This window comes from Achroia grisella, unplaced genomic scaffold (genome assembly GCF_030625045.1).
Source record: "Achroia grisella isolate CSIRO2021 unplaced genomic scaffold, CSIRO_AGI_Agris_v1 utg1245, whole genome shotgun sequence".
In the NCBI taxonomy this organism is placed as follows: Eukaryota; Metazoa; Arthropoda; class Insecta; order Lepidoptera; family Pyralidae; genus Achroia; species Achroia grisella.
The window spans coordinates 433,479-505,567 of NW_026712606.1; the positions used below are offsets into that span (position 1 = coordinate 433,479).

The 72,089-nt window shown below is 32.8% G+C and overlaps 4 protein-coding genes across 7 annotated transcripts; 1 reads left to right on the forward strand and 3 right to left on the reverse strand.

The window, feature by feature from the left end:
• Positions 1-13,612: 13,612 nt before the first annotated feature.
• On the reverse strand, positions 13,613-38,769 carry LOC131854778 (uncharacterized). Of its 4 annotated transcripts, none has more exons than XM_059205929.1 (9): positions 38,593-38,769; positions 28,842-29,025; positions 26,913-27,047; positions 21,947-22,126; positions 20,323-20,582; positions 16,089-18,879; positions 15,803-16,009; positions 15,222-15,346; positions 13,613-14,798 (listed from the first exon to the last, which is right to left on the reverse strand). In XM_059205929.1, exons 2-9 carry the CDS (start codon positions 28,945-28,947, stop codon positions 14,031-14,033), a joined length of 4,572 nt encoding a protein of 1,523 aa, XP_059061912.1. In that variant the 5' UTR covers positions 28,948-29,025; positions 38,593-38,769; the 3' UTR covers positions 13,613-14,030. The 4 variants fall into 4 exon arrangements, with proteins under 4 accessions (XP_059061912.1, XP_059061910.1, XP_059061911.1 ...); XM_059205927.1 differs by lacking the exon at positions 38,593-38,769 and adding an exon at positions 29,418-29,641; XM_059205928.1 differs by lacking the exons at positions 21,947-22,126; positions 38,593-38,769 and adding an exon at positions 29,418-29,641.
• Positions 38,770-40,192: 1,423 nt separating this feature from the next.
• Positions 40,193-45,944, reverse strand: LOC131854834 (uncharacterized). Its single transcript, XM_059206004.1, has 10 exons — positions 45,900-45,944; positions 45,215-45,406; positions 44,833-44,937; positions 44,266-44,521; positions 42,767-42,894; positions 42,074-42,268; positions 41,599-41,957; positions 41,261-41,330; positions 40,856-41,023; positions 40,193-40,366 (listed from the first exon to the last, which is right to left on the reverse strand). Exons 1-10 carry the CDS (start codon positions 45,930-45,932, stop codon positions 40,199-40,201), a joined length of 1,674 nt encoding a protein of 557 aa, XP_059061987.1. The 5' UTR covers positions 45,933-45,944; the 3' UTR covers positions 40,193-40,198.
• A 1,008-nt stretch (positions 45,945-46,952) lies between these two features.
• On the forward strand, positions 46,953-49,252 carry LOC131854771 (proteasome maturation protein). Its single transcript, XM_059205919.1, has 4 exons — positions 46,953-47,124; positions 47,511-47,669; positions 48,183-48,284; positions 49,001-49,252. Exons 1-4 carry the CDS (start codon positions 47,122-47,124, stop codon positions 49,160-49,162), a joined length of 426 nt encoding a protein of 141 aa, XP_059061902.1. The 5' UTR covers positions 46,953-47,121; the 3' UTR covers positions 49,163-49,252.
• A 136-nt stretch (positions 49,253-49,388) lies between these two features.
• On the reverse strand, positions 49,389-53,276 carry LOC131854772 (2-oxo-4-hydroxy-4-carboxy-5-ureidoimidazoline decarboxylase-like). Its single transcript, XM_059205920.1, has 3 exons — positions 53,042-53,276; positions 52,334-52,487; positions 49,389-49,636 (listed from the first exon to the last, which is right to left on the reverse strand). The coding sequence occupies exons 1-3, from the start codon at positions 53,220-53,222 to the stop codon at positions 49,459-49,461; spliced, it is 513 nt and encodes a 170-aa protein (XP_059061903.1). The 5' UTR covers positions 53,223-53,276; the 3' UTR covers positions 49,389-49,458.
• Between the last annotated feature and the right edge of the window lie 18,813 nt (positions 53,277-72,089).

Sequence of the window (72,089 nt, forward strand, 5' to 3'; positions counted from 1 at the left end):
CCTTCAACACCAATAGAATAAAAATATGAGTACCTAGGCATAGTCTAAAGGTATGGTTTATTTTGTTGTAATTAATGTAGTCAATAAACTCATATTTAAATTATTCTTCGTAATTGTATAATCAAAACCAACGTAGAAAGTCTGCAAAATGTTTTGTCGCCAAGCAGATTTGTAAGCTGCATTTGTTTTGTTGTTGATATTTTGAGATAAGCTAATGAAATTAAAACATATCAGTCATTATTATTATTATTGTTATTACATCTTAGTCCTTAGAAATGCCAACGCTTGTACCTATATTATCACGGGCGTCAGAGAACCACGTGATATCTATGGTCCATTCATTTATATAGGCGAACATAACCAATTACCAACCATCAGATGGGCCGTCGTCGGCTCGTTTGCTATTACAATTGAGTAGGGGAGCGGGGGGCACGTTGTTGCAGGGGTACGAAGTTGTGCGTTTTTACCGGGATTTTAAACTCTTTGATGGGTATAATTGGACTCATTTGTGTTCTTATAACGTCGTACACTAGATAAAAACTATCAATGACCCGCCAAGCGCCAAGGAGCTAGGTTGTGTGCATGTGTCTCGATTTCAACCAACTAAGTAAAAAAATCTTTTACGAAATTTTTGATTCCTGATGTCTATATGTTTTATTTACTCAAATTTTTTAATCTTGAACGTTCATTACATATCTACCTTGAATTTGCAATATTATTTTATTCTGATATTTACATATTGATATACATTAATGATGACTTCAATTTATATTAAAAAACGTGTCATGGGACAAGTAGTTACAATTGTTTGAGGGTACAAGTTGTTACATGTAACAACTTACCCCAAAAATATTATATCTGGTATTGTAGGTTCGTCTTCACATTTCAAAAATTCTACATATTCTTTGTTTTTTTCCAGAATGAGAAACTATAAAAGAAAAACAGAAAGAGGTACATCTAGTGAAAAAGTTTATGAATCTGCTGCAGCAGACGTACTGCAGAATAAAACGAGCATACGTAAAGCAAGCGAAATGTTTAATTTGTGTCCGCTGTCCTTATCCAGGTGTCTCAGATAAACAAAAAACAACAAAAGTTGTTCATTGGGTTACGTTAAACCTAAATTTGTATTCTCACAAGAAACGGAACATAAATTAGCTTCTAATCTACTTAAAAGTTCAGAAATATATTTTGGTTTACTACCAACAGAAGTACACAAACTAGATTATCAATGTGCTATAAAACTCGATTTAAAAAATATTCCCCCCAGCTGGTATAAAAATACTGGGCTGGACTGGTTTCCTGGTTTTAAATGTTAAAAGACTGTTTAAAATGACGTCTATTGTTTATAATGTTTTAAAATAATAATAAAAAAATATGTATAATTTATGACTGTGTTTATTTATCTACCGTAACATCGTGCCCCGATGATGTAACAACTAGCCCCAATTGGAGGGTAAGATGTTACAATCGACTTGAAAAAATGACATACATTTTAATAATTTTTCAGTCACATTTTAATTGCTAAATAGACATACTAGTTTTGCAAGTAATCCAATATATAATTTGTTTCATTGCTTTTGTCATATTAACATCTATCTAAAAATTGTAATAATGTGCCCCCCGCTCCCCTACATACAAATATATATATATAATGATCCGAACAAACAAAACATTCCAATGAAGATTATTTCTGAATGCACCAATATAAATTAAAGTCTTGCATATATCATTCTTAGGAGATTGCTTAATTAATAAATTGCTTAATATACTTAATTTTAATACAGTATAATTTAGTTTTACCTTTTCGTGAAAATGGAGGAGGAACTGCTTGAAAAATAAAGACTAGGATAAATAAGAGCAACTATTAAAGACTATTATTAGTGGATATATCAAACATTAGTAATGAAAGATTCCATGAACAATACCTATGGTTTTCCCTCTAGGTATGTAGGTAGTACTGATATTATATATGGATCGCCATTCCCCATGGGAAAGAGGAATGGCGTTAAAGTAACTGCTACCAACATTCCAATTAACTTGTAATATTATGTAAATCTAGTCAAAGTTAATGAAAATGAAGTATTCGAAAAAATTGGTATAAATTTAATAATACAGTTCATTTAGTTGATATCTAAAATATAATGGAAATAATTGCGCCTTAATTATAGCTACCGATAGTATTTTGAAAGAGAGAGTTAGTTTTTATGTCAATATTGTATAAACCACTCACAAAATCGTCTGCGTACTGCCTCTGCCTACCTATTTCATCCGCCAAGATATGTATCTTAGGTAGGTAAATAGGTAGGCAGAGGTATAGAGAGGCCTTTAGGTATAAGCTGTGTTGTTATCGGTTAAAAAATGAGATAAGGCAGTGAAATTACTAGGTAAGAGACATAACATCTTAGTCCTCCAGAATTGCAACGCATGAGTCATCACGTTAGTCACACGATAACGTATTGTTCATGTATATAGGCAATGGTCACCACTTACTATCAGGTATACCTGATAGTAAGTTTGGAATTTGAAATAAATTGAAATGGTAAACAAGCTTACAGTATACTATATCACATAAAAAAGGTAATTGTTAACAATCCTGTAACATGTTTAAGAGATGTTGATGAAGTGAATGACAAAAATAGCAACTAACTTCATGTCAGATCACTTAGCCAGTGGCGAATACACCGGGAATTGACCACGATTGTCTCAACGGGGGACTGCGTGGAGGTCGACATGATAGAGCACATTGCTAGCAATGGGGTCGACAATCTCATTACAATCCCCTCCCCCTCCCTCAGGACCCAGTTCATTGGTAGATACCTACATATCAAGTGTATATCCAATTACGCAGATAGCTGGTACTGAAGTGGCAACGCATGAGCGGTACGACGCACAGCAAATGCAAATCTATTTAGTTCAATAATATCTATAGACTATAGTAACCACAAGCCATTGCTTCGCAATGGCTTGTGGTTACTAACTGGCTCTAAAAATAATCTACGAGATAAGTATTGTTGCAATTCAATCTAAATGTAGCTAAAATAAAATTATGAGATATATTAAACCAATAATATTTGAAATAATAGAATTTTTAAAATATTATCCTTTTTGTTATTAGTTAGCATCACAATGGTGGTCGCTACCATTAACCATAGAAGTAGAAGACAGAAGCAGCACTGCAATAGTATTGCATAAATATTGCAGTGCTGCTTCTGAGAACACACTGTTACATAATATACGAGTTTTTCTATACAACTTGTCACCATTATTTTCGTATCTTATGTATCGGCCAGCTCCAATAACTATACATATCCTTAGAGTAACCCGTAATGTACAGATTTTTATCGCAATAATACCTACATATTATTGATCTATAAGTAAGTTTTACTGTTAGCCCGATATTGGTAAATAAATACTTATTAATTATCATATATCATATAAAAGAACAACTAATAATTGTACCTATAGAAATAATTTTCAAAATTGCTTCGACTGTCGGTTTCTATATTTTTTTAATAGCAAATAATGTATGTTTTTAAATGAGAACAAGTTTTGAAATCAATAAGTTTGTATAGAACCTTAGAAACAAAAACTAAAATATATCCTCTTTTATAATATTATAGTTTCAAATCTGTATTACTCGTAGTACAACATTTTATATTTCTTGAAGTTTAAAACATCTTAACGCTGTTATATTATTTTTAAGCTATAGTTATTTGTATAATGTTTGTTGGCTTTATCCCTACAAGCCGAACAACTGGGTCGTATTGTAAATAAAACTCCATTAGTTACATAGTCATCATAATCTATAAATGGAACACACGACAAAAAGATAATGTGCACGTTCTATGTACGCGCTCGAGTTACTAAGTACTTGCACTATGGTAACGTAGATATCTAAATGTGATTGCAAATATGAGTATGTATGAATGGACCGATTGTTACTTGATCCGGGATAATAAAGTCGAGTACCTATTAAGTCGGTACATGAAATAATGATAATACCTCGCCCAATTTTGTTTATTAGCCTGTACAATCACAAACGACCAACTTTATATCTTTATTTGCTGTCTGGCCGTACATGCTACATGCATTTATCATGTGCATGTAGATACGAAATTATGTAAATAATATAAACGAAAATTAAGGTTAGTAACATTAAAAGTACTTATAAACAATCAGTATTAAAATATGTTGCATTAAAAGATATCACTTATGATATTATAACACAAATTAGTATTACTAAGTATTTTATATGTATCTTTAGGGCTTTCAAATCTGAAGATATAAAATATTGTTAATCCAAGAAAGGAATTATGTAGCTCATAGATTATCATGCGCTGACGATATACGCTGGCGAGACACTACGCGTGGAGTATGAAGGGATGATCATGAAGTCAGGTCAATTAGACCAGCCTAATAATTTCATCAGAATTAACTAAGATAGTTTCTAATATGACCACGATGCAGTACATTACTAATAATTATGCCACTAGTACTTTTTACTAACAATCCTTCCCTTTGGCTCCAGAAAGATATTTAAAAAGATAAGATTTTATTTTAGGGAGATTACATATTACCGATATATGACATATAAACATTGTATTGTTTGCTACCTCATAAAAGTACTTCGAGATAATATAGATACATTTTTGATTGCAAAAAAAATCCTTTTACAAATTTAATATAACCATCAAATACAGGTATGTTTGAAATTAAACTGTTTCACTCCTTTAAGATTTAATTTTTTCCCATTTTTATGTATATAATTATATATAAAGTATTTTAGATTATGCCTAGGCCTATTTTTTTTTTATGGCGAATTACGAAAATTTATATTATATATAATATGACTACGGAACCCTAATAAGAGAATAAACATATTCGACGCAAATAAACAAACAACTACATAATAAGTACAATATAACAATGTGATATCATTATTAGGTAATAACATGTTATTTTCCAGAACAGAAAAGTATCCATAAATAAATTTACTTTTGTGTTCATCGGATTACACAATCCGATTATGAATCTAGAACTCCAAAATAAGAATTTAGTTGTTCCCGATATTATTATTGCAAAAAATCTTTTGTTTCTGTTCTCTTGGATCACTAGTTGTTCACAGTTAGAATCCACATATTATGAAGAACAGTATTCTCCATTATGATAAGGCCATACACATATATTTAGTAACTATTTAACTACTTGGAAAAATGTGGTAAGAGATATATGACTTTAAAAGTTTAGAGCATGCTAATTAATTTTTTTAAATTGAAACCGTAAATAAAATATAATTAATTATTGGCTTTTATTATTTAGGTACTATAATTACCTTGCCGTTATCGCTAAAATGTTCAGCTGTACTTCCAAATCAGAAATAATAGGTAGATGTATGTTATAATTGCCGTATATCAACTCATTCTTTTCCTGAATATATATAAAAGGTCCTGTATTCCTATTTTGAATATCTGTGTACAAACATTATTCAAACCCCGTTATAATAAATACACAATTAATATCAGAACGGTTCGTGTTTCTAAAATTTTGAGTGTAAATTAAAAATACAGTACATTAACTTATTATACTTAGAATATTGTTGTTATATATAAAAACGAACTAAATACCGGTAATTGTACACAAACTTAGATATCTATATATATAAATTGCTCACCTAATTAAATAACTGTTTCCTGGTGGAATTACTTTTAACAGTTTCAGGCACCATGGTGCGTGAATTATAGCCATAGTGCAAGCGAAGTAACATATAATGAATTCATTACTCACACAATTAAAATATATGTGCCTACATAATTTACTAGTCGGTATTGTAAACATTATCAAATGATTAAGGTCTTTTGATATACATATAATACATACAAACATGAGGATAAGCTGATAACGTGTAAACATTTTTTTAAATTTGTGGTTTTTGATGTACGTATTAATTGTATATTTGTATTAGTTGTCCAGTATTCTTAGCACAATCTAGATATCTTAACTTCGTACTATGTGGCGCTGTGTGAATTGTCCTGGTATATTATTATTAACAATAACACACTGTCCATTTTTTATTAACATTTTAAAGATCTGTATTTAATTGAAATATTTAAATTGGCAGTTAGGAACAATTTGAATGGAAAAATGAAGAATATAATTTTTTCTTCTTTCCGAGAAATATTTTCAATTCTTAAGCTTCTATGAAGTTTACCAAATGTTTGAAAATTAAATAATCATAATATTCCAGTCATTCTCAAGTTCTGGGTTTATTACATTATGTGATTCATTTTTATTTATATATTCGAATATATATAGACACTTATCCTGCATTCGATAAATATATTTCATGTAACTGTGGGTGGCAATAATATATCATGTCGTAATAATATATCTTACAAAATACTAGTATCCCTCAACGGCTTTGCCCAAATCAAAACTTTGTTAATTTTGTGCAGAATATATTACTCTAGAATTATAAACCTATAGGGTAAGAATTTCCTACTGTCCGGATTTTCTTTCCTAATTACCAAATTCAAAACAGAACCCATTCTACCTCTTTTTTTTTAAATTAATATTGATTGCTCACTACAGTGATATTACGAATAGTAGGTATTTGAAGTGTTTCCACACAGCAGTTGAAGTTTACAATGTAGTTTTTTTTATTGCATTTACGTAAATTGGTTATATATAATAGTTTAATAATGTACCTACAAGTGTTTTAATCTATATCTATTATTATTATTATTTATTATTTATACTATTTATATATTTATTACTTTGGTAACGTTATAACTTGAAAATAATACATTTTCAAAAAACTTGACGATTATTTTAACATAATATTGTAAGAATCAATTAGTTTAAAAACTTTTTCTAATTGCAGACCTTATAAAAATACTAATCCCAGCTTTATCGTATGAGTTACATTTCTTTAAATATTTAATGTTACTTATTTGCCGCCACTGCGGCCGAGCAAATCTTTTATCTTCTGTCCCGTGAGAATTTGTGGAAATACCTTTTATTTGATGCCTACGTATACATACAAATATAATTATATAAACATTATCACGCTTTTAACTTCCTTCTGATGCGCTATACGTAAATAGGCGACCCAGCAAATCAGAACAAATAATCAAAAAATATTAATTGATTCTAAAAATTCTTAAGCAAACATAATTGTTCAGTGCCTATTATATTCAAATATAATTATAATTTATTTATTAATTTATCCAAAAGGAATAAAATATACTTAGTTGACAAGTTGATGTGAGATTTCACAAAATGGTGTTATCTACAAATTTCTGTTTACACGACGATAATGATAACGATAACGATGATAAGTAGACGCGATTTGTAATTATTTTAGTGTAACTTATTATATGCTCTAACACTTACTACAATCTGATGGAGATACTGCCGTAGTAGTAACTGAAATCAGTTAAACATTTTGAAGTAGATGTATATATATTTTAACGATCATACCAAAAAATTAAGTCATAAAAAAACAAACAGCTTAATAGATATAGTAGGTAGGTTTATATTTTTTTATAAATACAGTATATGATATATAGAGCTTTATTCTATCTATATATACCTATATATAAAAATCCATTACCTGCATGTATGTAAAGAGGTCAATACAGAACGGTTGCACAGCACTCATTTGATGGAAATGTTTAAAAAATTTACGCAATGGTGAAATTGCTATCATGTAGACATGAATATGTTATTGACAAATCGATGTTAGTCATAAGCACAGCACACGTGCAAACCCGGAACGAGCAACTAGTTTAAAATAAAACAAACATTAAATTTTAATGGAAACATAAATTGTTATTTAGTGTCACTGTTTATTTACATAAAAATTCATGGACAGTCTGGAAGTGTAAAAATATCAAGTTCTACTTAGAAAATAATCCTCATAGGAATTTTTGGATGTAACAGTTGAGTAAGTATTACCGTTCGAGTTATATTTATAGCACGGATACCACTTTTCAAGATTAGACTTTTTTTATTTTTGTGGCAGGACTTTTTCAACTATAATATTCCAAGTTTAGCACGAATGCAAATATGTATTAATATTATCTAGGTGTCACGTGTACCCATGGTTTTTATATATACACATTTTTACTGTTTAATCATCTGCTGGTTTTTGCGCTCTATTCTTTATGATTGTTATTATTTATAACCGGCGTAACATCGTGAAGATAATGCGTATGCGGAATATGACATATAATATCCTTTATTTTGTTATCTGAATTACATATTATAAACAAGTTTGCCTTTGCCTGTTTTTATTTACATTTCCTTATAAGTATTATCAATTCTTAAACATTTGATGTTATAATAATAATGTCATACTAATTTTTATTTCCTGAGTTATAATTTTATAACAATCTACGTAAGTATAAATAGGTAGTAAAACAAAAAAAAAAAGGTAAATCAGGAATGTACATGTAAATTTTTTGTTACTGTTATTAATGTTATTAAATCATATATACGTACGAATGGGAAATAGGACATTAATTCCACAAATTAGTCTAATGACAATTGGTGTGCACAAGGGCGCTGGGAGCCATGGGGACCTTGACCCGTCGCGTGTTATACAAATGTCGCTACTAATTTTACCGCTGAATTTTACTGAAGTATTACTTAACGTGATACACAAGTTGCCGGGACAAAGAAATATTAAATGGCGATAAGTTTCACGAATTATGTGTAATATAACATTATAAATTCACTAATGAAATGATAATGCATAAAATTTTCACTACTCGCATGATAGGTCAGGTCAACCAGCGTAGGTTTAAGCTTTGTATAGGCGACATGTTTTGACTAACGATCGATAAACAGATTGGTAAATTGATCGCTCATTATGAAAGCAGGTAACGAACTTGCCAATTAATATGTCAACTAGCCTATAGCTTTCACAGATCATGCCGCTGATGCTTCATGAATAAGTAAAATATCACGCGATTATGGTCTTTTATTTATTCACGTCACTGAAGTGAATAAGTCTTAATGAAGCTTTGAGCTTATGTGAGTTAAGTATCTAATCTTCACATTCAATAAAACTACATCACATACAATCTCGATCGCGAAATTAGAATTAATAATGACTAGACATTTAACTTACTAAGCTGTAAGCATAACTACCGACATGATAATTTTACACTCTGATTATAGCAAAACGGTTGCTATGAGTATATATTTATAAAGTAGGTAATCAATAAATTAATGATGTTTATTCAGAACATTTAGTTTCAAATAGACAGCATTAACATTTGTTATTGCAGAGTAATATTTATAACTCAAGATTAGTATAGTAGATTATTGACGTACAACAATGCAGCAAGTAGTTCAACTGCATGCTGTCCTATGGTGGTTACATACTATTCATAATTAACTGCTTCTATTTAATATGCAGCAGCAAAACACCTTGACAATGATTTTTCTTCAGTAGACAATATTCTCTATGCAGTATTTTAGACATACAAGAAGATACTAAAATCTTTGGCACAAATCTTAAATATGTCACTACTGTCATATATCTACAATCAATATTCATTTATAGGATATATGACTGTTGACTGCAGATTACTAGCAGATGATGTCACGTCTGCAATTGCATACAAGTATATTCAGTCTGTGACATCTAAAACTTCCATAAGTAAACTTTCATTTTGTACCCTATGTATAATTTTACTGTTTTAAAATATATTAAATATTATATACGGAGACAAAAGCTTCAAGCTCTAAATATCAAACCGAACTTAGTTGTATGATGTTTTCCAATTATTTACGGGTGAATAAATTTGATTAAGCTCTTCGACACAAGTGAAGTAATCTAAAAATTTTATACAACAGCTTTATTGAACTTTAACAAAGTTACACAAAGTTGCAACGGTAACAATTTATTAGATATGCAAGGAAAGATTAAGAGTTACAGCAAAATTTAAATTTTTAAAAAATGAAGATTTCATTTCGTTATTATTAGGTTTATATTACTCGTATATGTTTATATTAACGGATTGCAAAATTTAAAATAGTCTGTTAAAATAAATATCAGAAGAATTTTCAAAGAAAATAAGTCTTGTCCTATAAGTTTGAAATGATCGTGCATTGGTTACACAAGTACACATAAGCTACATACAGGTACTAGGTGTATTTTATAAGCTTGGTAGTGTGCACGTCAACAACACGTCCCTGATAAGGGGACAAACATTAATTTGGTTTATTGAGGGGTGGTAGAGCGGACTAACGCGGTTGCGGGGTCGCGGGGTTACGCTATTACGTCAATCAACCAACGCAACGTCGCGTTGTGCGTGGTGGCTCCATTAAAACTCCACTTTATAACAAAATTAGGCTTCCAATATTATGTAACGTAAAAAGTGAACTGGCGAAAAACGACCCTGATGGATTCTTTAAGGGAAATTTTATGATCTCATAGAGCAATAGCAAAGTAGATAATCATTTTTAAATACAACATTAGTGTAATCATATCAAATCGCGATCATTGAATAAATTTAAGCTTTTGTTTATATTGAGGTCTACCAGTGTGGTTCTGCCTTATCGTACTTTATGAAAAATCGGGAAAACTTGTTCAAATATATACTACGCTGATGTTGCAGCGTAATTTTGACAAAGGGTTATATACCACGCTGAATACTTAGAAAATATTCTATTTTATAAGTATTGCAGAATAAAAGCCTGAAAATATATTTCGAGAATAAAAATTCACACTATATATTGATGTGATAGATATCACGTAACTGCACAGTTTGTACAAAGGTTCTGCAAATTACTATTATTTTCACTTACATTCTTGGAGACTCTTTGGTTTCATGCATGTTATCTGACGACCTCGGTGGTCTAGCGGTCTAGCACACCGCTTTACGTCCGATGGTCGCGGGTTCGATTTCTCGCACGGCACAAACATTTGTATTCATGAGTATGATTGTTTGTATCGGTCTGGGTGTTTTCTATGTATATTATGTATGTATTTACGAAAAAAAAATATCTATGTACTTGTATCAGTTATCTAGTACCCGTAACACAAGCTTTAGATAGCTTAACTCGGGTCTAGATGGCGCTGTGTGAATTGTCCTGATATTATTATTATTATTATATTATCACTAGCATTCAAATTGTTACCTGAATAAGACTAACTCTGTGTACTGATAATCGTCATCATAATAGCCATTTTTAAGAATAGTATTTTTATCCTACTTAAAAGCATTGGGATTAGAGAAAAAAAAATGGAAGTCAAGTCCATATATAAATAAAATTTAATTTATCATTTCTGTTATTTCCAATTTTAAATATAAAATATTTACCATCATATGGGCCGTATGCTTGATTGCCACCATCGTAGTATAAAAAAAACCACCGAGGCCGTCAAATAAAAGTTAAAGGAAGTCGGTACAAACATTGCAATTGTAGTGCGATGGTAACCACTGTTATGTATGATGTGATGAGGTGTCGCTACTTAATTTATTTGTTTCCTATAGTATCTACATAAGTAGTGAGTATACAGGTGTATTAATTGTGCTACACTAATAAGTTCATTTGATACTATGCTACATGGCTTATTAGTAACGCGAACATTCGACATGGAGTCGTAGCGTGGATTGACTTCACAGAACGTAAGTTATGTGGAGACGTACGAGTAAACTAATGGAAGGGTGCCCAGTGTTGACAGAAATATTATAAATGTAGGCACACAATATAGTTCTTCTTTATTTATGAAGACTAGTTCAGCAGTAGACAAACAGTGAGTGATGATACTGTATTAAGCAATTATAACTACTTACTTCTCACAGTTACGTACATATGTTTAAACTAGAGCTTAAATCAGAATAATAATATTAAATCAAATATAACCTATAAAAAATAAAAAATATTATCTTGAGTTTAACTATCATTAGTTGGTATGTCGCCTTTTATCAAATTCCTTAATAACATAGTCCACTGTCAATGTTTACTACATTAGTCTATCAGCAAAATGCTATTACCATATATGACTAATATCAGTACAGTAGGAGTACATTTCGTTTCTTGTGAAACTCATTACTTTATGGTATGTATGTTAAGTAGGGGGAGCAATTATGACGCGCAAATGATTAAGCGTTCTTAAACTCTGGGGACAATTTGATATTTAAATATTTCATACTTCTGGGGCACCAGACGTATCAAATATTTAAACACAATCTCCCCCAAAACTTTAAACACTGACATATGTGTAAATATCTGTAACGTATATTCCAGTTACACTAATATGGGCACAGATAACATAATACTATATGAGGGAAGGGGATTGTAAATAATGTGGACGAATAACCCCATTAATACCAATTATACATTGCTAAGGTTGACCTCCACATGGTTCGCCCTGGAAACCATCGTCATAAATTCGTTGTGAATTTATCACAATGGGCTATGACCTGACCTCATATTCATCCTATCATCCTCCACTCCAAATAATATCTAAAACTATACTCCAAACCATGTGCGCTGTAGCATGGTGTGAGTGACAGTTTCAGTAACGTTACGTTTCACTCTTGAAAGTTGCCGCGATTTACAAATTATGACTTAATATTTCAGCTGTACCTACATTCGTCATATCGTAATTCGTTAATAAGTGTAGTAACTTAAATTTAGCAACTGTTAAATGTAGCACCTGTCATCCGCACCATGCTACAGCGCACATAGTTTAGCTACACAATATTTTTATAGTTCTCTGACTTTTGCTTCGTACCCAGGTCTATGCGCACGAGTCGTCGCAACACCATATCGATATGGCGGTCACAGCTTTGTGCGTGGGCGAACAATGTAGTTCACTGCCCACTTATCCAGAATTCCAGAGTCCATGCCTTTAAAACTTCCGTTACAAGCATAAATTATCGCATCCGCTCACTGATTACAGGAATGTTTACGTTCCAGTGATAAACAGATATGAATATAGTAAATACTAAAATAACAATTCCAGTTAAACTCAAATCGCTAACTTATCGCACGAAAATATGCAGTTTTTTTATTTTCGCTATTCCTAGGTCATGACTAATTCCAAGCTCGTAAAAATTAATGTAAATCATCAACGTAAAATAAACATAATCAAAAATTTTATTGACTAGGGTAGTGGAAGTAGTCTTAATATCTTTCGTTACAAGGCAAAATTTGCTAAGAGACGATAATGCATTCTTATGATAGTACTGATAATATTTTTAAAATAATAGTGGTTTAATCTACAAAATTAGTACAAAATGTTTAAAGGACAGATTTCTGAATTTATATTCTATATAGCTATAGTGCCAAGATCAAAAATTGTAAAACACCACACTTCTCGCCAGATCCCATAGAAAATATTAATCTTTTTGACTTTCTACTATAATTCTTACATACATACAAAAGCCCCCAAGTTTCAGTCTCTTCACGTGTTTCTCAGACAGACCTCTAATACCCTACTATATGTTTATCAGACTGAGGGGTAATATGTTTCTATATTATATTCTAAACTGACTGAACTTACTTTTATAAGAACACCATTTAAACGAAATCAATTTGTTCGATTTATTGCTTAAAACTATATTAATAGGAAGTTTAATTTAAAGAGATGTATTAATAAAAAAATTTATTGCAAAAATTATGTAGGTAATAACAATTATTAACATTAGTGGGTTACAATGATATAATTAATTAGTAGTAAACATATATATATACTAATTATTTCTTAAAATTAGGACGTGAGTATAATGAAATAAATAACATGCAGTATCAACATTTAGAGATCGCGCCTGTCTATAAATAGAGAGACGAATCGAGGGCATAATAAGAATAAATTAAATATTGAAGAGTCGTAAACGAGCTCTCAGACAAAGGATTAAACTTAATCGTTCAAACATGATGTTTGTTGTTAAATTGTTCAGAAGCAAGCAGTAAGTTCACATTGGTAAAATAGGCTTTTATTGATCAGACAAATCAAGCATTCTGTCAAAATATGTTTTTATATGTTATATATTCCAGTTCAGACAAAATTATTTAACGCCGATGTCACGGGAAGTAACTGCAGTTGCAGTACGAGTCACAGTGGTCGTTGCATTTGCAGTCTTGGCAGCTGTTCCTACTTTACGAATAGTAGTTGTGGTAGTGGTTTTTGCAATACCACCATTTGGAAGATGCTGTACTTTCGTGCCCGTACGCACTTCCTCAGTCGCCGCTTGACTCTTTTCATGGGCAGATGTATTTTCAACATTCTTTTTTACGTTTCGCTCATATCCTTCCCCTCTAATAATTTCAGTACTAGATTCCTTTATCGTTGATGCTCCACGTTCTCCTTTAGCAGCTGTTCTAATTACCCCATTTTCCAAAGGAACTACCTCATTACTCTGATATCTTTCGATAAATCCATCACTCTTATCAATAGTATATGAACCACGTCGAGGTATCTGCTCGGGCACCCAAACGATTTCCTGAGTCAGCACTTCCTGGACTGGTTCTGGAGTAACAGTAGTACTTCTTAATTCACTCTCTGCTCGTACGTGAGTTACATGGGGATGTTCATTATAAATATTATTTGATTCATGTACAATCATATGTGTACTAACATCGGTTTGGATATTATTATTTGTTTGTCTAATAATTTCGTTGTTTGTTTTCTCGTTGATAATTTTTGTTTGTGTTGTGTTTGACACATTAGAGGTGAGCTTTTCAATTGGACGAAGGGGTTCAATAGGTTTCAGTTGTCCCAAAAGAGGAGAATGTTTAATGCCAAAAGTTATATGCGGTGTTTTGCTTATCTGCACCTATAAAATAAGATAATATATATATATATATATATTCAGTTAATAATAAAATAGAGTACGAGTATAATATTATAGGGAATACCTTTGCACTTATGTTTTATCTATAAATAGTTAAATGTGAAGCCAGAATGATATTATATACAATACTTGTATACATTTCAAGATCATCAAGTTAATGTAAAATTATATTACAAATATTCTGTATTATATCGCAATAAAGCAAAACTGAATATGAGAGAAGAATGAAATTAAATTTTGATTATTATTTTAGGAAGCTCTGCTACGGAATGGCAATATAGTTAGTTTATCGATATTATGATTAAATAAATTAAATATATAATATATACTGAATAAATTATGTTTGAGCAATTTATACAATATTTTTATTTTTACGGTAATAACGTTAAAAATTATTAAAGTTACCTTTTCCGGTGAATAGGTGCCTGGCGCAGGAACTCGTACCCGGTCATCGACCGGCTCTTTGTGACGACCTGATATAGTGTATACCGGAGTGTCCAGCACTGATGTAATTCGGTATGTATTTGGTGCTGAAATAATAATATACTTATGAATAATGCATTGCAATTTATTTTCCTTTTTGTCATATTCTGTCTATAAAAACGTAACTCAAGCTTTCCTTACATTAAGAGGACAAAAAATACTTAGAAACTTAGGCCAGGATTACTATTATTTTTTTAATAATTTCCTTAATTAATTAAATAGTAAATCGTTATTTCTGAATATAATCTATAATAGTAAGACTATTTCTACATTATAGTATGTATTACATATAAAGTAATAGCTTTTTGATAGACCTTTTTAAAGTATAGTGAATAATTTTTGATCTAATATATTTATTAATGCAAATTGATGTTGGAAATTGACTGACTTGTTCCTTGTAGGAAAAAGTCAATGTAAAAATTAAGAAATATAAAACGACCTTTAGTAACGTAACATTAACAATTATACAAATTATACAAAAAGTGTATACATAATTTAATTACCAGGCGTTTCAGCATATTTCTCCGTGTGAATCTTGACTCCAAAAGTGTACTGCGGGGAATACGTCAACACAAATTTATAGCCCTTCTCAGGATTGTATGTACCGGGGGCTGGAACTTTTAGTCGCTCATCGATAGGTTCCTTATGTCTTCCAGATATGGTATATAGTGGTGTTTTTATAGGTGTAGGAATTGTGTATGTATTTGGTGCTGTAAAATGAGAATAATATTTATATTGTAAATTATTAAACAAGTTATTTAGTATATCAATATAAGTAATCATAGTTACCAGGAGTATCGACAACCTTCAGTGTGTCGGTCTTGATCCTAAATGTGTATTGCGGAGAATTATGCATCAGTACTTTATCGGCCTTGTCAGGATTGTAACTATTGGGTGCAGGAATATTATCTGGTTTATGTGGATTACTTTTAATTCTAAAAGAATACCGTGGTGCATTATCTAATAGAATTTTGTCTGCTTTCTCTGGATTATAAACATTAGGAGCCGGGTTCTCATTAACTTTTTCCTGTTTTCCTTTTGGTGTAATAGTATATGCAGGAGATTTTTCTGATATAACTTTATCTGCCTTATCAGGATTATACGTATTAGGACCCGGAGTATCTATTACTTTTCCTTCTCCAATTTTCGGTCGGAATGTATAGGCTGGTGATGTCTCATGTAGTACTTTATCACTCTTTTCGGGATTATAGTAATTAGGAGCAGGCGTATCTATAACTTTTCCATTATCAATTTTAGGTCGGAATGTATAAGAAGGGGCACTGTCATGCAAAATCTTGTCAGCCTTTTCAGGAGAATATGCATTAGGAGCAGGAATATTTTGTGGCTTACTCTCAGGACCTTTTATACCAAAACTATACTTGGGTATACCATCCAACATATAATGATACTTATTAGGATCGTATGTGTTAGGTGCCGGAACATCAGAATGTTTTGAATCAGCGCCTTTACCCGATATTGTATACTTTGGTGAATTATGAGGAATATGAGGATCATAAACATTTGGCCCTGGAGTTTCTGAAGGTTTTCCAACAGGTCCCTTTCCAGACATAGTATATCTCGGAGAACCATTGGGTAAAAGAGGACTGTAGCTATTGGGACCAGGAATATCTGAAGGTTTGTCATCTTGGGCTCTACCAGTTAAAGAAAATTTAGGTGTGTTATCGGAAAGATGAGGGTCATATGCATTTGGCGCTGGTACATTAGATATTTTTTCTGGTTGGCCTTTACCTGCGATTGTAAATTTTGGAGTAAAGTTTGGTAAGTGTGGATCATAAGCGCATGGACCCGGTGTATCAAATGGTTTAGCCTCTGGACCTTTACCATACATACTGAATTTTGGCGTGCCGTCTGGTAAATGAGGATTGTAAGCACATGGGCCCGGCGTATCAGATAGTTTAGCCTCTGGTCCTTTACCATACATACTGAATTTTGGCGTTCCGTCAGGTAAATGAGGATCGTAAGCGCATGGGCCTGGCGTATCGGATGGTTTAGCATCTGGACCTTTACCATACATACTGAATTTTGGCGTACCGTCTGGTAAATGAGGATTGTAAGCACATGGGCCTGGCGTATCAGATGGTTTAGCCTCAGGACCTTTACCATACATACTGAATTTTGGAGTTCCGTCAGGTAAATGAGGATCGTAAGCACATGGGCCTGGCGTATCAGATGGTTTAGCCTCTGGACCTTTACCATACATACTGAATTTTGGCGTACCGTCTGGTAAATGAGGATTGTAAGCACATGGGCCTGGCGTATCAGATGGTTTAGCCTCTTGTCCTTTACCATACATACTGAATTTTGGAGTTCCGTCAGGTAAATGAGGATCATAAGCACATGGGCCTGGCGTATCAGATGGTTTAGCCTCTGGACCTTTACCATACATACTGAATTTTGGCGTACCGTCTGGTAAATGAGGATTGTAAGCACATGGGCCTGGCGTATCAGATGGTTTAGCCTCTTGACCTTTACCATACATACTGAATTTTGGAGTTCCGTCAGGTAAATGCGGATCATAAGCACATGGGCCTGGCGTATCAGATGGTTTAGCATCTAGACCTTTACCATACATACTAAATTTTGGCGTGCCGTCTAATAAATGCGGATCATATGTATTTGGTGCGGGAGTATCACTTGGTTTTTCTAAAGTATTTTTGGGTCTGAATGTATATGCAGGGGATGATTCATGTAGAAGTTTATCAGCTTTATCCAAATTGTATACATTAGGTGCTGGTGTATCACTAAATTTATTAACTTGCTCTTTAACTCGGAACGTATAAGCTGGAGATGATTCGTGTAATATTTTATCAGCTTTATCTGGTGAATAAGCATTTGGACCTGGCGTATTAGGTATTTTATTTGAAATCCCTTTTCCACTAATGCTAAATTTCGGGGCGCTATCCAACATATGCAGTGATTTTTCCGGAGCATATACATTAGGGCCGGGAGATTCGCTTCTTAGAGTTGTTTGCTCCTTAATTCGAAAGCTATAAGCTGGCGAAGCTTCATGTAACACTTTGTCTGCTTTCTGAGGATCGTAGCTATTAGGAGCTGGTGTTTGGGAAACTTTAACATTTCCGCCTTTTCCATAGATTGAAAATTTCGGTCCGCCATTCAGCATATGTATAGATTTTTCCGGAGCATACACATTAGGTGCGGGGGTCTGTTCAAATTTTTCAACGACTTCTTTTGATCGTATAGAATAAGCAGGGGAATTTCCATGCAAAATTTTATCTGCCTTTTGTGGATTATAAGAGTTAGGTGCAGGAGTTACTTCATGTTTTTCTGCTATGCCCTTCCCAGCCAATGTATATTTTGGACCATTTTTTAATGAATGCATGGCTTTTTCGGGTGAATAAACATTTGGAGCAGGTCCATTATGTACTTTTACTATATCGGATTTAGTTCTAAATGAATATGCTGGTGATTTCTCCCTTAAGATTTTATCAGCCTTTTCCGGGCAATAGGCGTTTGGTGCTGGAACTTGTTCTATTTTTACAATTTTCATTTTGCTTGAAAATGTATGTTTAGGCGAGCTTGACCGTTGTATAATGTCTGTCTGTAATTTTAAAAATAACTAATTAATAACATAAACCCAAAAATTATATTATATTTTACACTGAAATAAACTTAAAAAGTCGTTTGCATTGATACTTGAGCTTCCATTTCAGCAGCAAAGCAGTTAATTATGTAAGCTGTGTTTCGGTAAACGGGTGAGATAAGTCAGTGAAATAACAACATGAACAGAATGGCAAAGCATGATACCCTTCGTGTTCTTCATGTCTATAAGAGTCACAGTTACCACCTAACATCAGGTGTGCCGTTATTTTGTGTGCTATTCCAATTACATTAAAAAGTATCTATATGGCTACCTAAATAACAACTTTCTTATTAAAAAAGAGTAAATTATTTATGGTACCTGTATCTGAAGAATAAATCTCAAGCAGCATGCAAAATATTATTTGTTGACATTACTGGTACAGATTATATTTAATTAAATAAAATTTATCTATTATTTATTTGTTACATCAACATTCGCATACACATTACTTTCTCACTTATCTACTGTTTGAAAAAATGAGACAATAATAGACAAACGAATAAATTATTTATTTATATAATATATTATATATATTAATATATGATATAACTTTATAAAATTATCAAGAATTTATAATGATTAAAATATAATTACAAAATGTAAATATAAAAGATTAGTTACTAAATACGGACTCTTGTTACAAAGCCAAGAAGAGCGAAAATCTCAATTTATATGAGCGCTTAGGCCATTTGTATTGTCTATAATGCAATTAGATAGCAGTGATTCCTTCAGGAGCAGGGTAGTGTACTGCTTGTCCGGCGAACTGCGAATGTCGAATTCCAAAGGTGTGTGCAGGCGCCCACGGCAGCGTCAAGCAAACCTGTCGTGTGCACCCACCCAAAGTTAGTTTATTAGTAATATAAATGCATTTATTTATATAATATTAAAAAAGAAATTAGTCAAGAACAATATAATCAATAATGCTATACATCTTTAGCCATATCTATATATATAAGTTAAAAATGACCGGACTAATAACAGCCCTCAGAGTCGGTTCTTATTTGAAATACTAGTGAGTATTCTTTAGTTTTTAACCGCTAGACGGTGTTAAAAATTATTTTTAAAAAGCAGAGATCAAACGTCAAAATATAAATAAAGTTAGCTCAACGCACAATTTTATGTCTCAAAAATTAATAAATTTTTGTAATGTACCGAAGTAATTACGGTTTGCTTTATTTTTCAAAAACAGAAAAGCAATATTGTTTTGCAATTAAGGTTTAAGTTACGATAAAATAATTTTAATAATAGGTAAAGTCAGATCATGTCATGTTTGATTTTGTTTTAATTCGTTGTCTATGTAAGTAGATAGTATAGTATAGCAGTATTGACCAAAGGTTAAAATGCGTTAGTTCAATTCTTTAAGCTATCCTTAAAAGCTATCTATAGATTTAGAAAAAGTACCTTTTCAGGGCAATAGACACCAGGGCCAGGTACCGCAGCTGAGGGAGGCTTTACTTCTCTCCTCGGAGCCATGGTGTAAGCAGGTGGTCGCTTTGTCAAAGCAGTGGCAGCGTTATCAGTAGTATACGTCCCAGGTCCTGGCATGGATACCTTCGACTCCACGGTTTTTCCTCGGCCAGTTATGCTGAAAGCGGGCGCGGCCCGTTTACTACCTTCCTTGGCTTCCCCCAGAACAGGTGGCATAGAATATACGTTCGGCGCTGTAACATATGAAATACAATATTGATTATTGGATTAATAATTCTTCTTTTTTCATTCAAATATTAAGTTATAAATACATTTGTAAAGATTAATATTAATACATGGATACAATATTTTAAAATATATTAATTACGTTCAGACATTTTTATGTAAAACTGTGCAAGTTTTTATATAGGTATTAAAAACGCTCGTGTCTCATAGTAACAATACATTGATATAACTTATGGATTAAATTTTTTGGCATACGTAAAAACTATTCATGGTAGGAGTTCCAAGATATCTTTGATAAATTATCAATTGTATAAGTTTTCATTTTGGTATTCATATTTTCAGTAAAGGGTGGTTTGTTCGTCAGTATCAGTAATTCCATTTTAGAGTTACGAGATAATTTACAAAGATATCTTGTAACTCCTACCATGAATAGTCTTTACATATGCTAAAAAATTAATCTATAAGTAATAAATGAATTTACAATTGAGCACCGCACATACATTGCTATTTTTGAAGATTGTATTACTGAATATGACGTTATGCTTCCATACCCAGTAACTGCCTTGATACTTTCATACTGAAATTGTCATGCAAGGAGTCAGGCAAAAGCAATCAGACCACTTCATAAGTCTCCTTTGTTAATTGTGACGAATTGTGAATGTTTTAATTTTGACGAAAATGAAACAGAATTCACTTTTAATTATAAGATATAGATTACAATCACGTATACAAATTGTGACTACGTTTAGAAGAGCCGCTTTTTGTTGGATTGGTTATTTTTTTATAATTAATGCAACCATCAACCATTTTGTTTGTAATCATAATGTCTTTTTCTTGACTCTTGCAAAAGGGCGAAAGAGATCAAGTGAGATTTAGTGAAGATTTCGTAGATTAAATTGAGTAGATACGGATAAGTACTCGTATGTATGAATACATGTTTGTAAAGGCAAAAGTTATAGAACAGTCTTAAATTTCAGACGAGTGGAATACCAAGTGGTTTATAGTATATATAAAGATAGTGAACCTGTTTTTTGTTTATAATACGTGGCTATACCTAACTTACAAAACAAACACAAATGAATATCATACGTAATGTATAATGTACTTTTGTACAGTGCAAATAATACAATGGTAACGTAGGTGGCAAAATGAATAAGTAAGTGGGTACCTACTAACTAATGTATGTGAATAATGATCCACTTGTAACAACAAACAACGCAGAAAAAAAAAAGCACGCTAACTAAATAGGCAACCAAGACACTACAAATCATATAAACGACCACATAAATAATGGAGTTGCTTAAGTGAAGAAAATGTAAGTGGGTATAATCATTGTAATGAAAGTACAGAAGCTATTGGAATCATTTTCCACCTGGCGTTTTACCGCCGGGCAGTGGCGGGCAGATTCGTAGTCCTATAGAGAAGGCTGGAGCGTGGTCTAGCACTGCCCGCGCCGCCTTGCTGGGTTCGTAATCGCAGGGCGCAGGGGTTGGAGCGACACGCGGCGGCGGCCAGCGGCCATGCAGAGATGCCGCCGGACCCACCGCTCGCCCTGTACCCCGTTTTATCAAAATATTAATACGTGGAGCCAAAACTTTGTACCCCTCTTTACGAAAATTACGCGGATGGTATGAAATTTCGTACACTATACCTTACATAAATATTTTGTGCAGATTATTATTATTTTTTTTTAATATTACATTAAGCAAAAAAAATTAAACATTATACACAATATCATGTATTTGACACACACACGCATAAATACTCTGTGGTTTATTGTAAGTTAAAGTATACGTGCTCAAATTAAAAATAGATTAATACTGTTTGTCTTTAATATTAATTGTCTATAGTTTTAATGAGTGTTAATTTACTATAAGCCTAATTTCGCCTACTAGTATCAACAATTGGTAATGTATTACTAACAGCTGCACTGTGGATATAAACAATAAACATTGTAATGTACGAGTACTTACCTATAATTATTCAGATTTTACGTAATCCTACATTCACCATAGTATATATTATATCGTACTTCACGAGAGTAAGATGTATGATATGCTAGTAAATAACAAATTATAAAATTGTAATAATACGTACACTTTCTTATTGTAGCGTTTCTAAAGCATTTTAATACAATTAGTACTGCTCAAATGTTGTTTTCTACTTCTTAAAACCATTTTAACGCAATAATGCGATAACATGATAACACAGTTTCTTATACATATTCCATGAATAGAATCCCATACTGCCACGACAATATTTTACAACTTTGTTATTACTGTTTGAATGAATCAAACAATGATAAGTCTCTCAAATCTATATAACCCGCATGATTAAAATTAGCCGATACAAAATCTCCGCAACACGAAATACTTATCTTATCTACCTGTATATTTACAGCCGTTGATAATATTAATCCTTTCATATTTACCTTTAATTTTAAAAAGCTTAAGAGAATAGCCAGAACACTGATATTGTTCGATAATCCGTCACACACTGAATAATCGTCACTTGTACTGAAACAAGTTAGGTACTAGTGTAGCGGTAATGAAGCGAGGTGGATGCGACTGAGGCTGATGCCAATCGAGAACTCAGGGTCTGTCCGGGCACCTACACGACTCGTGACTCACTGCCGATCACCTTCGACTATACGGACTTATTTGGCGACAACGAATGCAGTCGGAGAGGCTATATGATCAACCAATGCCAAAAGTTAATAACAGGCCCAATATTAACTGATTCACTCAACTGTTTAATGTATACGTTTGTGGAATATAACACACATATATGTCGTGTCTACATTATTGTGTAGTTTGTTTATATTATCGTCAAATACACAGTACATTTTCACACACAAAAAAATATCAACAGACTTCTATTTTACTGTTTTTACAATACGTAGCTACTTTCATTCATTGGATGTATGTAATCTATGACCGAAAGTATTCTATATATTATCTACTAGTATATATGTGCTATTATAATAAAATCCGACCAGTAAAACATTAACAAACAAACATAATAATATTTACCTAATGAGTTTTCGCATTTATAAAATAAATATTATTATAAGTTTGATATTCTTTTCGTTGCATACTAATTAACATAAGATAAGTACAAGTACATTTTGTACAAAATGTACTTGTATTTATCAACAACTGAACCGTTCCCTATAAGATAATCAACCAACTTTCTTTAGAACCAAGGGACTATGAAAACAACAAAATGACGCCATTACATGCGATTATCATAATCTAAAAAAGTATACGAAGACCGTAATACTATAAAGATTAGCTTACCTATAAGGAAGTGAAAGCTATAACAACCCAACACAAACATGCAGTAATTAAAAATACTGACGTAATTGTAGCTATAGCTAAAGAAGGCAGTTTCAGTAGGTCAAAAATGATTGTAATTCTTGAAAACACATTATTTTTATTAATTTTCCAAGACCTTATGAAGAAGTATGGCATCATAATTTAACTTTATTGATAAGAAGCAAACAGTTTTACCGAACACCGCACATCTACACCTTACAGTACATACTGACTGTATGTATGTATGACTGTATGACTATACTATTAATTTTAGAGATAATTTTCTATGTATAGATATAATTATATAGATCTAGTGAGACTGCATAAAAATAAGTACAGCGCCTAAACCTTAAACAACTAGAGTTTGTACTGTGTGTGAGCAGTAACTGTAACAAAACACTAACGAAATACTTAAATATTTATTATTTTGTTCAGTCCTATATAATTGGGCCTACAAATGTTTGGAATGAGGCGCTACCCCACTACGGTTGTCGGTATATTCACATCTACATTATACAAAAATTAATGGCTGCAGACGACACTATTTATGCAAATTATATGACTGCAGTCATGACCCACATAAGTTATGTGTCGCAGAATGAATCACATGCCTAACTATATATTTTTTTCTTAATATGAAACTATTTGCATTTTTATTTGATATGCTGTTTTCAATATAAGTAGTTCAAGTAGTCTATTCTATACTTTATAAAACATGCAGTACCTTGTACTAAAAAAACTATAGATATTCTTCTGAGGGAATATTTAAAAATATTTACCATGTCAATATTGGTTAGTAACTTCACTATGACAAATTGTTTACTTATAAGAGTACGTCATCATACCTACATTGATATTGACATGAGACCGTACCTTATTTGAGAATTGTAAAAGTGCTACCTAATGTCAAAACCAGGATATTTTACTACTTAGGAGTAATCATTTTCAATAACTGCCTTATAGCTTACTTATTGTAATTTAAATTTTAATATTACATCGACTTCACTAGACGATACACTTTTAAATAAGTGTGTATATAGTACAACGCAGGTAAAATAAAATATACTTAACATAAGTTTCCTAATATAAACGCTTGTTTCTATTTTATATTCTTTAGAAAGACGTTGTATACGTATAAATTATTAACCAAATCAAATCACTCAATCATCAAATACACTCCTATCATATAGGGCTACATACAGAGTGAAAGTTATTTAATCAGTGCTCTTTCATGTAAACTTTACTACTACTTACTACACATCTATATCAGTGTGTGTGACAAAACGTTCCAGCGTTAGGGGTTTTTAAAAATAACGGAAATAATCCACTGCGACACCAAGAGTCTCTATTTAAATATTTGTACTATTATGAAAGTTAAGTAAAAATAATCCTATGAAACCAATTTTATATATTTTTTTAAATAATACAATAGATAAAGATCAGTTACAGTGACGACATACATATCAATTTCACTCTGGATACTCGTGCCTATCTTAATTTAAATCGAGCAATTATCTTGTGAACGAAAATTGCGAACCGACTACCTACGCTATTTATACAAGTACAGTAAATTCAAACAGAAGTAAAATATCTATTATCTAAAATAGGTAACGTCTCGTGGGATGTGGACCAACTAGGATGCGCTTCGCTGCGTTGAGGGCCTGTCCCCTTTGGGTGTGACGCTATGATCAGTCATCGGATGCAGATGCTTGTTTATTTATTTAATGCTACTAACAAATATCCTTTCATAGATATCAAAATAGACAGTTTGTGAATGTATTATTTGACAGTTTCAATTGCGAACTATGCAACGGAGCCTGTAACTAAAACATGTCAAAAAGTTTTATTATTCGAAATTAATTTAAAGAGTTGCAATTTGAAAATACACCTATGCAAATGACAACAAATGTAATAAACACAGTGAGAAGCGTAGATATATAATGAAAATAATTAAACATTTATAAGATGTATCTACTATGCTAGTAATATAATAGATAGAAAATAAAAATATGTACTTGATACATTCAAATGTATCAAGTCATAAATATACACCCAATGTGGCTATAATCCCCTTCAACGTTGAATTGGCTAATTCCCTGACTGACTGAGGAAATTGTCCTTCTCGATGTGTTGCCCATGTTATGAGACTAATAAGTACGTAACGTGTAGGCAGGGCATTTGGCTAGTAGTTTCGATAGAGGGAATTTCAAATGAGCACGCAACCCACTTAAGGCCGTTTATAGTTCCGTAAGCTCTTCGGTCATTGACCAAATTGTTATTTCATATCAAACAAAAATATAAACTTTTAAATATAGATTATTTCATAGCTATATAAACTATGCAAGCAGCAGTGCATCACGCACTGCGGCAAATACAATCACCCTGAGGAAGATTTCCGGATGAAGACTAAATAATTGTCGTCTTAAAGATAAAATAGTAAATACATTACATTCTAGTATTAAAAATGAACAATAAAAAATTACATTGTAATATATCTATCTATATGGTAGTGTATTGTTTGAATAAAGATTATTTTAACATAAACATAGCCTGGCGCCGTGGCCTGAATTACCACCTTGGGCAGCAGGTGTAAACTCGCGACCTCTTGGTTGTAAGTTCAAACCTGGTCGGCACAAATTCAAATTCAAATTCAAAAATCATTTATTCATGTAGGACATTTTAGCCGCTTATGAACGTCAAATTTTTACATTATAATTTTATTTTTTTCCCTACCGTCCAACTCAAATCAAATCAATCAAACAAATCAAAATATTGTATATATCAATTTATATTTTTGACTCTCCGGTACGGAACACCGATATATAAACTATAAATTGATCTGAGTGCTGACGGTAGGCTGGCCCTCTGCCACGTTGGTTTCAAAATATATCAAGCGAAATGAGGGCATGTCAAGTGAACGCATCATTACAACATTGACACTGTCAACAATGCCTCTAACTACCCCATCCGTGATAGTAGTAGTTGGTGTCATTATTTCACATATTGTACAATTAGGCTCACCTTTAGCTGTCATTCCTTCTGTGTTATAAGTAGCAGGTCCTGGACCGGCTTTCGTTGTGACACCTGGTGGTTCAAGTTTCTGGCCAAAAGTAAAAGCAGGAGCTCGCGGTCTACGGGATTCCTGGGGCGGTTTACCTGTTAAAATATATTCTTTTATTTACTATTATATACTTATGACAATTTTTTTTGTTTTGTTTTTGACAATTCACACAGCGCCATCTAGACCCAAGTTAAGCTAGCTAAAGCTTGTGTTATGGTTACTAGATAACTGATACATATACATAGATTTTTTTTTTGTAAATACATACATATTATACATAGAAAACACCCAGACCGATAAAACAATCATACTCATGAATACAAATGTTTATGCCGTGCGAGGAATCAAACCCGCGACCATCGGTCGTAAAGCGGTGTGCTAGACCGCTAGACCACCGAGGTCGTCATAATTACGACATAGAAAAAGTTATATTTTAAATGTCAACAAAGTTTTAGTATTTCATATGTGGCATGGATTGTATAAGACTTCGTAAACTCAGAATGTATATTTACGTTTCATTATCATACAAACTAACAGATATTTATATTTAAATATTAGGTACTATAACCACTTGGAAGTAATGTGCAATGAAAATTAATTTATTCATAGAAAAACAAATTAACGAAATACTTTTAAAAAGTAATTTCCATTAAATTTGTTAAGAATGCGAAATATGCGATTATGCAAACTGTTAAAAGACTATAATAAAATTTAATAAAAATAACAGTTGTTGTAGAATAAATTTAAGCAATATGTATTGAACAACATTTCCTATTTTGTAAATATTATCAGTAAGGTTGTCAGTCATGCTCTACTGCTATAAAAGTAAATAAAAACTTGTAACTAACTTTGTTTTATGAAATGGCCTTAATACTCAATTTAAGGTATGGAACAATCATATAGTGAAAATATTTAACTGCTACCGAATAAGGAATACGTAAGTTAACATGAGTATCATAAATTTAAAGACCCTTTTAAAATCCGAGTCAATGAGATTGGTCAATAAAAATAAAAACGATTTTCGTATGCAGAGAGCTCACCTTGGTTACGGACAGTGTATCGCCCACGTCCCAATACACATACTACCTACTATAACTTGTAGCCGGCAACAGTTGTAACACTAAGAAACAATTTTCACACTTCACAAAGTCCTCTCAATTTGCAAGAACAACTAACCTAATATAAATAACTAAATTATCATAAATTAAAAAGCAATTCAATATCTGAGTGACGTATGCGTGCGTGCCGCGTAAAGGTCAATACTGTTTTACTTATTTATGGAGAGAAAATGTATTGCGTTATTTGGCGAGCACTAACATGATGTCACTTTGTATACTAACACAAAGCGAGGTCGGCGTTTACAGACCGTTGCTGGCTATAATCTCGCTCTCGCACCTCTAGAGGAGATGACATCAGCTCGAACATACGAGACACCGCGAACAATATGCGCTAAAACTAACGCCATCAACCGGAAAAGTAATCTCCACAAAATTATGTACAAAATTGGCATACATTTTAAAATAATGTCTGTATTTACAACAATGCACTAGCGGTCTTCAATATTTACTATGTCAATAATATATTTGAGAATATGTATTTACAAGTACATACATTATTTTTGTCAAGGCTTGTTTTTGTATAGGAACTAAATGGCTTTCGGTATGCTCTGAAATATTAAACATAACAAAAATAATAATAATAGTATCTGACGAGTATTTTCATAGTTTTCTAGTACTCATAACATAAACTCTGCTTAGTTTGTAACTATTATAGATTGCACTGTAGCAATTGACCTGAGTTATTGTTATTATATTTAATCTAATATATATAATATCAATGTAGAGTCGTACGTTAAACAATTACGATTAAAATAATTCAAAGCAATTTACCAATTAGAGTCGGCAAGGAAACAACAGCTGGCCCTGGACTAGCAGCTTCAGCAGCAATTGGTCCACGTCGTTTTGTTGGTGTCCAAGGATTCTGCCGAACTCCCATCGGTGACTCACAGCGATAGATCTTCTTGGGCAGGGATGATGAGGTGCGATCAGGTTCAAGATGATTTGTTGTTACAACCTTTAAAAAATTGCAAAATATTAAAACATGTACGAAATTATAGAAATCTTTGGCATTTGGATGTAAGGATGTAATTTGTAGTTAGTTAAATACTAAATCACAAACTATAACTTAGTTCTAACTATAACGTATTTCGCGAAGTTTGGCAAAGGTTGTCAAAAGTTGTAATTAATGTCTTCAGTGTTTCGACTTACATACAATACATATTATAAATTACAAGGTGGGCCAAATCTTTATTGCATATGTACGCTCTTGCGTACATTTATTCTAATAAGTTGTAGCCACAATTGTAGCAGTTTTCTGTATACATCAAACATCTATACGTGTTTGGAAAGGTATCCATTGAATAATGGATACCTTTACAAACACGTATTTTTCATATATAATATTACCGATTTCGTACTACTCTGTATTGATTTCGTGGACTTCGAAGACTTCATTGTATAGAAATATTTATTACGTGTGAATCAAAATTGGTACAAATAAATTATTACACAAATTGCGGAAATATTTATACAAACTATTTCTAAGAAACATTAAATGGCATTTATCCAGCTAATCGATATACATTTTACAAATTATGATAAATCCCAAACGACAGGCAAACGATTTATGACAATTTTAATGTTTACACAAACGTCAATGTAATATTCATAACTTGGTAGTTAACATGTATCAAACATGTATAAAATGAGGTTTATTTATTTGTATTTGTAAACATACACAAGCAAAGACATGTTTTTTTAAGTTTCCAGAACTTTACATTTTACCAGAACTTTATGCTGTTGTCCATTTTACCGGACGTTATGGGGTGAGTGCAGATGGCACTCCAAACCCGCGGAAGGACTTATGAACTCCTGCCCGACGGATACGACTTTAGTCTGAGGGCACCACTAGGGGTTCGAACCTCGGCTCAGGCCGTCGTAATTTCGATCCCCGTTTGAATTGGACGGGGGATCGATCGGAGGGGCGCCCGGGGGCGCCGGTGTGGAGCGCCCGGGCGCGCGCAGGCGCCCGGTTGAATGCGCGATATTGTGTGTTTGAGGTCGTCGTCTTCGCCGGCGAGGACGGTGTCGTGTGTGTGTGTAAAAGTGTGGTCGGGGTGGAACGGGTGGGCCCGTGGGGAGGTTACCTGCCGTTATGGGGTCGTCGGGGTCAATGACAACGTGCCTCGGGCGACGTTGTCGCGTATGTCGGATATTACTCCTCGGTGCGTAGTCGACCGCACTGACTATAAGCTACTTAGGGTGGGATTGGGCAGAGTCGGAGTAGCGTCGAGACGCTTCCTTCATAAACTGCTTGATGGAGGGCAGATTAAGATCGCGGTGGAGATCTACGCTGCGAATGAACCACGGCGCACCGGTGGCTCGACGCAGAAACCGATATTTCGACTTTTAAGTCGGAGAATTTGGGGATGTCGTTGGTGTACAACAGTAGAGCATCGGAGAGAGGACGGGTGAGGGACGCCGGCTCGTATGGGGTGCGGGTCGGATAACGCTCCGTTTATACGGTAGCGATAAGAGCGATTCGACAGGAAATCCCGTACCAGGAGTCCGGGCACAACGGATTGTAAATCCAGCCGTTGTGCCAGACTTTATCGCAAGCCTTAGCCACATCGAAAAATAGGACGCCTGTACCGCCTTTGGGGGACTTGGTGGCGAAGTACAGAGTGTTTTTGTGAATGTGCTCCGTGATGCGGTGCACTTGATGGACGCATGAGTGTTTGGCTCGGAAGCCAAACTGCTCATTGATGAGCAGGCCTTTGGAGTATATAAACTCCTTTAGGCGGGCGAGGAGGATTCGTTCGTACAGCTTGCCCATAGCCTTGAGGAGGCTGATAGGACGATAACTGGACGGGTCGGATTTATTTTTACCGGGCTTGGGGATGCCAATGACCACGGCTTCTTTCCAGCTGTCTGGAAATATAGCGTTGGACAGCGCCGCGTTAAAAATAGCGACGAGTAATAACAAAAGTTGGGATGGCAGACTTTTGACTAATCTATTCGATATGCCGTCTGAGCCGGGTGATTTTTTGATAGGTAGTTGTTTAACTAGCGTTTTGACCTCATCAAGCGTGACTGGTGAGAGGATTCGGTGGGCGGGGTGGACGCGATGCGTTCGACTTCGGTGTCTATCTTCTCGAGATGACCTGCCTCGACTGGGAGCGTGCTGGGGGAGCATCTAAGTTGGACGCTAGACACTCAGCCTTGTCTTCGTCGAAGAAGGCTATAGTGTTGTCGGGTCGGACTAGCGGGGGCATGTCGTTTGTCTGTTGGTCGGTTTTGAGAGATTTCGCTATGCGCCAGTACGCGGTGTGGCATGGCGTTATCTCTTCTAGGAGCTTGCCCCACCGGCCGTCCCGGATCTGCGCGATGCGCTCCTTAACGCTACGCTGTAATCGCAGGCGCACCCGGTTCGGTTCGGAGGGGTAGCGATCGTACGACCAGAGTTGGTCTGTAAAAACTGCTTAAGTGCCTTAGTCTCATCTATTTCAGGTGCCAAGCAACTTTGTAAGCTGTGTTTCAGATTTAGAGATCAGATTAGGCAATGACATCACAGAATACATGATACATCTTAGTCCTCTGGAACGGCAATACATAAATGGTATCACAAGTGTCATATGCTAACGTGATATACGTGGTATTTTCCTTTATATAGTTACTACTTACCATTAGGTGGGCCGTCAATTTGTTTACAATATGTGGATTTCTTCCTTTCCCCATATTTTATAATAATTTATTAGGTATATTATACAAATACGTAACTTTGTAGTTAACAAAGTTACAATTAAATAATGACGTCAGTCTTTGGTAGAATGATTTCTAGTATCTTATTCATATAGACAATCTTAGTATATATTCCATAAGAAGTAACAAATACAGTTTCAATGCAGTCAGAATGTACGGTAACAGTTTTATATCTTAGAAACAGAATAAATAGATACACTAAGTTCGTATATACTAGTAGCTGTTACAATACGAGCTGTACCAGCAGTTCCACCCCCGTGAAATTTGTAGCCTATATGTCTGATGTATAAGCTATATTATTGTAAAGTTTTATTAAAATGCATTTGTAGTCATTGCGTAAAAAAGTAACAAACATCCATCCACACTTTCGCGTTTATAATATTAGTAACATGATGACGTATAAACAATATTTTTAATTAGGTACTTTACAACTTTAAATACTCCTAGTTAAATGAAAATGATTTGAGTTAAGACCCGAAGATCTAAACTCGATGTTGCTGGTTTACTGGTTAACACGTTTCATAGAAAGATGGCGTCACACTTCTATTTTGGTAATTTATGTAACTCCATTATGACTTAAAATGTGTTGTCATTACTTTAACGGTCACTCACTTCCATCTAAATTAATGGGTACTAATATTTTATATTCAAATCAATAAATATTATATGTAAATAACACCATGTTCAGGCCACGGAAACAGCTATTTTAATTGCATAAATCATAAGACTAGCGCTATATGTCAGTCTAATTCTATTGGTCAGTTGATAAAATGTATATGGAAACACATGATAAGTATCGGCATAAAAAAAACATTTAAATTTGTTGACGTAGGACTAAATATCTGAGATGACAAACTTAAAAAAGCAAAACAAGTACATACATAGTCAAAATGAGATTTTTCTCTAGAAGTCATTAAAAAATAAGCAATGATATATTTACAAGTAATGGATGGACAAAATAATCACAGAAAATAGAGTAGAGTAGAGTAAGCTCAAGTAGAGTAGGCGTACAGGAAAATAGTGGAAAACAAAAGCTTCGAGCATGACTACCTGTGATACTTACAACAATTAATTATGTTGTAAATATAATAGTCATACAACTGATCTTATCGTATTAAGTTAAACGATTGTTTAGTTAAAACAACAACAAAACGGATTTTTTTTAAAAACATATTAGTCTTTGCTTCAAATGTAATTTAAGAATAATCTTATCATGAAACAAATGGATTAATAATTATGTCGAATGTTAAAGGAGGCTTAGTAACCACACAACTTTGCCAGAATGTATATTTGTGTCGCGTGTGTCTGATAGTTTCGCAAAACCCCGCTATTTATGTGTAGAAAGCGGCTTTACCTTACTTGGTTAAAGTGACATAAGTTACTAATTGGTACACGTGTATAACATAACTGTACATACATACAGTATATTAAAAGACCGAAATCTATAAATATATCATTTTTATTCAATAAAAATGCAAGCACACGCTAATCAATAGAACCTAAATGAGCCATTCATACCTCCTGATAGATAGAGAGAGCTATATCTACATCTGTCTCTCTACATCTATTATAATATCGTCACAATTAAAAGGTTCAACGTTTTTCAATGAAAATTCGGTACAAATATTAAATTGGTATTGTTAATTGAATAGAATTAGCCCAATTTAGAAATTGATACGATTGATAGAATTTATGAATCTCAGTGAAGCTGACATCATTTGAAACTCTCAAGAATTTCTTATTTTACCTCATAATGAAACTAAAATAGTACATTAAATTGACACATAAGATTTCAAGCAAATGACACAGAATATGAAAGCATATGGTTATAATACTTTACTTAACGTATATGAAATAAGGTCACTAACGTATTTATAATACTGAAGTCATACAAAATATTGTGAACAATGAGTCAATTTGTCATCATTGTGTCTGTATTTTAATAGCAAAACTAGTTAGTCTACTCTTTGATAGTCACCTTCATATACACCTCCCACTTGCATCGATTGCGGAAAGTAATTTAATATAATATACCTACATAGCTATTTGTTATGTCTATAAACTGTTAGATTTTATACCATGACAGCTGAAGACCTCGCTATACCTAATCATAAAATATTATGGTCGATGTTTTGTCTTGGTATAATCAGGAAATTCTAACAAAGTTCGATAGTTCAATAACATTATATAACGAATGTTTATATAAATAAAACTTTATTATACACTAGTACATTTTGTTATATAAAACTAATAATTACCTACAAAAATCATCGACAAACGCCTACCTAATCATAGCTTATAGTTCAAATTAATAATTAAAATATATTTTAATAAAAAAATATATCCTTAATGATGCTAGATTGAAATATGATGGAAAGAGGATGCTCTAAAGATCAATATAAAGATCATCAAACAATTGCGTCTAGAAGATTCTAAAGAAAATATGAAGAATGATGAATGATGTGGTCGACAAGCTAGCACTTTACGAAAGCTTTCCCTACGAAATTGAATTTGGGGTAGAAAGGCAGACCTGTTCTATGTTAATATCTCTAGGGGTACAGCATTACTTCACGTCGAAATACTAGAAAATGAGAGAGTCCTCAGCACAGAATACGATACCTAATATAAGTCTACCTAACCTACACTTGTAATCCGTTAGTATTATAATAGCATAGTACATGTCTCTCTTCCTCTATTTCTTTTTAGTGAAATATTCCACATATGATAGCATTTTTTAATTTTCAAAAGCCTCACATTCATTTATAATCCTTTCACATTGCGTCTACTGTTCTTACACACACCGTATACTTATATACTACTTCCACATTTATTTTAGCCTACTTAATAAATTTCTAATGCAGTTAAATCATCTCATAAAAATGCAACAAAATAACGATCACTCTCCAATAGAAAGGAAAGCTAATTCAGTGCCAGGACGTACGAGTCGCTGTCGTTGTGAAAAATGAATAAATTGCTATCTGGGCCGTTCGCTTCTGTCGTAGAACCTGCGCGAATAATCAAACTTTTATCGAACAAGTATTTTTTCTTTATGACTCAGGATCATGTTTACTTCAACGTAAATAGTTTTATGTAGGTTGTTTAAAAGAGACACAATGTGACATTGGATCAGCCGGACGATATGTTGGGTCAAGATCATACGTCGATATCAATACACAAATATGTCGGTCCTAACAACACACCTGACAAATTGGCACTTGAAAAGGTAAGTTCTCCTCAAGTGACAATTTGTCACGATTCCATAGATAGAGGATATCGGATATCCATTCAGTATTTTTTAACATATTTACTCTAGGAATGGGTCACCAGGATAAACATCTATCCTTAAGCAAAGCGAAAACTGTGTTTTTAGACTTTATGAAATTACTGGATAAATACCTAACAATTTTATATAAATCGAATAATCCTTACTAACATTATACAATCAAAAGTTTGTGAGTAAGTGTGTGGATTTGTTTTATGAGTAATTATGACTCTTTCACGAAATACCTTCTGAACAGATTGACGAGTGACAAAACTTTAGATTAAAATAGAACAGAATAGAATATTATTGACTCGTATTGATACAACGATAATGACATAAAAAATACAAATAATAATTTACACACATTACAAAACAGAGTCAATGTAAACTTTAAAATAATATAGCATCAGAAAAACATATAGGTTAAAAATTATAAAGCCTAACCTACCTAAATATAGATAATATAATAATAAATTGGGCAAAATATAAAAATAAGTAAATGAAGAAAGGAAAGGAAGAAAGGAAATAAATAAGGAACTGTAGTTTCCTTTAAAAGTTGCATTTTCAATGACTATCAACAAATCGCAAATTCCTAATTACGATATGTGCATGGTTACGCTGAACAAAAACAATAGTTTGACATAGTTATAGGAGTATGTTGGAGTAACTACCTGTAACTTTTCTTAACATATGTCAGTACATCTATCGTACTAAACTATAGAATTTATAATAACTATTAGTAGGATCATCATCAAAAGTACCTACTTGTTTTCGATTTACATAGTAACACTGTCTATGTGTTACGCCTTTACGACTATACCGAAGAATGTTGACGAATTTTGGTATAAATGTAGATGGAACTTAGGGCAAGAAAATAGGTAACTCATAAGTAGTAATCACATGACAAATGTAGCATAAATGGGGAAAATGTGATGCAAACCAAGTTACGCGGCTCATCTAATATCTTAATATTCAGGAATTAATATTTAAATTTCATTTTGTAACATTAGTACTGTTCAAGTAAATGGAAACTACACGTGTGTCGTTGATATTAAGAATGTCAAATTAACGACAAATATATGCTATAATTATGATACGAACTCAACTTCTACTTCCAGAATGACAGTTAATATGTATGTATTTGTATATCTATATGATACTGTTACTTCATCATGGTAAGAAGTATTCATTTAATTATCTCTCTACTTCACATTTATACACATGTAGGTTTAGATTTAGAAATACAGTTTCATTCTATTGTAACATACATCAAAGGTCAAATTTATTAATGGTTACATACAGCAATGATCAGTTGTAGGTAACTTGCTAGAGAATAACAATATTTAAAGAGGTATATAGATTAAGAAAATATCCAGGCACAGATTAAACATATTAATAGTGAAATACCTGAAAGTTATCTATATACTAGCTGTTACCCGCACCTTCATCGACATATACTTTAATCGATTTTTTCATCCCTTTCCAGAGTATTTATGTAGCTTATGTTTGTCCTCGTGGCAAAATTTATATTTATAAAGAAAATTGTGCTGTAATCGTGAAAAGGTAACAAACAGAGAGATAAACAACAGCAACAACAGACAGATATATATTAAAAGATAAAATTAGAAAACAAATGAAGTAAGTAGTTGCCCCTTGTCTAGATAAGGTCGTAAATTGGCATCTATCTGTGTTTTGCTGTCTCAATTGAGCTCATTACTGATATTATGATAACCTGACCAACAACCGGCCTTGAATGTTGTCATCGACTATTTAGTAACAAAATGCATTACTAACAACCAAGCAAAGTGGTAACGATATATATTAATATACTATCATAGTACCTATTTCTTTGAGTTTGGACTCCGAATAACTTGAATGATCTCAAATAAATGGAAATAAAAAATAAATAGAGATTACTGCCAGAGAAATTACGAAAATACTTAATAAGAATAATGTCGGTGACATTTTGTAATAAAATTACCAGTATTTTTCAATACGATTTTTAAATTAAAAGGTTCCATTGCATAAGTAATAGTAGAGCAAGTAGATGCATGTTACAGAGTTCTATAGACATTTAAGCCAATTATTCAATTACAGGAAGCAATTGATGTCATTGCCATGTATAAAACTAATACCTACCAATCAGTACAGTTAATATTTTAAAATAATATTCTGACATTCTAACAATAAAAGTTGTATTCTAATAGACATGTGAAATGTCAAGGATATACGAGTATCTAACAAAACAAGCATAACATATACATATAACTACAGCTTAGCATAAATCATACGAAATAACAATATAATGATTTGACGACAACGTCACTGCAATGTTGGGGTGAGAAGATTGGTAGTAATGTGGACTATTAGGCCACTAGTTTTTCTACAATGCACATTTAGTCGACCCCAACAGGTCCTTAATAAAAATTCACGATAGGCTAACTGACCTGACCGGACTTTCTGCTTATCCTATCTTCCACTGGTAGAGTATGTTGTTAGCTTAAACGTCACCACCACTCTATCATCATTAAAAAAATACATCTTAGTACAAGTTTTTGTTTAAACCAAGAAGTAACTCTTTTATCTTCGGAGTGTACCTAATAATTATAAAAATCTGATTTGAATTATAGAAGTCTGTACTGTTACAATGTAGTAACTTAAAATCGCTTCCGACTTGCTGCACTTCTTTTCATACTTTCTTATTTATATATAAATTACAAATAATTACACATAAGACAAGTATAAAACAAAAAACTTATTTTTGTATATTGTACTTATATAGCAAATGGAAAAGGAAGGAAGGAAGTAACCGGAAACAAACTAATAATTCAAACTTCAAAATCATAAATTATAATACATTCTCTTTGTACCTAGCCTACGTTAGAATCTCAATAAAGTTGCGCTAATTAAAAATTATACTGCTCGTCTTAATTACTACATAGTCCTTCAATAATAGGCTGCAAGTATTAGCAAGCTTCGAGGCGTTGTTGATGTACATATTTATGTTTCTAAATACCAAATAATAACTACAAAATTATCTATTCAACAAATTCCATTGCAATATAAAAATAATAATGGAAACTTAAAATCTTAAAGGTGCAATAGAGATCCTTCTGATAAAATAAATACTATAATATAATAATATTATAAACGGAAAATGTGTCTCTGTGCTGAACAGATAATCACAAATTTTAATTGAATATACGATTAAAGTATACCACTACAAGTAGAACTTGTTTATTATTAATCTCAAAAATATCTGATGAAGTCACGGGCAACAACTAGTTTATAATTATTAAGTGTATAGGTATATTTGTAAATAATTTATACATACTCGTATCTATCATTAAGTCTATAACATATAATTTATCTACAAATAGATACTGCGTAAGTAATTAAAATGCTTACCTAATTTGTGCTTATAAACAGTTTATCTCGTTACTGAATAACTACAGTATTAAATAATTAAGTATACTTTTTATACCCAAGTGAACTAGTATCTAAGCACAAACATGTATTGGTATGAATAATAATAAACTTTAAAAATGAATGACTTACCAATTCAAGTACTTCAAAACTTCTTAAATGTTGATAAGAAAGCCAGTATCTTGTGTAAGACAAGTAAAATAAAAATCCAATGTGTTTATTTACATTATCATTAAAAATAGGAATTCGATCAGCCGTGGCTGACGTCGGAATTTCGCGCGGCGATCGGTTCTCGCGGTGCACTGCGGTCGAATGTGCTGCCTGCTTGCTATGCCGACTGTACGCTTGCTTGGGGCTCGCGCGTGGGTGTTTCCCGCCAAAACCGGTCGCCTAGGTTACATGACGCGAGGTATTACTATTATTCTTTCTCCATATTCAGAAATTGTGATTTTCAGGTTCTGATTCCCCCATTGAAAAACAAGTTGCATGTATCATATTTACTTAAATGTAGCAAAGTGTATGATGTACCTACTCGTAGATATAAAAAGAACTTTAATTCAAACATTGATGAGATCCAAGTTTGTACAAAAAGTAGTCACAATCACAAAAATGCAAATGCAATTTTCCAATCAGCAGCCAAAGTCAAGTATTATCTATGGCCAAAGTGACCGATGCGATATTTTCACAAAAAAAACTATGCAATTTGGTATCTTGGTTAAGCGGTAAGGAAAAATTTTACTATGTTCATTTTATATTGTTTCCCTATAAAACTTTTAGGGAATAAAATAGTAGAACCTGTAGTTACTCTCCTTTGCAAAGTTGACCCACGCTCATTTAGGTACTTTATCGCTCACATAAATACGGCAAGAACACGAACGTAGTTCCTGACTTTAATCTTCGCCGATCTCAGAAGAATCCTGTATTTTTAAAAATATCTATAAAAATATGCTTCATATGTAATGTGAATACATTAAAATATTATTTTTAACATGCATTAATAGCATCAGGTAGGCGTACTAGATTCTAATGTTTGCTATTATATTATTTCAATGTACCCTAAGTGGAACGTTTAGGCACAGGTATAGGTAATATGATTATTTTTTGTGTCTATCAAACCTATCAATTCATATTAAAGGTATAGATGTCTCAGACAATTTTTACTTATCATTTACCTTCCACTTTATGAAGATGACTATTTATAAAACCTTCGATCTCCTTGTCACCATGTTACCTTATTAATTCCGCATCGTCGTACACCTACTTGCCTCGTCATTTCTGCGCCCCGCGGCCTCCGCCCCCGTGAACCACTATTACTACATATACTATAGATAGGTATTTTATTTGCAGATATTTCTACTTAGGAAGAACCTTGCCTTACAAGGATTAAGCAGATACAAGAATTCTAGTAAATGACAGCTTCGACTTCTTTCGTAATTACATACATTTTATTGTCTTTTATTTTGTCCTTATCCTTCCTATCCTTTTGTCCAAATCCTTGCCTATAGACACTTACGGAACTTAGCGAGACATTTGCTCGCTAATTATGCCTCTTATAATAAAAAAAACAAATATTACAACTATATGTCAAATGAGATTATAAATTCAGAAGATTATTAACTATAAATTAATATTAATTGTCTAAATTATATGACCTCTCAATAAAACACCTGAACCCTCTACATCAAATATATTTGATACATGTAAATAAAAGTATATCTAAAATGTTTTACTTTCTTTTTCAAATGTCAAGCATTTCTTCCATCCTAATAGAGTACGGAACGTCATGAGCCGAGGTCCAGTTGACGGTATTGGAACGGGAAACCACATCGTTGACTGTCTGCTCACGAAACTCTTGCCAGCGTCGTTGGGAGACGAACTCTTTGAATAGCTGCTTCTTTGTTGGTATCTGACGAGTATTTATTTTTCCTAAATACATACATATTATGCATAGAAAACAACCAGAATGACACAAACAATCATACTCTTCATGAGTACAAATGTTTGTGTGGTGCGAGAAATTGAACTCGCGACCATCGAAAGTAAGGGGATGTGTTAAAAAGCTAAACCAACGAGATCGTCATAGTATATATATACAGAGGCTTTTATATATCTTTTTTGGTATCTTGCTTAACACAAAATATTTATTTTATTAAAATACTCTATACCATTATGCATGCTTGAGAATAAATATAATTTCAACCGATTCTAGTTCAATACTGAAATCAAACCAATTATATTGTATTTTCTTCTACATTTACGATAACTTCAATGAAAATAAAGTTAATAATTTCAAACTTTACGGTAAATCTAAGTACTTAGTAAAAAGTTACATGATTGATTACTTCATTCATTTTATCAGTCCATTTTATTAGTCCATTTAGTTTAATAAATATACCTTTTTCTCGAGGTAATGTTGTATACGGGTCCAGATGTTAGCTGTATTTCGCTGTAACAACCACATCTTGGGTAACAGCATGCAATCTACTGGAGTCAGGGCTACTATGCGACGATCACGCATATTCTCGCCGAAACCGAAGCTTGAACCCGGGTTTAGCTGGCATACCTAATAATTATTAGTTATAATATTAATTACAGCGCCAGGGTATGGTCACTAAATTGGTAAAATAGAATCAACTATACCTATTGTATACTTCAATCATAATTCAGCACCTAAATAGATACGCACGTGCAATAAATATACCTAGCCACTACCCTTACCTCAATAAATTGTAATGATTTTATTAGATAAAGACAAGTATAAAATAATTATTATAGTCATTTATAAAAAGTCGATGTAGACCTGCATGAAATAGGTTCGTGTATTTAATGGCGCTGTTGATGGCTGAGATTTCTCAGGAATGACGCTCAATCTGAAATATTAACACCTAATTATTATATTTATCATCAAACCAATTACCAACGCACTGAAGGGACCGAATCTCTACTCATAATTTAGTTTAAACTAAGAAGATTAAATTATATTTTAAATAATATTTTTTTAGAGGTAGAGCAAGCTGTACGACCACACGTGGTTGTTTAGTGTTATATGTTTGTATTGTAAATTATTAATCACATACTATAAGTTGCCTAGAGATTAACTAAATGGACATGAGAATTATTGTAAAGACTTTATACAACCTGACAGATTGCCGAGTCACTTCAGAAGGCTCCATCAATACTTGTGATTTCACAGAAGCTGAACGTTCTGACTTTGCTTTATCGCTAGTAATGCTCTGTCTAACCCCATCGTCATCATTAATTACAACATTTCCGCTGCCATGTTTTAAACTTTCCGACCGTCTTTGTTTAACGTCACTGGTCGACTTTAATATACTGCTTATACCTTCACGAGCAATGCTACTTTTGTTTCGATCTTCTTTTATTGGATCATCCGTAGCGACAACGGAATCATGAGTATCTTTACTATCCTTGTCGAGATTTTTATATGCTCCAAAATATTTCGTATCAAAATCTTGCTCGCTTTCTTCATCAGGCACCTTAGATTCAAACATTGGAATTGTGAACAGTGTAGTGGAACTATTTATTTTACATATTGTAATAGTACAATATACAATCTCTAGTGATACTAAATCAAATGTAAAATACGTCATACATATGGGTCGTAGAGTGCATAATAACTGCGGCCTAAACGAGATGTGACGACCACTTGAATAGTCTCAATCATCTGACAACGGCCTGATAAAATAAAGTAGACAAAATTGGCCACTCCTACGCCGTCACCGAGGAGGGTTTCGTTCGGCTTGTATGACTTCATTTTAGCCATTATACAACCTTCACGACGTGCAACCTAATAAATAAAAAAAATATGAGATGATAATGTTCTGAAAATAATCGTTACATTATTGAAAATTACTACAAAATATACAAATATAGGTAATCATTATAAATCAGCGTTGCCAGATTATTTCAAGCAAGCGGGATATAAAACTTCATGTATATAAAAGCGAGATTATTTTGTTCTAAGCTAGACATACGAAGTCACATAGTACCTAATCAGTAGTGACTGTGGAATAAGAATAAGCAGCCTAAAAAATAAGGTCATTCAATGTTTCAAACACATTTAGGTAAAACGAAAAAAAACAAGAACTATTGTTTAATATCTGACTAAAAAAGGTCAATAGGTCATAAAGGAAAAGCTGGACTGGACACTTCCTACGTGGGACATTTTATTTTTCTCTAAAACTCGCGACTTCGTTCCAAAATCGAGGTGTCTGGCAACGCTGCTACAGATACAAATAAAAAATGTAATATCTGTGTCTAAATAGTAAAAACAAGTTAAAAGGACCTCATCAAGACCTTCGAAGTACGTGAATGCTGACATTGCATGCCGCACTTCATCCCATTGTTTCTGTACAGATGCTTGGAGCACATTTTTGAAATCTTCTTTCATTAATGCCAGTAATTCACAGTGACCTAATGGTCAATATATACAACCAATCACTTCTTTGTTGACAAGACAACTAACTTCACATGTCACGTTGGCTGTTGCTGTGCTACTTGCTTAGTGTGATCAATACGAATATAATCGATTTCTTAGCAGTTTGTTAAAGAAAATAGGGCAAGAATGTAAAGAAATGGGACAATGGTGTCAGGACGACACATGTACATCTTTTATACTAGCTGAGCCCGTGAATTTTAACTTATTTGTTTATTGGCATAAAACAAACACTATTTTAAGTTAAGCCGTTTCTGAGACTAGCGTGTATAAAAACAATGATTATTATATTATTATGATTTTTATCTGTCAGACATACAGACAAAAATCATAATAATCATTGTTTTGGCGTTTACCTACTCCCTTGTTAATAGTTATCATAATATGGGTAATTGTTTTCCATTAACAGACAGTGAACAACCAAATTTTTTATTGTGTACTCTATATAGTTAACGACCACTCTGACATCATAGTAATACGGTAGTTTTGAATAATCAGTTTTGGAGTTCGTCTCCCTTTACAGAAAGTTTAAGAAACATTTTTCATACGAGTCCTATTCTGACCATACCCAAAAGTTAATTAATAATAAGTTAATAAGAATTTTATAATTAATAACAATTAATTTAATTAGTTAATAATTTTCTGATATTGCATCATAATTCAAAGTATTCTGGAATAATAAAACAGATATTGATGCGTAGTTGTGTGTCAATTATTGTTATATGCTTATGACATCGTGAATATATAGATTATTAAAATCCATAAGCCATAGTAGTCTCAAATATTAGATGTAAATATCAAAAGTCACGAGGATTCATTGCAGTTGTTAACGGCTTACAGAATGAAAGAACAAATAAACAAAGGAACAGTACCTACCTAGTGTATATATCTATGTATTATCATTCTTACTAATGGCTATTGTAATCCTTTTTTATAATCCAGAACCATTCCCACAGCGTCATCTAGTCGCAAACTAGCGAATAGAGCTTGTACTATGGGTACTAAACAAATGATGAATACATTTTTTTGTAAACACAAGATTACTATACCAATTAGAAACAATTATACTCCTAAATACAATTTTTCCGTGCAAGAATGAAATCCGCAACCATCGGATGTAAGGTGGTATGTTAAACAACTAGACCACCTAGGCTGTTAATCTAAAAAAAACTTTGGTTGTTTGTTACATCTTAATACATTAACTATTCAACCAATAATCGTGAGCACGTGGTTTTCGCTTGAAGAAAATAGGATATCTACTTATCTTATGGCTCTTATCATATGGACAAAATCTCTGGTAAGCACTAGTTAGTGATACTTATGTAATTAGGTATTTGTAATGAGCTAACCAGTAGTAGTGACAGTAGCAGTTCTTGGAATGTTATGCAACAAAGAAACTTCACCGAACATATCACCGGAGTGCATGACACCGATATCCACGGATACGTTCTTTTGGAGCAACTCGTCGAACACCATCTGGCTGACGATGATGTCACCAGTCACTATGAAGTATAGAGCGTGGGCTTCGTGGTGTTGACGAACTATGGTCCGCCCCGGGCCATAATACTTGAAGTACGTCACCGCAGCAAGTTTCTTTTTTACGTGCTATTACATTTACACAACAGTATACTGCCTGTATTAATACTGACTTAATTAGACTACCTATATCTATAATATAGATGTATCTATGTTCTCGCTTATAATCATAACTCATAATGTATTAAATCGTACAATAGGCACGTTTTCGTAATATGAATATACTCTTAATATCGGCTATTTATCCCTATATACCCCATAGGTTTAGGTTGTAATATTCACCATGGTTAAGTACATTTTCGATAGTCGTAAGACTACAGTTTACTTATTACAAAAAGATAATTTGTTCAAACTCAATATGGCTGTATAGACTTACTTACATTTGGATAACGTTTGAAACATTTTAATCCACCAATGATGCGATAAATATATTTTTTCTCTTGATCTGTTCTTTCCTCCGCTGGTTTATTTAAAAGTGCTTTATCCTAGAACATATATGTTTTATTTATAGCAACATTGTTCGTTACAATAAGTTAAAGAGCCAAGACTATACTCTGCATTTAGCATCTCATCTGGGCCGTTACTAAAGTAGCCAGCTGGGAGAAGCTTCCTCCCAGAAGCTCAGAAGCCTCCTGGTGAACCAAGACATATTGAACTCATAATAAATGTTTAGTCCTACTCAATTGTTGAAAAATTGCTAGCTAAGCTAAGCTTCAAATCCATTGTCTACCTCAGCAAAAGCTAACTGTACCTAATACATACGGTAACAGTCAATAGATGCTTCTTTTTGGCCTTTCCTCGTACTGCTTGTTCCACCCTCCTTCTTACATCATCTACCCCTTCGTAATGATCAACATCTTCTATCAACCAATAGATGTTAGCCATTGCAAGCCGCCCGAGCGCTCGAAATAGACATTTGGCGCGAAATTTCCGACGCATCTGTTCCTCGGGATCCTACAAATAATAAAATAAAGACCACTAGTCACTTAGTTATATCTAAATGTGATGAATTTGATTGGTTGATAGATATATTTGTCGGCCTCGGTAGTCTAGCGGAAAAAATGTATTTATCTATTAATATCAATTCTTAAGGCTTTCTTATCTTGAGACTAGATGGCACTGTGACAGTTATTTTGGTAGATATATTATTATTATTATTGTGTATTTTGGACAGACAGTAGTAAACAATTTTGAAGATTATTATTTTAAAAGACGTGTATGCCAATATTAGTCATTAATATATATAAAGTCAATATTAAAAGACTTGTAAGCACTTTTTGCTTGACCCGTAAGGAACCTGGAGTGAAGACAGCCATACTTAATAAATAGCATCGTACCTGCCCATTAGCTTTAGTATTGACAGAATATATAAATAACCTTTGTTACAAACAATACAGTAACACAATATATATAGTATAGTAAACACATAATTCAGTTTTTCTTTTACCATCTCTTTCTTTCCTCCTCCACGACTTGTCATTTTAAATACTGTTAATTGTTCCTTGGTAAAATTAACTAATTCATTTTACAATAAAGAAATGCAAGTAATATAAATTTCTTAAAATCTGATATATCCGTCAATCTTTATTAAAGTTTGGATAATTTATTTTTTTGTTTGTACTATCGAATTATATTAAGTATTTGGCGCGAGACAAAAAGTTTTCGTATTTAAAAACAAAATATATTGTCTTTAATGAAATAATTTTTATTGATAGTATCATAGAGTAAGTAGGTACCGATCTTATTTGCTGGAGAAATAGATATATTTTTTATTCAAATAAACTTAGTATTAATTATATTAAGCTGTACCTACTAGCGACATCGTCCGCGCTGAATTTAACTTTATTTTTCTAAAATAAAAGTAGCTTAAGTTACTTCTTATTACATCAGCTATCTGCCAAAAAAAAAGCCCGTTAAAATTGGCCAAGATCTGCCAATACAGACAAAAATTGTAAAAAATGTTATTTTGGTATATACCGTATATCGTATATGTTCATATGCATATAGTAAAAAATGGTTTATTAAATATTACAAACAGACACTTTTTAGGTATACGTATAGATTAGAACCTAAATATGCTTATGAATAATTATAATATTTTGTATCATTATTTCTATTTGCTATTTCTTTCAGTAATTAAATATAATGTAAAAATACTTATTAAATCATATTAAACTCAGCAGATATTTTTTGTCACGGCATCGGCGTTAGGTTTATATTTTATCCTTGAAAATGATTTAAAGCGACAGAATCTTTGGATTCTGTCCTTTTCACATAATGGCAGCCAGAGTGTGATAGAATATTAGAACTTCTATAAATCATCTTTATAGCTTGTCTATGGTACACTTTTTTTTGTGTATTTATCCTTTATCGGAAAGGCACAGGGAACTGCGCCCATACAGCCATTATGGTACACTTGAGTTCATGAATGACAGATACTGGACAGTGCCATGTCATTTTAATCTTTCCGATCTATCATCTGTGACATTCTGCATTGTCACAGATTAATTAGATTCATAAACTTGAAAATCATTGATTTGATTATATTTTACTTGGTCTTTTCTTCAATTATTATTGTTATAATTTTTAATTTAACGAAAAATAATTTTATCTTCGAATTTTCAATTTGATAACTATTCTGATTAAAAAATAACAAAAACAATATCACAATGGTGAGTATTCTCCAATCCAAAGTTATTTCAGGTTAAAATAAATTGTAACATTAATTAAAAGGCATTAAAAAGAAAAAACATAGATTTACTCAATCTTCTTTACTTTTTGTAATATATCTAATAGTGTAATTTTATTACAACAAACATCAATTTATTTTGTATTAACGATGATATGGCATTTTTCATTAAAGCCGAATGTCTTAACTTTTAATAAATTTTCTTCATAATAATTACTTTTATCACCGTAACAACCTACTGTCGTCTCGCCCTTTTGAGCAGCATTCTCGTATCAAGAGTGGTAGCAACTGGAGGAATGGTAGTAGTTGTGTTCATGTTTGTTTGTGGAGTTTCAAAAAGATAATTGAATTTATTAACTTTTATTTCAGAGTTTTGGTCTACCATCTCTGAAAGTCAAGCCGGAGCATGTATCCAACATTCAAGTCCATGAAGGCCCATTTGGTATACCAGATCCTTTAGTTGCTGGAGTTGGTGCAACAAAATTAAAAATTGGTACCACACATCCATTGGAACATTCTGAAAAAAATGTAAGACATTAAAGCCTCGACTCTGTCATAATTTACATTGAATTTTCATTGTTGTAAACTCAGCTGGGGAAATTAGACAATTTCTGTTTAATGAAGATATTTTTTAATTCTACTGGGTTAATATTATTTTATGGAATTCTCTTTAATATGTTATTGAACACCTGGACAATAGTGGATTATTCTAAAATATATATAAAATATATCATCTAAAATTAACAGTTTTAGCTTTAAATTATTTTTTATTTTTATATTTACCAGTATGGTACTGTGTGTGTGATATGTTCTTATTCTTCTGATTATAATAATAATAATATTTCAGGACAATTCACACAATGCGCAAATCATACATATTATATATAGAAAACACCCAGACCGATACAAACAATCATACTCATGACTACAAATGTTTGTACCGTGCGAGGAATTGAACCTACAATTATATGTCAAGTAATAGCTAATCCTACTGTAATATTTATAGTGTGTGTGTTATTGCATATCAATTTTTAATTTCAGTACCATCTGAATGAAGAAAAAATGGATATGGCAATGCTGCGTAATATCCAAGGTCTACATGCACCAATGAAACTTACTATGGAAATGAAGTTTGCTAGTAAAGTATGTTTTATTTAATTGTTTTATAATTTAACAAGGATTTTTATGATATTTCATTCAGTACGTCATAATTTGATAGAGTACCTATTTCTACAAACAGTATTATCCAGTGACATAGATGAGGTTAAAATAACAATAGTTTATTTTTTCTACATAGCATATCTATTAAAAATCTCACTTTTTTATTGAAACAACTGGCAATCCAATCAACATATAATTAGAATAAAAGTTTTTCAATTTAATTATCAGCCTTAGAGGACTGTTTGTTTATTGATGTAGACCATGAAAAGGTTTTCTACCTAGGTGCCTGAGACATATCTATTCTATTGCTTCATAACATTTATTATTGTTGAAGAGAGAGATAGAGCAGTGAAATTACAGGATATAAATCATGACATCTTAATTGTGCGGAATAGTGACATATGAGAGACATCCACCAAAGGCTTCACATGATAATGTGACATCCATAGTGCTGTTAATAAATATGTATGTTGGTTTTGAAATATAGTTGTTTATATTAATAGACAAGCAAATGTTGTAATAATAAAAAAATAAAGTTTTGTGTGCTTTATATCTTTAAATTTATTAAACTTTACACACACTATCTGTAACTTTATTGTTTAAACTTGGAAAATATAATAAGTCTATGAACAAGCTCTCTATAACTGTTAAAATAAAATAAGACACCTAACATAATATACTGATTACAATGCTTTCAGGTTGGCAGACTGCCCTTCCTTCCAAGTTCCAATCTCCAACATGATGTTCTGACTGGAAGGCACTTGGATATCGGATTTGAAGACATCCTCAACACAAGAGATCTATGTGAAGTAGCTGGACAACCACATGCTGTTGTGGAAAGGTCTCTTGGACTTTTATAAGTTAGTTAAATCTAGTATTGCATTATATAATTTTTTCTCTTAATATTTTCAATAAAAATACACACTGAAATAAAAATGTTTATTTTAATTTTTATGATTAGACTATTATTAAACATATTATATAAGTGTATAATATTTGAGTATATACCAATATATTATGTATAGATACATCTTTGAATAGTTAAAATTATTTTATCTTTTGGTACACCGTCGCGACATCATCACAGACTCAAAACATTTCTTTACTGAGCTGGAAACCAAGTAGACTAAAAAAAGATAATGGAAATGTAAAATTATCAATCTCTTGCTATGTCAAGTATCCTCAGTTTGCAAATCTTCTTGACTTCATTGATTCCAATACTAATTTCCTGTTCTCGTGTGTTGTTATACCGCCGTTGTAGACCCTCAATGATAGATTGTACTTTATTCTCTCTTGCACATATTATAAATGGGAATCCGAACTTCGTTTTGTACCTAAATATAAACACATATTGACAAATTACTAATGAAAGTTAAGTTTTCTTTTTGTCGAACTGACGGAGCACCAGTGAAGGATGATAAGATGAGCATTCAGGTCGACTCAGTTAGCCCATCTATCACTATAATTTCCAGGAGAAACTGGGTGTAGATCTATATGACTGCTCGTAATGGGGTCATCAGTCTAGATTATTAAGAATCACTCAGGAGCATAGTCTTAAGTCTGTATATCATTTTACAGAAATGGCCATGCAAGCACTTTGACTGCAGAGTCGATCTCAGGCATGCATGTGACCAAGCACTATTTGTTATTTTATTACTTTAGGTAGACTAAATTTTCTTAAATCGTATATAATAATATTTTAAGAGAGATAGAGCAAATTCTATGGGCAAATGTTTTACTTAAACATGTGACATATATTTAATATTAGTTTTCAACCGACTTCGTAACAGTATCAAAATGTTTAAATCTTGACAAAATTGATTATTGTGCCTAAGATAACCATATCTACATAATTTTTAACCGCTTTTGATGAGGCCTTTCTACCACTTCGTTATTTATACTTTATATCTACTGGAATATATTTATATAAAACACACTAATAGAAATATTATTTTATAAGTTGTACTTATTTTATCATAGTAATTTAGTGTATATTGTGTATCATATACTATTTTGTTTTCAGATTTATGTACAGCTCTATCTAGCGGCATTGTCACGAACTAAAACAACCAAAACCATAGCATAGAACAAAACAAAAATGACACTTTCACAGTACACTTTGCCGCCGATAGATGGCAGTACTATACATGCTATAATGAAAATGGTAAACGAGTATTAGATACACATTACTATGTATTATTGATATTTATTATATTATATTAATTATATTTTTAGTTCACTAGTTGCTACTCTCTGCAATTAAAACAATATATACAAAGTTATGCAAAAAAATTGTAATGATTTCGTGTCCTTAATGTTATTATTCTTTTCATACGAACAATACCTATCTTTAAAAATTCCTTTTAATACTGCAGATGGCACTTCGGTCACTTCGGGCTTTGGTAGGTAGGTACTATAAGGGATAAATTAATTGTCTTAATACCTAATTAAAGAAATATTTACATGCAAATCGATACCTAGGTGTAGAGATTAATTTTGTTTCTGTTTTATAATTGCATAATGTAATTGTTACCACGACATGAAATTCCTTTACAATCATTAGTAGATATATAAATACCTACATGAGCTGCAGTGATCTAACAAAATATTTTGATTACCTAATATGTTTTACATATTTTTATACCAACCTTGCGTCAAGAAAAATTGTCATTTCATTCATAACTAGTAATTAGTATTCAGAGTGGATCGTACCTACTTCCTAAAAGTAAACGCAACCCACCTACCCTCCTACCTGAGACAGGTAGGTAGTAGTAGGTAGACCTATTTCTACCTCTAAACCTCTAAGCAGCGTTATTTATAAATTGTGTCTTGATTGTAAAATATGAATAAAGTGAAATTACAGACGAGGCATTAAGATTGGCGCAGTGAAGTCCGTCAGGAAGGCAACTGTATTTAATTTTGTACCTATACTCTCTGTACCGCATTATGTCTATTCTAGTATATTTGGTAGCATATTTTGTATGGAAGAAATGCTATTTTGAATAATAATAATCTCTCAGAACAATTCACAGCGTCATCTTGTCCCAAGTTCAGCAGAGCCTGTGTTATGGATAGCATATAATTGATGTAAAGAATATGTATTAACAAAATACCTTTTTTGTTAATTCATATATAAAAGACATAGAAAGGGGGGAAGGGGATTGTTCGTAATGTGGATTGATAACCCCATTGCTAGCAATGTACCATGTCAGGTCGACCTCCACGCGGTTCCCCCTGAAAACCATCGTGTTAAATTCCTGGTGAATTTGTCACGATGGGCTAACTGACCTGACCTCATGCTCATCTTATCATCCTCCACTGGTGCCCCGCCAGCGTAAACCTTTAGCGCAGGCGGGTGCACCAATCCATTATCATCCACAAAAAAAAATAGACATAGAAATAGGGGAAAGGGGATTGTTAACAATATGAAGTAATAACCCTATTGCTAGCAATGTACCAATATGTCTGATTGACTTCCACGCAACCATCGTGATAAAGTCCTGGTGAATTTCTGACGATGGGCTAACTGACCTGATATCTTATTCATCTTATCCTCCACTTGTGCCCCGAATTATATCTGTCCCTTGTGTTAGAAATGCATTATAAGTAACTAAAAATATTGAACAATAAACGTATTATGTAAAAGTACCTATATCTACCTACGTTCTTGGATTCTCATATCCGATTTCTAAAAGTTACCTACTCTAAAAACCTTGTGTTCGTCGCTTACATTTACAGCTCTATACTCATTACTAAATTTATTCTACCCTGTTATACCTTACCGGAGGAGTTTCAAACCTACGAACCCTGTAGGTTCACTTCTATATCTCTTAAAATAGTGTTCCCATTTTAAGAGTAAGATTTGCAACTTAAAACAAATCCTTGGCAGCGGAAATATGTGTAGTACACATGTATATGATTTTGTACAAACTTTCCTCTGGTAACACTACTAACTTTATGAATTATTGGTCCAATTTCTATAAAAACAAGCTATTATTAAGAATACATAACTATATAACAGTATAACTTACGCTTCGTTATTAGTATTTATTATAGTCTTCTGCCCATTAGTAAGATCTAGGAGGCCAGCGCTCATCTGTTCCGCGGTAGACTCACGGGTGAGCTCGCCCTGTGACGATAAGCGACCGGCTAAGTCTGGATGTAGTCTAAGCACCACCAATTTTTCTGTAATCAATTTTGTTTATTTTAATGCACAATAATGGAGCCGCCTGTGCTAAGAGTATGTACCTACGGTAGCAGGCACTAGTGGATGATAATAACATGAGCGAGATGAGGTCAGTTCCACAGAGATCCAACATGGATTCCAATTAGGGGAGATATCACGTAGAGATCGTTCGTGGTTTTTATAATAAACTAGCTGTACCCGCGACTTGGTCTACGTGGAATTTAACTTTATTTTTGTAAAATAAAAGTAGCCTAAGTTACTCCTTATTACATCAGCTACCTGGCAAAAAAAGTCCCGTCAAAATCGGTCCAGCCATTTCAGAGATTAGCCGGAACAAACAGACAGACAGACAAAAATTGTAAAAAATTATATTTTGGTGTATGTGCCGTATTTATATTCATATGCACGTAATAAAAAACGGTTATTTCAATATTACAAACAGACACTCCAATTTTATTTATATATTTAAATTACATTTATATCATAGAAAATTATTAGTCCATCTGGAGTAATGAAGATTACTTTTCAAAACATATATATAAGTGCAACATACCTGCTTCACTAAGTCCATCCAAATATTGACTGAATGCTTCACATAAAGCGACCAAGCTTTTAAAAGGTTTCTTTTTACGCACTTGCACGGCAGCGTCAATACATAATTCTATAACATTACCAAAAATAGATTCAAACTGTTTATCATCTAAAGCATTTACCGCAGAAATAGTTAGAGCCATGATTTCGACCAATTTCGTCGTAACTCTTACTATCAATAAGCACAAAATGTCTGTTATCTACTTGTTTACGTGTCGAAGACTTGTATCATAGGTCATTACAAGTTCATACACATTACTTACCAACGATATGTTGCTTCGGTCGAATACTATTTGTCTTATTTTGTAGCTCATAAAAATACTAATACCGATAAACTAATAGCTCTTTCTACTGAAGGTTCTTTAAAATAAATGCTTTTATAACCCATTTCCTATGCAGGTAGCGCAATACTCGCAAGTTAATGATTATACCTACTTCATTATCTAAAATGGATAACGCGGAAACAAATTCTGCTTACGAATCAAGTTTTGCCCACCTAAGTAAGGATAATTATAAAATATTATTTTCTGCCAGATTCACTAAATAGTTTGTGTAAATCATTTAATTCTGGACTGGATTCATTATTATCCTAATGGATCAGTCAGACAGTGTTTTTTGTAATCAAAATAACACTGACTATGCTGAATCTATTATTTGTTTAATATTGATAATTGTTATTTGTCTCTATTTTCTGGCGCATAGGTATACAAAATTATTGACATCTATACAGTACAGATATCAATAATTTTGTTTAATCAATGATCAAAAATAGGACATGGAAGGGAAATATTAGGATACTAACATTTTGTCCTATTTTCATTTAGAGTCGAAAAATGATCACCATGATACAAAATCATAGAACTTGAAACTAAACATTAGATATCTGTATTGGTGGGCAACAAGAAAAACTACTATAAATATTACTTATTTCCTTTAGAAAGGAATGAAAGGTACCTTAGATATTATTAACTTCTTTGATAGAAAACTGATCTGATACATAAACATAGAGTTCCACGTAATTGGGGCGACTTTATTGAGGGATACGGTGCAGCGTTCCCAATTTTAATATAGTCTAATATAGTTCTCAATCCCAAATATAAATCTGAATCCGAGTACAGAATAATCAACAAAGAATTACTACTTACAAATAGATATTAATAGTGCCTCTAGTGGCTCTATTAAAAAGAATGTATGTATCTACGTCGATACGGTCCGGTCCGGTCGACCTACTCGAAGTCCTTCATAGAAATCAATCATGCTCTTTGTTTCCCCGCCAGATTATATCGTTACAGCAGGCAGGTCCCTAATAATTTTTTTTCATAAAAAGATAAATTTGGAAAATATATCAAAATTATAATATACCTACTGCCGGTCCGGTTAACAAAAATTTCAAACATTATAAATTTTAACACCAGCAAATTGATGTCCTCTCACCTCACCCTTCAATATTGATGTCCCCCATAAAACTCTATTACATCACTTTGCTCTATTGTCAATAATTTTCGCAGCGTACGGCGTTTTTATATAAGGGTTTTTTATGGTATTTTTTTCACACGTTGTATTTATTACCTACATTATTGAAGCTTCCCAAAAGTGTTTCCTAATGGTATTCCTATTTTTGAAATCCGTCCAGTAATTTCAATGCAAACAAAGAGTCAAATCTGTTTCTTTATATAGTATACATATAATTATATCTAGTTTATTATAGGTACCTATATCATAAGGAAAATTAATAATATTATATCCTTCTAAATCACTGAAATCAATAATTTGGCAAAGGAGTGTTTATTTGTGCACACGTGCTCTTTGATTTCAGCAAATTTACTGCAGAAACTAAATTATAATTTTGTATCAAAACTGAAACTGAGCGTTCCCTTGAACATCAGGTGTTAATTTGTTTTTCTAATGTTCTCAAAACCATGTGATATACCTCACTATCTACCGACCTCCTCGTGTAATATTGACGCCCGATATATTCCTTTCATTTATAAGTTGGCCTTCCGTAGAACTAAGGGAAATACAATCTCTATGTATTTTTACTGCCATATATCGCCCCTCAACCGGGAAACGTCTTACAAAGAAAGCTACTTAGCGGTTTGATTGATGAAATTGATGAGGCAGAGGTACCCACACAGCTGGCTAAATTACACCTAGGTAAAGTAAAGTGACGTTAAACACCTCATTAGGTATTTAGGTATTTGCTCCTATAATGTAGGCGTTAGCAATAGGTAGGGTTGATACCGGATGCTTCAATATGTAACGCCTATGCTGTCCTCGTTTAGATTAGACTACCTACCTGCTATTAGGAGCTAAGTACGATTCAACTGTAATCGTAATCACAATAGTAGATTTAAAATGAATTAGATTAGAGTACCTTTTGCATACTGATTGCAAATGTAAAATGTTTCATTCGAAATCACAATAACAGATTTCAAATTATATGAACTAAGAATCGTTGCCCTGGTAGTCTATAATCCTATGCTTATTAGCAGCTGATCCTTTAGGTCGAGGCGAAGTCTCTTATATAAACCGCTGTTATTATTCCGCTAACTAATTACTTGGGATTAGGTCATAATATTCAATGTTGTTTCGTATTAATTTAAAATAAATATGACTACAGATGACTGTGTAAACGTAGTATGTAATTTAGGAGTGATTACGAAACTTGCTAATTGAAAATAATTTCAATTAGCAAATTTCGATATTAATCGAATCGAAAAATTGCTGTTACCTTAGAACTGTATACTGCCATACTAATATTTCTTGTAATACAAATTGTAGGTTACAGTCTTTTTTTTTGCAGGCCTAATAGCCTAAACATAAATAGTCAATCAGCAATATTTTTTTAAATGTAAGTATTAAGGTTGGTTCTAAATGTATAAAGGTCTGTTCTCCTGCATATATTATGTGTCTATTGTAGATAGATTCTGAGAGAAGCGTTCTGTCTGTTGGCATAATGTAATAACTAGCTGCCAGCCCCGGCTTCGCATGGGTGCTTATTTATTAATTATACATATAGGAAAACAGGTCCTCTTAACTCACTCCACCTGATGCTGATAATTGCATTAAAATTCGTTACGCATATTAAAAAATAAAGTACACTGATAGTGGAAGTTGTTTTTTTATAATGTGTAAAGTTATAGCATATCTAATAATGGCAACAGAAAGTTTGGAAATGTCTCTGTAATATTTTTATATCGGCAGTAAAAGTAGCATACTAAGTTCAATAGATATCTGAAGTTTTGTTTTTTTATTACCAAAATATACCTATTTTAGAGAAGTATGGAAGTTTTTGCGTTGTCATTCACATGGTGTATAACAGGCCCAAAATATGCGCCAACTTTTGTAAATACGTTAAGATATCATTTTATCATACAACAGGCACCTCTGTAGTTTATTCTCAACGTTTATTAATCATTTTAAAATTAGAATAACTAATTAAAAAAATATTAAGTCTATTTAATATTATATTATCAATGGTTAGTTCTACCATGGTAAGTGCCAATTAAAAGAACCTGGTTGAACCTGGAACCTCAATGAATAAAACATGATCAAAGCTAATTTCGTGAATTTACATACAGTCACAATAACACCAGCATTACTATTATGTGAATATAGTTACACAGTTTAGTTACATAGCTAAATACTTTTTGTTTAATTTTGGTAGGTGCCTTAAATCGCTATCGGGATCGGGATATATTGTTGATAGGCAACAATATATCCCGCTAACCCAGTTTAGTCTCCAATTTCTTTATCAGTCTGTAGAGAAAAAAGCACAAATTGCATATAATTACATAACTAAACAAAATATAAAAAACGGTACCTTTTTATCTTAAAGGTACCATTTTTTATATTTTGTTTAGTTATGTAACTATATACTATATAGCGGAGTAGGTATATTGTAGATAGGACAGCAGCCCTATCTACAATATACTCCGCTTTATAATCCTGGCTAATTTTCCAATTTCTTTATACTTAAGCCTGTATAGAAAAAGGCAGAAATTATCTTCAGTTACATATCTAAACAAAATATAAACTGTGCCTTAAGGTACAGGTCCTATCTACATAGGTCGCAAGGTACAGTCCTCCTATCTACAATGTAATCGCAAGGTACAGTCCTATCTACAATATACCTCGCTAACTTTATAATCCCCGCTAATTCTCCAATTTCTTTATAAGCCTGTAGAGAAGAAGCCACAAATTATCCTTGATATATGAAATTGCGCCCAGCATGTACAGTGTGGTGTTTCCCTCATCAACACAGCGACACTAAATCTCCGGGTAAAGGGAAACAAAAGCGACATTTATTTGTCAGTTGTATTGGGCGAGGTGGCGAGAGATGAATAAATCAGCGCTGCGTTGACGCGGGATGTGGTAACGAGTCCGCCGGGATACTGTGCCGACAAATGGCCGCAGGGGAGATTTTGGCGAAAACACGAACACCGCTCTTTATTTTGCTTATACGGACAACTTGATCTTTAATGAAAATAACTAGAAAGTAAACAGGACGTAAAAATGTTATTAAAGACCTACTGTTGTAGTGCCACTCATGTTTGGATAGGTTTGCTTTAATGACTAAATGACTATGGTACCTATACACCATGTACCTATACTTAGGTACCTATATATGTAATTTTTAGATATAAGTACTATTAAATTTGATCGTCCGTATTACGGGTTTTTGTATGGTAGACAATAGTAGGTATCCATGGCACTTAAACTAAAACTCAAAAGCGTGCGCTGAGTGATTGCACTCTTTGTAACGATACCTACTCCTCCGAAACGGCTTGACCGATCGAAACCAAAATTTCATCTAAGGTCGACCTAAGGACCTCCATCGTTTAGCATTCTTTTTTAATGGTATACGGTATTCTAATTGGTCAAGGTCGAGCTTTTAAGAATAAATGCGCTCTGTTCAACATGTAACCTGGTATGTAAACAACACACCGGTAACGAACCTAGTTTATTAACATGGGACCTTTCAACCAATTGTACACATCATATTTCTTATGACTGTCCCTACCATCCTTTGATAACTTATACACTTTATGATTAATATCTAATAGGCATCCATTTCCATAGAAATAAGCGCGTATAATAAACTTTTCTTTAATAAAAAGCCTTATATAATGTCTAACTTGTCTGTACCATGGTAACCCTACACTTAATTCGTTCACCCTTGAATGGTAACTCAACACTCAAGTATAAAAAGCAGTTTTAATAACGATTTGAAATTTGATACTCGTACTTTTTTATTCTATAGCTTCTTGAACAATTTTGTATCGATTTTTAAGAAATTTGTAAATAAAAAGTACTAATAAATATAAATTTATCTTAGTAGGATTCTAATTACTTGATTTATAATATACTGTCTACGTGCTCTAGGTACATATCATCATCAACTCACAACCATTAAAATACCAAACATTTCTGCCGCCAAACAGCTTGCTTTACAAGCTACATTCAGCTATGTTTACATTATACGAAGAAGATATAAGACACTTGTCATAAATGGGAAAAAAATTGCATACTACGACTTACATTTGTAGGTACTATTCAATTTGTATTGAAATTTTGTATATACGCAGACGATATAAAAATACACCATCGACATACACAATATCACATGTTGCCTGCATGCCTTACATGATGTTGTTATTCTTGTATTTTATATTTTACCGTTTTATTTCTTTTAGTGATTGTTTTGTGATGCCATTTTTTGTACTAAGTATTTCTCTCTTTATGCTGAATACATAGGTACATTTGCCTTCCTAAGAAACTTGTCTGACTTGAAACCAGCTAAATACAATGCTCCATCACATCACCAATCTTTTTTATTAAATTACCACTACTACTATCAAACTACCATGTCAGTTCAGCAACAGAATAGTACGTTTTTTCGCATATGTACCTTGTAATAGAATGACAAAATAGGTTGATAATGATATATTTATAATCATGGTGCTTTTCTATAGATCAATATTTTTCTTCCCAGTCGTACCTACAAATGAGTGATATATTTCTATCATTATTTGCCTTATCTAATTACCTAAGAACTGTTTGAACAACAATTTGTTTAACTTCTGGCTCGATGTTTTTCGAACTACATGGGATGGGATAGATATCTATTGATCATAAGAACTAAAAAGTGTAGGTATAGTTATGTTAAGTACTAAGTTATTAATTACTTAAGTTTAATTAACAACTACTGTATAAGTACATACCTACTACATAGCTGCAGGAACACAGTGACCATAAAATATGCCTGTATGCGAAAACCAATGTACCTATGAGTAAGAATAAACACCACAAAATAAAGAGGGTAGGGCAAAATTTATGTTTACAGACATTAATAAAGTCATCTACATTATGGCGCACACACGTTATCTAATAATATTAAGTGAAAAGTTGCGTAGATATTAATGAAATAATCGTATAATAATACACACCGATAATAAACACTGGGCATTTAGCAAACAAAAACATTATGACAGTGACACTCTGGAGAAATCAAAATGCGGTGCTTTAAAATGATATGGAAACAATAAACATAAAAGCTACGTCGTGCATGGTGCATGTGATTGCTGTGAATTAATTAAAGTGGTTTTCATTAGGTCTATAAACGGCGTCCCGCCATTTCGCCGCCATGATGGTTTGAAACACCGCAAGGTACGGCGCGCCGCCGCCAGGGCGGAGCCTCGATCGCAGATAACGAAGCTTCACATGTTCATAACGCGCGTTGCGCGTTGCAGCACCGTGCCTGCACCCGCCTCCTCACGTCACCCGTCACCCAATCCATACTATGGACTTTTTGTATACCTACTTTTATTTTTTAGGGACTGACACTCGTATCTACCTGATATATCGAATATGATCTTCTGTATATTACCTACTCACATTTCTATACCATATGCGTAAAAGTAGCATAAACGTAGGTAGTAAGTTATTTTATAATCATAGACAACAGATTTTAATACCTTATAATACTAAATATTAAGTTACATTCAGTATAGATTAATAACGAATGTTTGAAACAATGTGACTGCTAACATTTACGCCTTCAGGAAAAATTGGTAGAAAATATTAGTTATTCAATAGCAGTTTTATTGCGTAATCAAAATGACCCTTAATGAAAATGTCATATAGCATAATCAAAAAATCTATTTCTAGCAGAAAACATAGTAATCTTAAACGCAAAGAGAAGGGGGAAGGCGATTAATTGTCTTTTATGGATAATATGGATAATGTAATGGTGAACCCGCCTGCGTTAACGGTTTACGCTGGCGGAACACCGGTGGAGCATGATAAGATGAGCATGAGATTGACCTTATAAATTACATATAAACAAACAACGAAAAAAAGGTAGAGACAGTTCTACCATGCTCATTAGAGGATTCACTGCAGAATACTAGCAATTCATACAATATCTACCTATATTACCTCGAAGTTATATTTCACATTTAAAAAAAAAATAAAAAGTCATTAATCTCCAATATATACAGTAACTATATAAAATTAATATGCAATTAATTTTGGGAAAAAATTAAATTCAAATACGTCAAACCATTTAAGCGTCACTGAGAAATGAATACACATATATCTTCACAAAGTTTCAAATATATAAATACTTAGGCATGGATTGAGAAGATTTAGATATTTTATGAGAAACATAACTATTTATTTCTATACAGTAATAGGTACTCACGACTATAACTGATGGGATATCTAATCTGACCTAATAGGTATCTAATCAACATACCCACTTTAGCCGGGTATATAAATTGAATGCAAGCGTAAGTCTCATATATTGATTTTATTTGTTATCGTTGTTTTTTATCATCAGGGAGTTAATCGAAATTTTTATAATTATATTAACATGCGAAATACTTGGTGTCAGTCAGATTCGAATTTACGATCTGTCAGATTGGAAATACCTATCTGTTATAACATTTTCACATACAAAATAATGTTTTGTTAATTGTGAAACATATAACTATAAAATAAAATTTGTTACTGCCCTGAATCTCTTATATTTTAATAATAACGTTATGTGGGAAGTTCTTCACATAACGTTTTCTTAAATCAAAATGATTAAGTACCTAGGTACTGGTTTAGCAAAGTCATTCAAATTACTTATCAATTTTTATGCATCCATATTGCATTGTTTTGATGACAATCTATCACAATTGATAGAAAGCGGTAGCACCATGAATATACTCGAAAATAGTACGTATTAAATTTGTAACATTCGTAATATACTCTCTTATATTTTTTATTTACAGATACAGTCACTCAGACATCTCGTCCTCGCTATTTAATATAGCTGACAAAACATTTGTTGAAGAATTTGTTAATATTGTTACTTAAATATCAAATAATGAGACTATTTACATGTGAAGAAGGGCGAGACAGAAGTACGCACGCAGACGATTACAACAAGTCTACTTGAATTAAATATTAAACGTTGTTATTTCACATTTACATACCCTGAATCTCTTTGGTGGGAGAAAATCAGACATCGTAAACAAAAGCAATACCTACCTCTTGTAAAAACCGCTAAAAATGTTATACACTTTAGAAATTTAGGTGCCTATAATAATAATAATAATCTTTAATATTATTACAATACAATAAACATCTCAAAATATCCACCACTTATTGAGTTGTATACGTGAACATTTACTTTAAACTTACTTCTTTACAGGAAATTGATTTTTTATACATTTCTTATCACACTTACTTCTGGATCGACTATAAAACCCTTTTACGTACCTAACACATGACGAGCGTGAGTGATTTACAATGGATTCTGTAACACAATATACCTTGAGTTTACTTTAGACAATCCAAACCGATGCACAATACCCTGGATAATTTATTTACACGCGACGGGTAAACTAGCGACCTTTATCTCTTTGTTGGGCCATTTTAGGTCAGATAAAACAGATAATGTTGCTTTATGTACGTAAATCGTAAAGTCGATGCGTCGGCGTCATGGGGTTTAACTGTGGTTTATTCTGTTTAGATCTTAAATCTTCCAGAGAAGGGTTGGAACGTAATCGTCCCGTAAACCCGAGTATCGCATTACGAACTATATTTGTTTAACGTTGTCATTAGATTTACGACAGATACGGAACGACTTTATCTAAATTCGTACAATAAAAGTTGTACTAAACTTCAAATCTTTGTACATATTAGCACAGAATATGTATATATTATGTATATGTACTTTTTGTAGTACCTATTTACCAAGATTCTTAGTATATTCATCTATCAGTACCTATGTAGTAATATGTACCCATAACATGTTTGAGTATTATTATTTAAATTGAACACAAAATTCATGCATACCTATTCTCCTGCTTATCTTTCTAAATTAGCGTGAAATCCATTCTCGGCATATTTAAACGTCGTAACATTGAAAATTCATCATGACTATTGAGAATACATTATAATGTTTTAATTTATTATCTTATCAACATCATTGTGAAGTATATGCAATATATACCTAAATATGTATGTAATGATTAAAAACTATTCTTCATAATGGAGTACATGCTCCTAATAGGAACCTATTACTGTGATACCTAATTGAATTTAAATTAATAAGTAAAGTGAGTAGATACGTAATGGTTATAGTTAATAAACTTATAATCATGAAAATGTTCTACAATATTGCATAGTAGTGTCAAAAATATACAGCACATACCTATAATACTTTATATTTATCTATATTTGTTAGATAGTTACCTACATAACTTTGCTAATAGCTAGGTATTTTTTGTAAGCACTAATGTTTGTGAAGGGGGATTGTGTGTTACTTTTTTCAGCAACAACTATTGGACTAATTCCAATGAAATTATATTGTAGAGTGTAATGTTTTTTTATTAAAACACTTATTTAAACACTACTCGCCCCGGCTTCTCACGGATGTACATGTATTATATATAAACCTTCCTCTTAAATCACTCTATCTATTAAAAACCGCTTCAAAATCCATTGCGTAGTTTTAAAGATTTAAGCATACATAGTGACGGACAGACAGCGACAGTAACTTTGTTTAATACTATATAATGATTATGGGCCTAGTAGTTTGAAATACTTAAACAAATAAAATTATAAACATTTAACCTCAATTTGCGCCATAAGATAGATCTAGCATTTGATATATAACTATATATTGAACCTATTGAACCTATTGACGACCTCGGTGGTCTAGCGGTTAAGGACACCGCTTCAGGACTGATGGTCGCGGGTTCGATTCCTCGCACGGCACAAACATTTGTATTCATGAGTATGGTTGTTTGTATCGGTCTGGGTGTTTTCTATGTATAATATGTATATATTTACAAAAAAAATCTATGGATGTGTATCATCATCTAGTACCCATAACACAATCTTTAGCTAGCTTAATTTGGGTCTAGATGACGCTGTGCGAATTGTCCTGAGATTATTATTATTATTATTATTAACTTACCTTCAAGACAACCTAACGGTCGTACCGTTAGGTTGTTTGCCAATCCATTTACATAAAAAAGGAGAGGTATTATGATTTAAAAAATCATCATTATACAATTGTAATCATAATCATTGTACATCATAGATACAATTTAAATATCTACACTAGGCAGTAAAAATCCAAGTGCTTTTTTGCTAATTCGGCCCATGATCATTAAGTAGCAAGTAACTTCTCGGTAAATCGGCTATGATCGTGGGGCATTATAGTTAGGAATATGGATAGGGCACATGCAGAGTTCACACGGGACGGTTGATTTATGTTCTGGTGGCGTGACGCGGGTGCTCGGCGACGGCGGCGCGGCGCGGGCGCGGCAGGTACGCGGCCGGCCCGCGTTTATAGCGGAACTTTAATTTACGACCGCTCTAAATTACGTGGATTTACTGCGCGCCTTTATTGGCTCGCTACGGACGTCCCCCCTACCCTCTCCGCCTTCCACCTCCCCCACTTTTGACTTCCCTCCTTTGTTCGACCTGCTAAGAACTTCTGCTCAGGCAATACATTGCTAAAACTGCATAATTTAATGCACCGTAAAACCGATAGCGAATCCTAACTGCGCCGTAAATTCACAATCAGGTGCATTCGGTAGCATGAAATACTAGCACAAATATGTTTTGTAAATTACTATTATACCACATGCACAATGCATTTAAATGCACGGCTTCATTAAAAAGTGTAATGATTACACAGTACGTGCACTATTATGTGATTTATGCTCATACCTATTCTGTGTATCTATTTGCTCTCAGTATACATGAGATGACAGTAAATACAAAGAATTCATTACATGAATCATAATTTGATTTCGTGCGCTGCGTAAACGGATGAACTCAGAATCTTTATCCTTACGCTGGAATTTGACGAGTAATCGTGAAAAGCTCTCAGTACGCGGGCGCAAGGCCACGTCACATCCGGCGTTATCAGCGTAAAGAAAGCGGATGCTAGCCGGCGGCGACTTTAAAGGTCCAACGTTTTTGTTGAGATTCCACATTATAGAAACCTGCAAAACTAATTTTTATTACTTCTCAGTTAGGGAAACGTTTATCAGTTGAAACTTTTCGCCGGATGAAAGTATTAATAATTATAACAATACTTAGTATTCGATATTTACAGTATTTATGTCTAGTACATAGAGAAAACATTATTCTCGTATGTTATAATATAGAATTTTCCATGTTTGTAGGTTTAAAAATACACCTATGTATATCTAACAGCGGCGCTTTTGATATATATTTAGTATAGATAACAACTAAGTAGATAAGTACACAGCATTAATTCTATATAAAACTTGACAACAACTTTAGCCATAGTATAATTGCAGTTTTGTATCGCAGTATTGATAATACATACTAAATTCGTACCATAAGTAAACAACATGCATGCAAGTAAAAGTACATTAGTTGAAAAAAATGCTCCTACGCCTCCACTACATATAATCCCCCAATTTCGCGTAAAACCTTAACACTTAAATGCATTTTGTATGTTATTCAATTTTCAATCATTCAATTCAATTCAAATCAATATCCCTGAAAACGATATTCAAAGTCACATAAGATATAAATTGTATTGAAATCTTACATCTATAGAGCCCATTACAATATTTATTCTAGCAAAGCAGGCTTCGTTATAATAATTCTCATCCTGTCCAATCAAGACAACTTAAATATAGCCTAGATGACACTAAACTTAATGAGATCCAAGGTATTGTCAACTGTAATAACTCTACTGTTCTCTACTACTCAACTTATAAAATATAAGTTGTCTAACAAAACATAACCTACTGCTCGAAGCATTATGTAAATATAATTAATACGTCAATAATTTATTTTGTTCTCAGAGCTATGTATCTAATGAGAGCTAAATCATGTACCTACTACTATATACCCGAGTCCTGAGAACCATTTAATGGGCCTGCGGCCCTCGGCTCGGCTTTTAACTTTTAATCTAAGCCTATTAAACATCACGAAACCCTCTCGGATCTCTTGTGAATGCATTTCCAAGTAACCGAGCCGATATAATTGTAAAAAATAAAAGTCCAGACAGACAACAAACACGTTTTACCTAAGCATAATTTGCATCTGAAACGATACGTGATCGTAACACATTTCAAACCGTTGATCTCAACCAAGCCAGATGCTCTACGTATTAAAGTCGATAATTGAGTGTTTAGTTTAGTATATATGGCGTATCGACATAGACATAAGTTTTATTGCGTTGGCGGCTGGGCAATAATTGGATGCGAGGATGCGCGGGCGCAGTAAAGCGGCAATTGACCAGAAAATAACGAGCCCTCGGCCTTTCGTATAATACGTATACGACGCACATGCCTCTTATATACAGCTGCCGTGTGTCAAGAGTTTTATTGCTACCTTAAAAACATATTTATTTTTAACAAATTTAGGGGTACCAAGTTAATGATGAGAAAATACAGTTTGTCTTTGTTTTTGTAGAGGAATATACGTATATTGTCGTCAAGAAACTTTCCGAATAGTAAAAAATATAAATTGTCTGTCTGTGTCTTTGTACTCAGTACCTACAGATTCCATGCGTAGTAATATTGTAAGTACATGACGTATAAGTCTTCCACTCTGAAAGGATTTATGGAGAAAACAGTAGTTTTCTCTAAAAAATAGAATTAAGCTTCGATGAGTTACTATCGGTACGTATATACATCGCTACGTACATATGTCGCTTATAAATAGGCTACACGTCAATATAATAGTAATAATACACTAAAATATTTTTGTGATACCTACACATCATAAAAATATTTTCTGAAGCTTATGGTAGCCCTCACGCGTAAGGTGCCTTTAGCACAACTCCTTACGATCGAACACGGTTTCTTAACACAACCCAATCTTAAATTATCACTGCTTTTTAACAAATTTCTAAAAAGTATTTTTCATTTTGCAAATACAATGGAAGGACGGTCCTTTAGGTCCTTATTAGTATTTCAATTTTTTTTAAATATAAATAGTTTTTAAGTACGAAATGTAAATAGGTCGTTTATAGTTTGCATTTCAAGGTATCTACTATTATTTATAATAAACCATTTGCAGAAAATGTATCATTTTAAATATGTGATTTAATTAATCAACAAATATGTCAAAAACTTACCCATTTATATGGTATATACCTGTTATACAATATTAAGCAGACACACATTATTACACATTTATAAGCAGTATTTTTGTTATTCTATTACGTAACTGCGAACGTTTATAATCATAATCGTTATAAAATATCCGAAAACAATTATTCACATAAAATTTAATCACAACTTTAAACACCAATTGTGTCATACTATTGGAGTTTACTCTTAAATTTAATTATATGGGTAGGCGTTACAACTATTACCTAAAGCCCACACAGTAAATATAATAATTAGCAATATTTAGTTATCTATCAATTATAACACCATTGTCTATGCTACCATATTTGTAAAAGTCGTTCTTATTTCGTTGATAGATTATTAAATATTGTTAATTATTTAGCACTTTTAACGATGGTAATTTTTTGTGAGACTCGCCTGAATGTTAGATACCTCAATGTGTTGCTTTTTTATCATAAGACAGACAAGATTCAGTTCTAAGTATTGTTGTTAAGTCTGTGCATGCTAACCCATTGGAGAATAGGTCTGTTTTATTTGAGCTTCTTATGTAGTTTCCGATAATTTAGGCGAAATACCTGTCAAAACTAAATGCTATTAATGAGTATTTAGTTTTTTTTACATTTTCTATTCAATATAAAAATAGTTATTGGTTTGGTAGTACTAGTATAATGTCAACACATAAATGTAGGTAGATGTGGAAAAGCAGTGATGATGTTCGTTTTCTAATACGATATTATCATAGTTAAAATTCTTAATATTAAATGCAATTTACCTAGCAATAAACACAATCATAAATCTTGTGTACCGGGTCGCGGCAATCCGTCAGGCGTCATTCGCACTTCCAATATAGACAAAGAAAATGTTTGTTAAGCGTTAGCACTCGATATGTTCAAATATGTACTCACTTACGTCATATATAGGGTATGCAAAGTGAACCCCACAGGCCCACATATTTGATGGTTTGCACTTTATGTTACCGAAAGCTTACTAAAGCTAAACTTACACCACTATCAAGTGTAATTTTTCTAAAATTACTGTATAACATTAAGTCGATACGGGAACTCAATTTATTGTACGTAAAAATTCAGCGCATCCCAATGTGTTTAGCCAATCTTTATTTTATTGTAGCTAATACAATTTGGGAGACACCAAATTTAAAATTCAGATTCACAAAACATTATGCCGTCGTAGTTATTTTAAACTCTTTCATACCATAACTAGCTATCCCCTGCGACTTCGTCCGCGTGGATTTTTTTTTCTATTTTATTTAATACAATTTCTAAAATAAAAGTTTACGGCTACTTTTATTTTTTTTTCTCTTTTCTCCTTATAATATTAACTACCTGCGAGTAAAAGTCCCATCAAAATCGTGTCAGAGATTAGTAAGTCAAACGTACAGACAGACAAAAAATCATTCTCTGGTGTATTTACCGTAGGTATTATATGCATTAAGTAAAAAGCTGACACTTAATTTTATTTATTTGTGTAGGTTAAATGAAGGCCAATATAATAATTACAAAAATTGAGGGGCACTCAAAAATAATGGCTTAATTCTTAGGAATGACAAAATATGAGTGGCAGCGTATGTCACATGATATAAAAGGGTATTTGCCAGTATCTGAACTACAGGCGTCACAATGAACTCTGTTAAGTTCAACCACGATACCGTTCTTGTCTGCATAGACGACGAACGTTATCGAATTTGGAATCGGGTAGGCTCTCAGATTATATTATAAATTCGAAAGTGTGTCTCTCTTGACGATGGTCTACGGGTTTAGTACACCGCTGTACTTCCGTTGGTCGCGGTCTCGGTTTTTCGCACGATACAAACATTTGTATATTATAAAAAAAATGTGTTTACGAAAAAAAATATCTAAGTATTTGTATTAGTTAGTAATGTACTACCCATAACTCAAGATCTGCTTAGCTTGTGTTTAAATGATGCTCTGTTATTTGTCCAGGGAAAATATTATTCTTATATGTCTGTTACTATTTCAGGTCTGATCATTATGAAATTTGTTTTCCTGAAAGTAGATTGTACGACGAAGACGAACGGCTATAACTCAAAAATAGCTGACAAAGTCCTGGGTATCAACTATTTATAAATATCTTAAATTGTAGTTAAAATAAAATCATGCAATTTATAACAATCGTAAACAAAACTTTGAGCAATATTAAATCAATATATAAAAAATAAAACAATAGCTGTACTATTGTATTAAAAAATTGTATAATTCTACAAGCATAAGTAAACCAATCGTGGCAACGAGGCCTTAACAAGTGTAAATAAATGTGTATCAAAATACAATCCGTAATGGTTATGGACTCACGCTGCGAACGGTATAGAGAGTCCATACAACTCGATGATGATTCCATAAATTTATACAGTGCACAATAAAAAGGCAGCTCGGAACAAAGCAGCGTCACCTCGTTTTATGGACTGCCGTATGCGCACTAAACACACCAATCATTGTTCTTCAGCTCGTCTAGTTTGAAACAATCAGCCTCTCCGCGACGACACGGTAAAGCTGATTGCCGTGAAATTGATGAATGAACAGCTTTATTGGGATTTAGCGACTCAATATTGTGCTCGATTATTTGGAGGTAAACAGACATTTGCCTTGACACACATGCCTGGTTGTGCCCTGATTGGTACGTAAGCAAACGGTCCGTCACAATTTAGCTATAGAATAACTGGTCACTACTTTGACGCACCGATGTTAATTAAATCGCAATAAAGCTAGCCATAAATGAATACCACCTTACGTTTACACTTGGTCTGGTAACGCAATAAAATGTTGACTAATTGGCTGTGCTTGAGTAACATATAACACATCTATAGAACTGCTTTGGCCTATTCAATGATATTTCGGGTAAATAATTGTTATCCGAGAATTTTTGCACCAAATAACTTAATTACGATTAAAGTATTCATAACTTTAATCGTTATTAAATCGGTAATACTGCATACACTTTACAGTTGTGAAATAAATAAACTTCATTAGACAGTAATATTCGTTTCTTTTATTAGCTATATTATATACCTAATATTTGAACATTGCACAAGCTTAATCAGAGAGACTCCAAAGTAAAGCAGGATTTCATATAGCATGTTTAGACTTTAATTTTCATTTTTAAATCCAATTTCTTTAAATTGTATGCAACTGTATAAAAACTGAGCTGCTGAAACACAATAATTACTAAATAAAATGATTATTATCAGCATATAATCTGAATAATAACCAAAAATTAAATATTAGTGTAGCGTGGCCTTTGGTATATGTGACCTCTACGAGGCGTAGCGCGTAGGCAGGTGAAGCAGTCTTCGTAGCCAAAATGCCAAAGTATTAGATAAATAAGTAACTGTGGGCGAGAATCGTTCCACAAAGTGCATATGAGTCTTATACGTTTCCCGGATATAATAGATGTTCTAGTTTACGTTTCATTTTATAATGAAAAGAAAACAGCTTAAAATACATCAAAACTCATTCATGATTTAAGGCTGCATGTCCTCGACACCTGTTCATACAAAGCGTGCTAAAATAAGTGTTTTCCACAATAACAAATTAAAATTATAACATTGGAATCATAATAAAATTTTGAGAATAACGAGAAAATATAATATTTTATTAAATAATTTATTTTTAATATAGAGTAAGCTGAGTAGAGCGAAACACTATTTTTACGGCAAAATTTCGATTGAATGAATTGCTATCGAGATTAAAAAAGGCGGAGATGCACGCAAGATAGAGTAGAGATAGAGAGAATACTAAAAAATACCTACTTCGTAATTTTATTGCGTAGACACACTCCTCTTAATAACTAGATATCCATACATTCTGGAATTAGTATCATTAATCTTTATTACGAATTTCAAGTGGAATCAACAAAATTAAAATTACATACCTAACTAACGTCTTTTTATGTAATTGGTTTGACAAACAATTTTATGGATCAAGTGCTGGCCCATAAAGGCGACGGATTGCATGCAACTGAAATGCGAATGTTGAGATGGATGTGTGGTGTGACGAGGATAGACAAGATAAAGAATGAATACATCAGAGGAAGTATGAAAGTGGCACCGATGTCAGAGAAGTTAAAGAGTAATCGTCTATCGTGGTATAGACGTAATGCGTAGGAATGAAGATCATATCCTAAGGACGGTGTTACATATGAATGTGGATGGTTATAAGGGTAGAGGAAGACCGAAAAAGAGATGGATGGACTGTGTGAAAGATGATATGGTGAGAAAGGGAGTAAATAACGGAATGACTGCGAACAGAGATGAATGGAAGAGAAAAACATATTACGCCGACCCCAAATAAATGGGATAAGGAAGAAGCAGATGATGATGGTTTGACAAACAATATGAGGACCTGATAATAAGGTAACCCTCACCTATATATAATACCTGCATGAACTAGAGACATAATGCGACGCCCGTGATACCACTCATGTATTGCTAGAGGACTGAAATTCAATGCCATGCCAAGTAATCTAAGTAATAGTATTGTGGCACTACCGGAAATAAAAATTAGTTACCGATTTTTATAGGTTACTCAGAATATCTAATGTATCATTATTTTTCTTTATTGACATATGTTACTTCCATAAAACAAAGACTGTCTTTCTTATAAAACAAAGGACCTTCCTATGGTATCATGTTCTATAATATATATATAGATATCTATTTAAAATAAAAGTTGATTAATAGTTTGATACCATAAAACTTAGTAGATACTAACGTAGTAGAGTAGTTTTATGTAGTTTAAAACAGTTACGATAAAAACACTAGTGTAGATAATTAAAACTCAAAAATATGAAGCAAAAATAAATTGTAATCGTCTCGAATAAAACTATACGATTCAACAAATCAGTATCGTAGGTACAGCACTACCCTGCAACAACTGGTTACAATATTTGAAAATTTGACATTTACACTTGTCAATTTCATTTCCGAAATTAAAAAACAGACTAGGTATAATTTATTATTTTATATTAATTAATAATTTTGAAACGTAATTTTTGAATGCAATTATTAATACAAAAAAATATATAGGTACAAAAAACTAGCTATTCAAATATGCAATGTATCTTCGTATCAAAGGTCATTCTAAACACTTAGATACCTATTACTGAAACTATTTTGACATGTGGTCTATAGATTTCGATAATTTCTTGTAACCACGCTTACAAACTTAATCTTTTTTGTAATATTAGTGTAGATTGATACCATACCAATGTATGAAAATACAGGCGACCGTAGGACGTGGTGGGCGCGGGCGGCGGATTATACTCGGACAAAGGCGACACATGAAACGTGCCGCCGAATCTACTTATCGCACCTTATTGTTTGTTGCCCGGTGTGTAATATTTTACCCT

What these genes read in the sequence shown, in the direction of transcription:
- LOC131854778 (XM_059205927.1), bottom strand. Translation starts at nt 29,465, where the DNA reads ATGAAGTCTTCGAAGTCCACGAAATCAATACAGAGTAGTACGAAATCG. An exon ending in TTCCTTGCCGACTCTAATTG is followed by an intron (nt 27,048 to 28,841) that starts GTAAATTGCTTT and finishes ATATTTTAACAG; the next exon opens with GTAAACCGCCCCAGGAATCC. An exon ending in GCACCTATTCACCGGAAAAG is followed by an intron (nt 14,799 to 15,221) that starts GTAACTTTAATA and finishes CTTATTTTATAG; the next exon opens with GTGCAGATAAGCAAAACACC.
- LOC131854834 (XM_059206004.1), bottom strand. Translation starts at nt 45,932, where the DNA reads ATGACAAGTCGTGGAGGAGGAAAGAAAGAGATG. An exon ending in ATGCACTCTACGACCCATAT is followed by an intron (nt 41,958 to 42,073) that starts GTATGACGTATT and finishes TTTGAATCTAAG; the next exon opens with GTGCCTGATGAAGAAAGCGA. An exon ending in AACATTACCTCGAGAAAAAG is followed by an intron (nt 40,367 to 40,855) that starts GTATATTTATTA and finishes AATACTCGTCAG; the next exon opens with ATACCAACAAAGAAGCAGCT.
- LOC131854771 (XM_059205919.1), top strand. An exon ending in TGGAACATTCTGAAAAAAAT is followed by an intron (nt 47,670 to 48,182) that starts GTAAGACATTAA and finishes TTTTAATTTCAG; the next exon opens with TACCATCTGAATGAAGAAAA. An exon ending in AAATGAAGTTTGCTAGTAAA is followed by an intron (nt 48,285 to 49,000) that starts GTATGTTTTATT and finishes CAATGCTTTCAG; the next exon opens with GTTGGCAGACTGCCCTTCCT.
- LOC131854772 (XM_059205920.1), bottom strand. Translation starts at nt 53,222, where the DNA reads ATGGCTCTAACTATTTCTGCGGTAAATGCTTTAGATGATAAACAGTTT. An exon ending in GGATGGACTTAGTGAAGCAG is followed by an intron (nt 52,488 to 53,041) that starts GTATGTTGCACT and finishes AATTGATTACAG; the next exon opens with AAAAATTGGTGGTGCTTAGA. An exon ending in ATAAATACTAATAACGAAGC is followed by an intron (nt 49,637 to 52,333) that starts GTAAGTTATACT and finishes GTTTATATTTAG; the next exon opens with GTACAAAACGAAGTTCGGAT.